This window comes from Triplophysa dalaica, chromosome 4, assembly GCF_015846415.1.
Source record: "Triplophysa dalaica isolate WHDGS20190420 chromosome 4, ASM1584641v1, whole genome shotgun sequence".
In the NCBI taxonomy this organism is placed as follows: Eukaryota; Metazoa; Chordata; class Actinopteri; order Cypriniformes; family Nemacheilidae; genus Triplophysa; species Triplophysa dalaica.
The window spans coordinates 28,231,434-28,302,489 of record NC_079545.1 but is presented as its reverse complement, the minus strand read 5'-3'; the positions used below and the strand labels follow the sequence as shown (position 1 = coordinate 28,302,489).

Genomic DNA, 71,056 nt, shown 5'->3' with positions numbered 1-71,056 from the left:
TCACAGGTAAGACACACATGACAGAAAAGAGCCCACTTGCCTTGTTCAGGATAGTATCGATGCATTTTCTCAGAGGATGATTGTACTTGATCGTTTCACTGACTGTTCTGACATCCTGTGAACGAGATGTTATATTCACGTCACGTTCAGAAACGATGCAACCAACAACATCTTCGACGGAGAACTTCTCACCTCCATCACATCTTCCAGGTTTTCCTCTGCATCCGCCTTCTCCGTCATCAGTTTCGCCGCTTTAAAATACGTCTTCGTCAGCAGATGCCCATGGCACGACGCCCTCCAATAGGAGCGCGGGATTTCCACCAAGCCGTATCCTAGCAACAGCACCAGCAGGAACAGACCCCAGGTATTGGCCGCCGTAATGCCGATGGTCCGCAAGTCATACCTGCAGATACACGAACAGTCTTAACGCATTCTGTCGAGCGTTTTGATTGGTCGAAAGGTAAAGGGGGGGGCGGGACACAAACCAGGAGAGGTGCCACTGCGGACTGACGGCGACGTATATGAGCAGCGAGCAGAAGATGAGCAGGTATGTGCCGTAATAGATGGCGTTTTCAATGAGTGCCGTTTTGATCTTCCCCGAGATGGAGAATCCTCCTGAACGTGCGTACGACTGCATGAAGGGAATCAACAGCCTGTGTGCGTACAAACAACGACACATTTATGCCAAAGTTCATATTGCAGAATGAAAAATGTGTTAAACATCACAGAAATATGCTTCTCTGATTTTAGTGTTATATGTTCTTCTCTAGAAGAACGTCAGAGCTCATGGTCCGTCTCAAGTTGAATTGGTCTCATACCAGGTGAGGAACTGTGATGTCCAGTACACGACCCTCCAGAACACCGGCAGAATTCCATCTGGGATGTAGCTCCATGGTTTAAAACAAGTCTTCCGTCCTCTACAATCAGTTAAGAAGTTAACGTGTGACTAGATGAACAGTGTCCACATGAAACTCCCAACAGCACACTAACACGCCAAACGTCTTTTCTTACCTTTGCGTTGGAAGCACTGAAGAGTTGGAGGAGTTATCGGGACTGAAAGTGTCGCTGGCCTTCGGATGCACCCGGTTGTCAATCTCACACTGGTTATAGATGGTCTGTGGATTACAGCGACACGTCTCAGGGAGGTGAGGAGAACATGGAGCTTCTTTTCTTTGTAGACAACATTCTGCACATTTAAGATCCGGCGGGTCTTACCGTGGTGACGTCCAGCGGGAGGATGAAGACGATGAGGAAGCACAGGAACCAGGCGAGGAGGGTGGCGAACAGAACCATCCTGTGCTGCCTGCGGAAATCTCCATAGCGATGGAGAAGGAAGAGAGCGAGGAAGAAGACCACCACCACCTCCAGCGCGAGAGCCGCTCCGCTCATCCTGACCCGGCCGCTGTTTCTCTCTCACGCCGGCAAAACACACAGCATCAACACAGGTTCTGTGTCAACACAACATCACACAGTTATGTGACCGAGATATGAGCCACGTGACTCCATAAAGCCGCATAAATAATGAAAAGCTGCTTTGAAACTATATTTATAGAATAAAGGAATCGTGTGGACTAAGTTGATAAAAGACCAAATCACCCCGATCAGAATAGAAACGGTAGTCAAAAAAAGCACTTCATGTTGTTCGATGTATTTAAACGGAATATATGTTTTAATCGCTATAAAAAGCGATTAAACTGGACCTGAACTGTCTACACTTAATAACGTTACCATCCCGGAGCCGGATTTGAAAAAAGTTGAAACAGGATGGGTTTGTAATAACGTGACGTTGGAATTAAAAACGCTTTATACTGATGAATAATGATTAAATTCATGACACGTAGTTATTGCGTAAATAAAAGCAGCCTGTGGCCCCAAGCTGTTCGACTTCATACGCCACTGCGCAGACCGATCGTCGCATGACATCGAAATAGCGCGAGAACTTGTCAAAAGCGACCGAGGAAGCCTGTTCCCGCGATATTTTGATGGGCCTGCGCAGCGCCGCGTGACGAGTGCACATAAAAGCCTGTCTGTCACACTCACCGGAGAACGACTTTATCGCTACAGTTCATGTTCTGATCGCCTCTTACATGTTATAGAAAAGCTCGGACGATAACTCACGTGTAAATACAGACTCTGCGCTATCTGGAGAAAGTCTTCGGGTCCGGTTAATGAGAATAATTACATCTTGTGATGTAAATTAAGCCGCCCGCGATATTTGTGTACAGAACCTCTAGACGAGACACGTAACCGAGCGGAGCACTTCCTGTTCTCGCGGTTCATCACGGGATCTGTAGTTTTTTACTTAACGCGTAAGTATAATAAATCGCAATTTATTAAAGATCCCGTAATGTCTTTAAAACATGTTTTGGAAAATCACGACTACCCAGAAAAATGTGTTATTATGTATATAATTATAAATTAATAATTAACACCCGTTTGTGTTTTTATACCTTAATAGGCCTAATTCTTGTAAAACAACGTAGACATGTGGTTTCTTGCGCTGGAATCCTGCATAACATCGTTTTGTTGAATAAGATTTGCAGGTCCTGTCTAGAGGTTCAGAAAGGCCCAGGCTGAGAGATCTTCTGCCCACAATGATCCCATCAGGTCAACACACGCTGTCCAGTCCCCCAGCAAACTCTGAGCCATCACATCCAAACTCAGGTTCTCCAGTAACCTCACACATAACTCCCAGTCATCATACTCTGTGTTCCCAACACAGTCCAGGAGAACCGAGACCATCACATCCAGAGACTGGATCCACTCCTGAACGTTCACACCTGGTTCCTCCGTCTTCATTTATATGAACGCTATGTGCATCATGCAGACTGTAGGACGGTCAGTTGGGGATTCTGAATGTAACAGGTGTTTGTGCTTAGAAAAGCCATCTGTGTCCTCTGATCTTAAACCCTTTAATAGCAGACAACAAACGGCTCATTCCACTGCCGGTGGAGACACTCTTTATGATTGTAAGGGATGATCGTTGTTTAGTGTATTTTTCTCATTTACTTTACTATGGTAAAATCATGGTGTTAGATGACATGCATGTGTGTGTTTTGGATGCTCTGACGGACGGAAACCAGTAGAACACCCTGAACTCCTATTGACATAAGACCTCTGCTGAACAAAACAGTAGAAACCATTCAAACACTGTAATGGTTTTAACGGGACATGTATTGGTTTTAATGGAAACTGTAATGGTGTCTACTGGTCTGTGATGGATTATATTGGTGGGTATTTATATCCTAATGGAATATTGCCCAATACACTACAAAAATACATTTTCTTATGGTTTTAATGGAAAAAGCTAATTGTCATAAGGATATTATAACAATTTTGTGATGGTTTCTATTGGGTTTCCATGTTTTTAGGGACACTACATAAGGGAATTGTACTGGTTTTAATGGTTTAGCAGCTGATGGGTAAATGAAGGGATTTGTATTGAAAGCCGTTAGAATGTCTGTTGCCCACTGGGCGGCGCTGTTGGACATTTTGTCTTCATCCTTGATTTTGCACATTTAGGATCACAATTAACTTGCTATTCTAAACATTTTAAATTGTGTTTCATATTTCATCTCTGTAGTGCCCGTGTAAGCCATCTGTAGCTGTTCATTCATTCTCACGGCAGAAATCAGAAACCACACAAAGGTCGTAAAATACTATTGTTCCACCATCCGCCTTTATATTCACTCTATTGTCAAGCGCTATTGTGAATGTTGGATTATTATACGAAATACATAAAACCGGCTCATCTAAGAGTGGAGGAACTCTCTTGTCAGCGAGAGAAATCTAAATGACGCTGATCACAAAAGCCGGCGCATCTGATCCGGATTCAACGCTTGGCACCAGACAGTCTGATCATTAGAAATTGTTCTTTCCGACACAATAACCAGGTTCATAAAACTGAGCAAATCACCAACCCTGAATATCTCTTCAGATAATCTCCACAATAACATGCATTCATGTCTAGTGTAATTATCCGACAGGTTTGGTTGTGCATGTGCTGAACATCAGTGAAAATCAGACTACAATAACAACATTTTTTAATAATTTTGATTGAAAGTCTAATGCAAGAATCCCTGAAATTAGTTCTGTGGACAAATACAAAATGATGTTTCATGAATGGTCGAGTTTCGCTGCGAAGAGAAGGCAGAGACCTCCCACATGGATCCGGGTGGGTTTTCATTTAAAAAGGGAAAACCGCGGAAATGTTGATCTCCAAATGCCCCTCTCACAGTCAAGGGTGCAGAACTAACACGATCGACGTCTGGTGTTCTTGATCAAATGTATATTTCAGAAGATGTCTTTATTCTGTCTTACAGTATGACGGAATGCGGCGCAATTGTCGTGTCCGGTGTAGAGACGATGTTAAGTTCATTCCACATTGAGTCCGAAATTTGCGTGCGAAATTTCCGCACTTAAAAAGAAATAAAAGAAACACATTTAAACGCTGCCTCCTATATTTTCGTCCGTCATAAAAAGATTCGGACGACATTCTGCGTTTTTCGCATCCGCAGCAAGCATTTTGAGCGGCGTTTTCAGAGACACCGTTCAAACAAGCGCCAAATAGGCTACGAAATAAACGCATACCAAAATTTCGCAATGTACAGTATGTGCAAAGACCCTAAACACTGGGTTCACACCAGATGCGATTTAAGTGTTTTGCGCGATTAGACTTTGTACAGAGTCAATGCAAAGACGCGTATAGACCATCAACTATTTGTCATTTCGAATCACTCACTCTAAAAATAACAAACTTTTCCCGCGAGTAATAAAGAGCGTGAAATGCGATTGTTCGCGTTTGGTGTGAACCCAGCATAACACTATAAATCACTTAACCTCGTGAGATTATGTGTTCTGGGCCTTGTGCTGGGTTCACACCAAACGCGAATTAAGCATTTTGCGCGAGTATTAGATATTATTTTCCCCATAGATTAATAAGCCTACATAAATGAATGAATAAGTGTAGCCTATGTGTGCTTTTACTGCTCACAGAGTGGATAGAAGGTCACTGAGCGGACAGCTGGGGGATTTATTCTAAGATAAACATTCTTTGTCTGACATGCTATGTTTTCTAAACCTTATTTGGTATATCAGGTGTCTCATTGTGCACTATATAAAGATGTCTCTTCCATATAGTTTCTATACCTTATTTGGTGATAACAGGTGTCTTATTGTGCACTAGATAAGGATTTGTCTTCCCTGAAATAAATGAGTTCAAAACCTGGATGCCTCTGTGTCAACCTAAGTGCCAACCTATTTGTGATTTGATTTTAAGAGTAATCCAAAACACTGGTTTTATCCAAAGCGACTGACGAATGAGGCAATTGGCACCACATAACGACAACAAAAAGCATAAGCGAAGTAAAACTTGTCTCATGAAGCCTACCACAAAGTATACAAAGATTTTTTTAAATCTTAAAGTGTGTTTCACAGTCATCGTTAGAGAAAGAATAAGTAGGTGTTTCCACACACACGAGACTGCTCCTGTGTGATGAAATCTCTCAAACACACATCAACACAGAAAAACTCGTCTGACATCCAACTAATGATGTCAAGCGTGACAACTGGTCCAGAATCAGCGTGTTTGTGAGAGTTAATGTAGTGAGCTGTGCTTGTCCTGCAAGAGTGGAACGCTTCTGTTTGAAGTCCGATCCTGGGAACCCCACCTCACAATACCACACAAACACAAAGACGGCCCTGAACTCCCAGAGTTCCCACTGTATCTGTTCTCTGGAGGGGAGACAAGAGAACGGATCGCATCACCTGCCCCGAATACGGCCCGCTCCCCGGGGAACCCCCACCCTGTCTCACCGCTCTGAGACACATCACACAGACGCAGTCTTCACCAAACCCTCGCTCTGACTCAACGTGAGTTTAAGATCCAACAAAGAAAAGCCATGTTTTCCTGTGAAAACTGGGTGGTTGCCAGGGTGTTGCTATGCAGTTAGCTAATGTACCCTATAGGTTGGTTCCAGTGCATTGCAGTGTGGTTGCCAGTGTTGGGGGTGATTAGTTACTAAGTAATTAGTTATAGTTAATGAATGACTTTTCCCTAGAATAAGTGAAGTAAGGAATTACTCATTTATTTCTGTAATTTAATGACAGTTACTTCTGATATATTCTGAATATTGTGTAAAAACATACGCTGTTCACTAGAAAAGTTGCCTACCTTGTGTGTGTGTGTGTGCGCGCGCTTGTGTGTGTGTTCCATGTTGTCACAGTCTACACATTCTCTCACAATAACTGAGGTTTTCCAGCTCTGCCTGCGGTTCACCTTCCTCCTCATCGCATCCATGGAAACTGCAAATCTACGGGTGGGTTGCTCTACTCGTAATTCAGACGTCCCCCTTTTGTCATTTCCCCAAACGCCCCTGACCCGCTCATGTCCTGGTGGGGGTTTCTGTATCACAATCATGAAGTCTATAAAAGCGACTTCTTAACCTCACATTCACCCCTGCGTCCCATTCATCTGTTCACGTCTGTTCAAGAGGTCATCACATATGTTTCTTCGTTCTGTTTTCCTGACAGCTTTTCCTGATCTTTGTTGCTGTTCTTCTGTTCTTATCTCTGTTTTAGATCTTGTCTGTCTCTTGTTTGTTGTTTAGTAATATTACTGCTCCTTTTTTTTATATTGTTCCAGTATGACTGGATGGGCAACAATATCTCCAGAGACACAGAGACCCATTGTGATATTAAAGGGGTCAAATGGCGCAAATAAGTGTCTGGTGTGTTATAAGTTGTCCATGAATGTCTTAGACACGTAAAATTGCAAAAATGTATGTATCAGAACAAAAGATGCATTCTATGTAAAAGCAAATGCTCTCCCGGACCTGCCTGAAACACTTTGTGTAAGTACTCCCACACAAATCTACATCAGTTGGTGGTCTGATTTGATTAAGACCATCCAAATGTAAACATAAGGAAGGTGGTGTACCTGTCAATTTAATTGAAGAGGAACCTGATGTTCCAAATATGGTCAGAGGCGTTACATTTCCCTCACACGCTTGCAGTATTCCACCAATCACTACACACTGATGAACTGGCCAATCACAGCACACCTCGCTTTTCAGAACATTCAGAGAGGCGGAGCAAAGAGGAGATACAAACAAGCACGGTATGTGGAAAATACAGCATTTATGAACCTTAACGTGTAAACAAATTGCATTACATCTGAACAAATCAAAATATTCATTTTAGCCGTGTTATATGACCCTAAAGTTTAACTTTTAAAAATCACCTGACGTAACCAATAAAATCACAACAGCTTTGAATGTAGTTGTTAAAGGAACAAATGTTACAGCTCAAGACACCTGGAGCATTCTGAGCCCGCTGATTTTTAAATCGGTTGTTATTTTGGACTTCATTTAGACTTCACAACATTCTCACCACCAGAGCGTATGAATGATGCAGACCATCAAAGAAACCGGTACGTTGTAGTATGGGACAACGTGAGCTTTCATCGTGCAGCCCTAGTCCAAAACTGGTTTGCTGACCACCCAACATTTCTCGTGCAATACCTCCCACCATACTCACCATTTCTGAACCCCATAGAAGAATTCTTTTCGGCATGGCGGTGGAAGGTATACGACCGGCAGCCCTTTGTGCACATGCCTCTTGTGCAGGCCATGGAAGAGGTATGTGATGAGATTGATGTAGGTGTAATTCAGGGATGGATAAGGCACTCAAGGCACTTCTTCTCAAGGGAAGATATTGCCTGTGATGTTGACGAGGTGTTTTTTTACTGCAATATATTTTTTTCAGAAATTTTCTTTTTCAGTTTAGTGTCTTTTGTAAGAATATTTTTGTTCAGTCCCATGTAAATATATCTGCTGTGGATATGTTGCACTAACTTGTTTACTGTAGTGAAGGAAAAAAAATAAAAATGTTGCAACAGCATGTGTGTGTATCTGCAAATATTTCTGTGCATGTGAACAATCTGATACATATTTTAGTATTATGGCAAAGCAGACTAAAGATGGGGGTGCTTTTCATTATGCCCAACAGTGTGTAGGTGGTTAGGCAAAAATCTGGTAATATGAATGAAGTGTATGCCATTTCATGCAAAAGTTTAATTTTGATAATGCTATGTGTAGTTTCGGTTGCAGTGCTTCATTTTGCAGGATATATGAGGTATTTTGCAGTTTGGGTGTGTGGTTTTTTTAATTGTGTTAAGTGTTTTGATAAAACCAGACTAGTTTGAAAAATTGTGTGTTAGCAATTGAAAAAAACTGTAAAGTTTTTCTCGATCGCTTAAACACATTTCTTGAAATGATGCCTCGTATTCTCAAAACAGTAAACACAAATCCATAACATCTCACCCAATTCCCAAACATCCTATTTTCTGGTCATAATTAAGCTCTCTTCACAAAACCATTAAAAGTTGCTGAAAAACCTTTTTCTGCAGATATGACACACAAGACCTCAGAATCACCCACACTACAGTATAGTCTGAGACACTGGTGACATCAATTCAAAACACTGTTACTAATACCTCTTATTGGGATTCAAGAATAAATTGACAACTTAGTGTTTAAAAGAATATACAACATAAAAGATAGAGCAAAAGGCAGCTGAAATGAGCTTTAGGAAGAAAAAAACATTACACTACTGTAATGTAGATGTTAGATGATCTTACAGGACAAGAACAGTTCACACCAAAGCACTATGAACTGGTCATGAAACACAATACAGTACACAACTGCACAAATAACATTTACATTCAGGCATTACAGTTTTTTCTTATGGCTTACACACGTTTTCAAAACTATGTCACCTTTTCTCAAAACTCTAAACACAATTCCCAAAAATGAACACACAAAATGCAAAATGCCTCACATCTCCTTCAAAATGTAACACTGCATTCAAAATACCATAAACACATGTCAGAATGAAGCATTTGCATCAAATGGCAAACACTTCTTTCATAATACTGAATAGTTTCGATATACCATGTAAACACTGTTGTTCTAAATTTAAAGGCTCTTTGCTCTTTCATGGGTTTATATCTATATTTCAGTACAATGTTCAACAGTGAAAGTAATCCGCTGAGAGTGGTAACAAGTACACTGTAAACACAATTGCAATGTACCAACAGAAAATATTTATTAGGCCAAAGATTACTGTTTTATACAGTAGAATTCAACAAAACCATAAACATCTGTAAACAAGCGTCTTCGTCCTCATGATATCTTTGCCTTTCCACTCTGTACAGAATTGAAACACAGTATGTGTTCAGCATAGGAACTTCAAACAACTTACAACACAAACTGTAGTACAGCATGATAACAAACCTCATTCATTCAATGCAGTGGAGTAAATGGATGGTTTAGAATTACAAATGTTTATGCAATACTATGTAGTCATAGGTATTTTTACTGTACATTACTTTATAGCTAAAATAGTCATTAGATAGTTCCACACCTGTTCTCATTTCTGAAAGTTCGAATGATTGACGCCACTGTAAATCGACTCAAGTTGGGCTGGACTATCATTCCAGCCTCTCTCATGGTCAAACCGTGGTTGATCACATGATCAACAAGTGTTGCCCTAATCTCATCAGAGATTGCTCTCCTTCGTTCTCTTCTTTGCCCTCGCCCTCTTCCTCCTCTTCTTCTTCCTTCTCTTCTCTTCTTTGCCCTTGCCCTCTTCCTCCTCTTCTTCTTCCTTCTCTTCCTCCTCTTCCTCCTCTTCTTCTTCCTTCTCTTCCTCCTCTTCCTCCTACTCCTCCTCCTCCTACTCCTCCTACTCCTCTTGCTCTCTGTCCATTGTTGGCATCCATTGTTCAAAACAGGTAATCTGACCTTCGATCTATTTATAGGCCAATACTACCATAAAGCAGTGATTGGATAGTGATCAGTTAAGCAATTAGTGTTTCCACATGTGAGGAGTGTGGTGTGTGACCTGGTGATTACGTGTAGCATTTTGATTGGTTGTGTTTGGAAAAGGAAAGCAAATCACTTCCTGTTAGATTTTTGTGTTTTAGGTAGAGAATTGTGTGTAGTGTTTTGAAAAAAGTGTATTATGCAATAAACACTGAGTCAAAGGCTGAGAAATAGCTTATGGTTTTGGAGATTTGGTGTGTAGTTTTGCACTTTGAGTGAGAGGTTTCAAAAAGCATGTGACATGAAAAGATTTTGTGTGTAAGCAGTTGGAAAAAACTGTAAGCAGATGCTTTCATCCAAAGCCACTTACAGAGAAGAAAAAGACCAATTCATATTGTTCTTTGGTTTTTAAACTGTTCTTGTCCTGTTAGATCATCTTCATCTACTTTAGAGTAGTGTAATGTTTTTTTTCTTCCCAAAAGCTTATTCTAGCACTTTGCTTTATGTGCAAACTGTCAATTTATTCTTGAATCCCAATAAGAGGTTTTAGTAACAGTGTTTTGAATTGACGTCACCAGTGTCTCAGACTGTACTGTAGTGTGGGTGATTCTGAGGGCTTGTGTGTCATTTCTGCAGGAAAATGTTGAATAGTTTTGTGAAGAGAGCTTTATTTTGACCTGAAAATAGGATGTTTGGGGAACTGAGTGAGATGTTATGGATTTGTGTTTACTGTTTTCGAATACGAGGCATCATTTCAAGAAATGTGTTTACGCAATCGAGAAAGACTGTAAAGTTTTGCTAAATATGCCTTTATCATATCGCCTGGAAAAACAATTCATAAGAGCGCAATAACTTTTTTTGTGACACATAGAAGATTTTGTGAATGAGTTATTTCAATTTCCGCTAGAGAGAGAGAGAGGGAGGGAGAGATAGAGAGCGAGAGAGGGAGGGAGGGAGAGAGAGAGAGATTCTTATCTGAGATTTCACTTGAGTCTCTACTTACCAAACACAGAAAGCACAGAATACTCTCATTCATCTCATTTGTTAAGCATTTCAAATAATAAATTGAATAAAAGTCACATTTCTTCTCAAAGTTTATAAACACAACCGACTCTTAATTTAATTACAGAGTAGAAAACTGCATTTGAAAACTAGTCAAACACTTAAAGTTTACTACTGTTAATCTTAAAGTTTTCCCAAAAGTACTTTTTTTAACTAAAAAGTGTGTCTCAACTAGAATCGAAGAAGTCCACTTAACAAGTATGCTAGTACTAGTACACAAAGAATTTTCACCAAGTGCACTTAATAAATGAACTTAGACGTGTTTATTTTGTGGAAAAGAAACACTGTTTCGCATCTTGTGTGATTGTGTTTCTTCAGCTGTGTTACTTTTGGCCCACGTGTGGTGTGTAGATTTGGAGGGAGCCGGAGGATAGGAGGTGTCTTGTTTCTTAAGCTCCTCCCACAGTTGAGCTGGCAGTTCCTCTTCTCCTTCTGTGTGTGAAAGAGCTCCTCTCACTTTCACCGAGCTCCGCCCCTTCTCTCCCTCCCCCTGCTCTCTTATTGGTTCTTCCTCATCTATCTTCAACACTCCCTCCACGCTTTTCCAAACTCTTCTCTTTCCCTTCAAAGTGCACACCTGAGTCCAGTCGTCATCTGCTCGAGGAGAGGATCTGCTTCACTGTGATGTGAGTATCTGCTTTGTTTTGAGCTCTTGTGAGACCATGTGAGTCTTTGTTGAGCGTGAGTGAGTGAGAGAGAGAGAGAGAGAGAGAGAGAGAGATGAGCAGTGTTTGGTTTGGCACTTATCATTGCACACGTGGAGCTGCAGCGTTTGCTTGTTTTTGAGCACAAATGCGTCTGGGCTCAGTTTCAAAGGCTTGTGCTGACCTGAAGTCACTCATTCTGTGGTTTTTATTCAAGTGATTACGAAATACTTTTTTGTTGTTGTGCAATGTTGATGGTGCTACACACATGTTCTGTCGTGTCATTGGTCTTTATCAGACTCAATATTTTTGCCTGGCAGAAAATACAAAAATGTACTGAAACATTTAAGCAGACATTAAAAACATTATAATAAAGCTCTGCCCAAAACATTGACAATTTTATGGTTATAATGGGAATTGATCTTGCTTTATAGGAACCTGCTGAAAAACATTATAGAACCCCAAACAGAAATTCTAACGGTTCCCATTAAAATACCACTATGAACCATTCGCTTTTTCCATTAAAACCATCACAAAATTCCTTTTGTAGTGTGTTTTGGGCATTATTCCAGTAGGGTTTAACATTCCACTAATAGAATCCAACACATACCAGTAGAACCATTACAGTTTCCATTGTTGAAAGGATTTGTATTGGTTTTAATGGAAACTATTCAATGGAAACTAAGGTTCTACTGGTGTGTGATGGAATCTATTGGTGGGATTTTTTATATTACTAGAATAATGCTCAAAACACAATAGTGTTTTATTTGAAAACACTTTTGATTCTAATGGCATTTTAATGGAAACCAATAGAATTTCTGTAATGGTTTCTATAGTTTTTTCAGCAGGTGTTATAAAATTCCTTTTTGTTGTGTGTTTTGGGCTTTATTCCAGTAGGATTTAACACCCCACCAATATAATCCATCACAGACCAGTAGAACCAATACAGTTTCCATTAAAACCAATACAATTGCCTTTTAAACCATTATAACCTCTTTAATGGTTTCAATTGTTTTTTCAGCAGGGATATGTGGGTTGCTCTTTTGGTTTGGGCTAGTGAACACCTAGAACACCATAGCAACACCATAGCAACCACCTACAATAGATTGATTTTCTCTTTAGAAAGTGTTCAAACCTGGTTAACAAAATGATGAACTATGATCCATTTAGGCAACCATTAAAACCAGTAAAAAGTGTGTCGCTCCATTAGTTTTCATTCAACTGGTTTCTCCGAAACAACTCCAGTAAACCCGTTCGGGTGTCTCTGATGGTTTTGATGTGCTGTTGATGGGTTTTTGTCTGCTGTTGTTCGCAGTTAAACGCAATAGAAAGCGTCTGGCGAGTCGGTCATGACTCAAAGCAACGGGGAGACGCGTCTCCAGCGCGGCCGCGCGCAGCAGCTACGGGACGGAATCACCGCGCGGTCGCGGCAGGCTCGCGCTGCGGTACGCAACGTCAAGGCCGATGACGTCAAAGGGTGCTTCCGGCGGAATGCCTTCGTCATTTTCACAGTCGCTGCCGTCATCGTTGGTGAGATGATGTGAAATTAAGATGAAAGCAAACGATTTAATCATACATTATAAACGATCTCTATTTAACTAAACATATTTAACACATACATGGAATATAAAAGTTTTAGATGTTTCATTTTCAGAATATAAATAATGTTGCACATAGGAATTCAAATGTCTGCTGTCCTCCTGGAAAAAAGTTTCAATACTCAATACTAATTCTTTAAAATTGTGCAATGAATGCTGAACCTCTAGCCCAGATACACAATGTATGTGTGTATTATTCATATATACACTGTATAAAGAGGCCTATAGGATCCAATAGGATTGCTTTTTAAGTTTAGCATTCCCGTAGAACTCCTTGAAGATTTTTCACAAGGCCTGTATTGTTCTGGGACACCAGCATTGGCAAACTAAACCGCAGTTATAGAATTTCACAGTCATACTTTCCTTTTCCCCCTATTCTGCTACATGAAAAAAAGATGTTATATAATAACCCATCATAAACTTAAAGAGACCCTATCGTGTAAATTCTGTTTCTCGTGTGGAAGACACAAGTGAGATTAGATCTCTTCACAATTAAAACAAGAGCATCCTTGAACATCTCTGATGACTGATGAAAGAAAATCTACTGGCTCCAGAAGGACAAGACATTATGTTTCCTCTGGACCTTTAAATGCGATTGGAGCTTGTTTCTTTTGCATTATTTATAGATGTTATATTTAAAGTGCGTGTGTGCTTTTGTCACAGGTATAATCTTGGGCTTTGGACTGCGGCCGTATAAAATGTCATATCGAGAGGTGAAATATTTCTCTTTCCCTGGAGAGCTGCTGATGAGAATGCTGCAGATGCTGGTGCTCCCTCTGCTGGTGTCCAGTCTGATCACAGGTACACACGGCTGACTGATCCCGGGTCAGCAGCGCTCACATCTCTCGCTCTTTCTTCTGTCGCTCAGCGTCAGTTGCTTTCTCTTTGATTCAGAAATTGTCTGGAGACAGGTTAACGTGTGTTCTCTGCTCAGGGTTGGAATGACCGAGGGAAGGGATTGTGTGTGAGGTCGAGGTTTTCATGGTCTTCTTACAAACAGACTAGAGGTCAAGGGTCACATGGTGAAATGAACAAAAGACTCTTTGAGCGTCTCTCTCTTTCTCTTTTGGGCTTTCTCTAGATCTTTCTGTGTGCACAGAAAGCAATGCCATAGAAATAAAGTTATAAACTTTGTTGGCGTGACAGTAGACGAACGGCTTCTTGATTTATTTATTGCTTATATTGAACATCATTCACGTCTTCTTGTTGAAGTAAGAGATGTGTGATCATGTCATGTTGACTAATGTTGTTTTGTCAGACAGAAGCTGACTTGTACTTGGTTTCGCAGTCACAAGATATCAATGACACAGTGAAGATGCACACACACACACACACACACACACACACCCAGCCGTGTGCACAGCTCGTCACCTGTAAAAGCCAAACATGAGACCAAACTTATGAAACGATTGTTGTCGCTGATCATGTTTGAACTGAGAGTCGGTCTGTGCAGTCTTGTGTGTTTATGACTTGTCTCTGACCGTGCCCTTCCTAAAGAGTTAGGATTCTTTGTTGTGTTTTTGATTTGAACTGATTGTGTGGATTCATGTGGTGCTGAAAGAGCCATCAAGCTGTGTGTGAGAGAAAGACAGAGATGTGTCTGTTATGACCTGAGGGAGTTCACACAGATCGCTGCTCAAGCAGTCAGCAACATGTTTCGCTCATATTTCTCTATTCAAGAGTTAAATGTTTTGTTCCATCGGACAGTTCATTCATGGGAAACAATCCCATAATCCAGTGCTCATTACAGTAGTGCAAAAGTGATTGACGATGATTGAGAAGCACTATTAATAATAGTGTGGATGATCACAGTCTTTGGACTTAATTGCTATGTTTTGTAATGTCAAAAAGCACACGCTTGTGTAATGTAACGGTGACACTGTACATTTGTTAAAGTGATAGTTCACCCAAAAATAGAAGTTCTGTCATCATTTACTCACCCTCTTGTCTTGTAAGATAGATACATTTATTTCTTCTACAGAACACAAGAGAAGATATTTGTGGTTTGAAATGATGACAGAACTTTTATTTTTGGGTGAACAATCACTTTAAAAAACACTTCCTTTAAAAAAAACGGTTCTTTTTACCCAAAGTTTGGATGAAAGTAGCCCAGCATTATTTTGAGTGTGTGGTTTTTATGGTGTCCTCTGTGGTGTGGGGTGAGTTATGGGCTGTAGGGATTTGTCTAGATCTTTAATCCCTTTAGCAAGTGTGTCACAACTGACAAAGACGTGATTGAACAGATAGATGTAGACTATCAGCAAAATCTGCCAAAGAGAGAGCGACCGCTAGAGAGAGAGAGAGAGAGAGAGAGAGAGACGGCTAGAGAGAGAGAGAGAGAGAGAGAGAGAGAGAGACATAGAGAGCTAGAGAGAGAGAGAGAGACCGCTAGAGAGAGAGAGAGAGAGCTAGAGAGAGAGAGAGAGAGAGAGAGAGAGAGAGCTTATTAAACCTCTCTGTGAAAGTCACACACACAGAATTTGTCTTTGAGATGTTTGTGTGTGTGTGTGTGTGTGTGTGTGTGTGAGAGGTGATTACTTTGCATTGTCGAGAACGAGACTTTATAAGACTTCTGCAGACAAGTCCTGGTTGCCATGGAAACAGAAGTTAATGAGAGAAGCAGAAAGAGAGAGAGAGCATGACCTGTATGTGAGGTTCCCAGACCTCTGTGTCCGAGGGGCATGAAGAGGACGAGGGGAGAAAACACCTTCCTTCCTTCCTTTCTTTCGTTCGTTCTTTCTTTCTTTCTTTCTTTCATTTTTAAATGATTTATTTATTCCTTCCTTTCTTTTGTCCTTCCTTCCTTCCTTTCTTTCTTTCTTTTAATGATTTATTTATTTATTCATTTCTTTCTTTCTATCTTTCTTTTAATGATTTATTTATTTATTCCTTTCTTTCTTTCTTTTTTCTTCCTAACTTTCTTTTAATGATTTATTTATTTATTCCTTTCTTTCTTTCTTTCTTTCATTTTTAAATGATTTATTTATTCCTTCCTTTCTTTTATCCTTCCTTCCTTCCTTTCTTTCTTTTGATTTGTTTATTCCTTCATTTCTTTCTTTCTTTCTTTTAATGATTTATTTATTTATTCCTTTCTTTCTTTCTTTCTTTTAATGATTTATTTATTTATTCCTTTCTTTCTTTCTTTCTTTCTTTTTTCTTCCTAACTTTCTTTTAATGATTTATTAATTTATTCCTTTCTTTCGTTCGTTCCTTCTTTCTTTCTTTCGTTCTTTCTTTTTGAATTACTCATCATATTGTCCAGTTAGCTCAGTAAGATGATCTGAAAAGATGAAAACATGATTCTTATGGACACGATAAGACGAGAAGCAAAGCAATCTGGAAGTGTCCAGCACACATTTAGAACAGATTCAAATCATTTCAGGCATCACAACTTATATTGCATTATCCTATACATTTGTTTCTGTGCATTCCCCTGTGATCGAACCCACGACCTTGACATTGTTAGCGCCATGCTCTTACCACTGAGCTACAGGAAAGCTGTAATGTAATTTACAAAAATATGTATTTAAGGCTGGAAACACTGAAGGTACTAAAATATAGGCAATATACAATTGTTTTGTTAAAAGTTTCAAGAGGTTCATAATTCTTATTCTTTTATTCTTTTTATGTCTTATGGTCCATGACAGGTATGGCAGCTCTGGACAGTCGTTCTTCAGGGAAGATGGGCATGAGAGCTGTAGTTTATTATACCACCACCACCATCATCGCCGTCTTCATCGGGATCGTCATGGTCCTCGTTATTCATCCTGGACGAGGAAGCAGAGACGAATTCACCAAACATGAAAAAATAGAACAAGTTAGTCCTGCAGATGCTTTCCTGGATCTCATCAGGTACCACAAACACCACATGAACTCTAAGGGTGTTAAAACATCTGTATGTTATCTGTGATTGAAACTGGTTCTGTGTTTTTACAGAAATATGTTTCCTCCTAATATAGTGCAGGCGTGTACACAGCAGGTAACCGCTCCATTTTGTTGACTCCATTGATTCGCCGTACAAAACCATCTTTTATTTTAATGTTGATTTCTCTTTCAGTTTCTTCCTAAATTTTGGAACAAAAGAATGAAACTTAAAAAAAAATCACATATATGAATCTTGAAGTGTCTCTTTGCATCTCAGTTTAAGACGCAGTACGCCAAGCGTGTGGTGACGGTCAAGTTTACGGTGAATGACAGCGTGTTCAGTATGACAAACGGTTCGGATGAACTCAAACGCGAGGAGATGATACCGGTTCTGGGAACGGTGAATGGAATCAATGCTCTGGGTCTGGTGGTGTTCTCCATGTGCTTCGGCCTCATCATTGGAAACATGAAAGAGCAGGGTCGACCGCTGCGAGACTTCTTCGACTGTCTGAATGAAGTCATTATGAGACTGGTGGCCATTATCATGTGGTGAGTGATTTACAGTGAGAAACATCTCAGGGTTGAACTAATGAAAAAACCCGTCCTCTTTACATCTGAATCACATGGCCTACATGACATTCGTTTGGCATGATAAGCAGCATTATCAAGCACACGCGTGAATGATCAAGAATGAACGTGAACATGTAATAAAATAGCTTAGAAATCTGGCTCCATGGTTGGTATAATGAATTCCCTGTGAATAAAGTCCACATTTGATCATTTATTCAATCAGATACAATGTGGATTTTAAATGCAACCATCAAGAAAAATATTTTTGACTTTGAATATGTTTCTAATAGATCGAAAATGATTCTCTGGTCACACATCCTTTGATCTAGAAAATCTCCTCTAGGATGAAAAATGCACTTAAAGGATTAGTTCACTTTCAAAATAATGTTGATGATCATTTACTCCCCTCATGTCATCTAAGATGTTTATGTGTTTGTGTCTTTAGTGGAAAAGAAATGAAGGTTTTTGATGAAAACATTCCAGGATTTTTCTCCATATAGTGACTTCAATGGACTCCAAACACTTGAAGGTGAAAATGAGTTTCAATGCAGCTTCAAAAGACTTTAAACCAAACCAAACCAGACCATGAATAAAGGTCTTATGTAGAGAAACCATCGCTCATTTAAAAAAAAAATATTTATATGCTTTATAAACACATAGATGTCATTTGTCCATTGAAGTCACTATATGGAGAAAAATCCTGGATTGTTTTCATCATAAACCTTCTTTTCCACTAAAGAAACAAACACATAAACATCTTGGAATGAGTAAATGATCATTAACATTTATTTTGAAAGTGAACTCCTTTAATGAGATGACATTTTTTGTCATGTTTGCCACCGATGCACAGACATCACATGCGTGTGTGTTTTAGGTACGCTCCGCTGGGTATAATGTTCCTGATCGCAGGAAAGATTGTGGAGATGGAGGATATATCAATAATGGGCGGTCAGTTAGGCATGTACACCATTACCGTCATCATCGGCCTGTCGATACACGCCATCATCGTTCTTCCGCTCTTGTACTTCCTCGTGACGCGGAAAAACCCCTTTGTGTTCATCTCTGGTATTCTGCAGGCCCTCGTCACGGCCCTCGGTACCTCATCCAGGTCAGCGTTCACACTTTTAAATCCAATAGAATTTATGATCGATACAGTGTGGGGATCAAAATTTTGTCAAGTTAAACTCCTCCCGTGTCTCTATGTAGCTCTGCCACGTTGCCCATCACGTTCAAGTGTCTGGAGGAGAATAACGGTGTGGACAAACGCGTGACGCGCTTCGTGCTGCCAGTAGGAGCCACTATAAACATGGACGGCACGGCGCTGTATGAGGCTCTGGCCGCCATCTTTATCGCGCAGGTCAATGACATGGAGATGAACTTTGGACAGATTTTGACCATCAGGTAAATCACCTTTCGATGGCTACGAATCACTTAAAATGATTCACTTTTTTAGTGTAAAAGTGATGTTAGTTGCAATGTACCGCAAGCGCTCAGTGAAAGATGTAGTAGACATGATTTGGTATCTTTACAGCATCACGGCAACAGCGGCCAGTATTGGTGCAGCTGGAATCCCTCAGGCTGGCCTGGTTACCATGGTGATAGTGCTGACCTCTGTGGGCCTCCCCACCGATGACATCACTCTAATCATCGCTGTTGATTGGTTCCTGTGAGTGCAGTGTTTCTTGTATTAGGACGAGTGATTGTGTGTTTTTGTGAATCAAACCCCTGTGAAAGTTCAAAAGCAAGATCCGATGCGAGTTTGACAGTCACAGACAGTTGAACAACAGTCACAATAATAACAGTTCTTCACTTCAGTTATACTCTTTACTAGTTGCTCTTTTGATAAGATATTCAATATTTAAAAAAAGAATCACAATTGATTGTAAACATCATAGAAAATCATTCATCAGAATTTTGAACTGTGTGTTTGGTGAAAGAGATTCTACACTCAAAAAAATAGTTTTTTGATTGTTCAATTTACTTTACGTACTTAAGTTAAATCAACACAACTAAAATTTGGCCACAACATGTTTAGTCATATAACTGAATCCATTCATGTTGGGGCAGCATAAAGGAGTTGTGTTGTGTCAACATAAAATAGTTATAATTGGGCAGAGGACTTACATTTCCCAGAATGCTTTGCATATAACTTCATTTTGACAGTTATTTGCTTAAATACGTTTTATTTTATACATTTTTCAGTAAAAAGCAACACTTGTTAGGTCTTGGGCTTACAATCCTGCATCTGAATTTCTGTTGAGTTCTATTAACTCAATATCTGCTTATTGAAGTTAAATTAAATAATGTCTTATTAATGTTAAAAATGTATAAAATAAAAAAATGTTGAACTTATCTTTTTATTTAAGTGTAGGTAAGACACATATTAATTTAATCAAAACTACTAAAAAAATTAAGTTCATGCAACAAGATTATCATGAGTTGTTTCAAACAAATTAGATTCTGTTGGAAAAATTTAATTCAATTTCCTGGATTTTGTTTTCTTAATTTAATTAAGTTTGTTCAACAACTTTTTATTTGAGTGTAGGTTTCTTTGAAGATTTGATGCATGGATTTATTTCCATATTCAGATTGCATATCCCATAATCCAGTTGTACACGAGCGTGCAAACATATGTTCACAATAAATGTTCCAGAACCTGACACTGATATTTGTACAGTACACTCCTGCTGTATACTGACTTCACATTGGATCTTGTATTTGTTGCGCAGAACAATGTCCAGAACAGAAGATCTATTGTGAGGTTTATGAGAGACCCTCAGCCCCGAGGAACAGAGGGGGTCCATAGGGTGAAGGTTCACAGTAGAAAAAGATGCATCAGAAAAAACAAGAGAGCTGCACGTGGTCTTTACGGCACTTTTGAAACAAGATCCCTCCCTCATGTGTTCGTAAATCTGTATGTGAGTCTTTCTTCAGTGGAACACGATAGAAGATATTTTGAAAAATGTCTCAGTTGTTTTGTGTTCACACGATGGAAGTCAATGGAGTTCCGTGTTGTTTGATGATCGACATGCTTCAAAATATCTTATTTTGAGTTTTGAAGAAGACAGAAACACACACAGGTATATGAGGACATAATTTTTGGGTGGACTGTCACTTTAAGGGTCAAATAAAATGAATGGTGATGGTAAGTTAACAAACACAGAACCAATCAACTCTCTCTGTCTCTTCCTCTGATGTTTAGAGATCGGTTGCGCACGACCACAAATGTTTTGGGAGACTCTATTGGCGCTGGAATTGTGGAGCATCTGTCACGTCATGAGCTAGATTCTATAGACGCTGAGATTGGAAACTCTGTGGTGGAGGAGAACGAGACCAAGAAATCTTACCAGCTCATCTCTCAGGAGAACGATTGCGTGAGCGCCAAGATCCCCGACGGCGAGACCAAAATGTAACAGAGTTTATTCCTGGAGTTTTGATGTGTGAAATTCATCTCAAATCTTTTTATAACGCTGTCAAAGACGCGTACAGATGCGTTGTGAAGTCCAGCAGATATGAACGTGTGAAGAGTTTAAAACACTTGTTTTGTAGATGTAGTGAAATCCTTTTGTGTTAGATATCCAAATTCATCTAGATGCAGGTTTGGTTGTGTTTTGTTCCAAAGAAATGGAATACTGTCAAGAAAAACATTCGTGATGAGGTTTTCAAAAATCATATGTTTTGTTGTGCATTCCAGTTAATATCAATCAAACTGCAGTTGGTTTGTTTTGAATTAAGCCATAAGAACTCAAAAAATACAGCTGACTAATACAAGAAAACAATGATAAAATAATAAAAAACATGATTTTTTAAAATTGAACCAAACTCTTTTTATGTGGTTAATGGTCCAGGTTCGAACCACTCATAGCATTTATACATTGATATCAGCTGATGTCAGGATTTCAAGACTTTATAGATGTTTGAATACAGAATAAAAGAATGTTTAAATATAAAAGGATCTTTTGATTTTGTTCCCTACACACCGGAATCACAGAACAAATGTTGCTTATGACAAGAAAGGATCTAAATGTTCAGTCATCCGGAAGAGCAGCACCACCCAGATCTATAAAAACAACCTTACAGTGACTTCTGATCCCCTCACATTCATCATCTGCTGAGAAACACTCACTATTATACTGTACTTATCAAGGACATTGTGTTATTTTCTCAGAAAGAATGTGAGAGGAGATCTCTGGGCATGTCAAGACCTTGTTGACACATGTGGTGAGACAGTCATTCTACTCAATGTGAACTTGAATATAGATTGATGTGTTTCAATGTGTACATAAAAGTTCAATGGGATCATTTACGGTATACACTGTGTTAATTATATACATTTGTGATGATCATTCAGTGTTCTCAAAAGGTGCATAACACCTAACTAACTGGACAAGACAATCCATTTCTACACTTAATGAGTGTTCACCTCAACAGTACTTTATTGAGCATTTTTAGTTTTAGCATACACTGTAAAAAACCTGTAATTTTCCACGTCAAATGTAAAAAAGCAGGATTTGACAGTTTTTTAATACGATCAAAGACTGTAAATTGACAGAAAAATGGACAAGAAAATCAGCGGGAAAGTGTAATTTTACAGGGAAACCCGTTATTTTACAGAAAATGCCATTTAATTACGGTCAAAAACTATAAAATGACAGAACAATACAACACATTTACAAGAAAAATGGGTAAAACGGTTTAATATATATCCTTGTATCCTATCATTTTCCAGATTTTTTTTACGGTATATTTCTGTTTTTCCAGAAGTTTTTTACAGTGATAGCCAGCGCTAGTGTATAAAAACAATACATGAGTAAAAGTACAAATACCTTGACAGAAAATGACTTTGGTATAAGTGAAAGTAACCTTTGAGAATATGACTTGAGTCAAAGTAACAGATAAATATTGTACTCAAAAGTACTTTTTTTATTAAATCTACTTATTTAAAGTAAAGTTGAAGCAAACGTGTTTATATTTTTAGCATAAAGATAAAAAATAGTGTTTGCATAGAAATGTACAACTTTGATAAAGCTCTGTCTCAAGTTCAGTGTTTTATCTGGAACAACGTGTTGCCAAATTGCTAAACTATCAAAATACAAGTTCAGAAACCACATCTTTACAATTTATAACTTTATTAAAGGATAGTTCCCTCCCACCCCAATATTATTATATGAGAACAACTCTGAACAAAATCTGAACAAATCTGTCTGGCCTTTACTTTCTTTCCTTTTGCATTTCCTTCACAGTAACAACGCAGTCATTTGATCATTCATTGAAACTGAAAAAATATAGTTTATCTTTAAAAGCAGCAGCACATAAAAACCTTGTGTGGAAATTTTACACTTGCACATTGTGATTAGTTCAGCATTGTCATGATGTCTATTTCAGTTCAGTTTCTATGCTTTTATTTTGTAGTGGCGAACACGCTTAATGTAGTGGAGTAAAAGTCTGCAGAAATATAAAGACTCAAGTTAAGATACCAAAATATATTTAAGTACTGTGCTTACTTATTTTTACTTCATTACATTACAACACTGGTGATAGTACCAGTATTGTTAAGAGCACTAACACATTTTTAATGCACACATGATGTAAATAGCCACAGTAATACAGTAGTTAGAACACAGATACGCCAGTAGTATCAATAAAACGATCAATAAAACATTTTAAGTAAACTGTGATACCGAGTCGCCATCCAGTGGTGAGAACAGTAAGAACAAACCTTTAGAGGTCATCACCTGGGCCATTCGTAAGTTCTTTCTTATATGTAGTCCACACTAGAGGCTTAGTAACTACTAGATAGTTAGTAACTATGTACGTTATTCGGTTGCACCATTTCGTCATAAAGCAGAACGTAGCTAGTCGTTCGTAGCTCTCCGTAAAGTAATGCGTAGTCGCACAATATGACGTTTACCTGTAACGGTCCAATAGCAACCTGTCAAGTCGTGAGATAAAGTTGTGTTAAAATGTTGTGAATTTCTTGATTTAAACTTATTTCGCCTCACATAATGACGGTAAAAATACGTTTTCTCTTAAAAAGAATAGAATACTACCTAATCATGGATAACACAGGTATTTTATTAAATATTTCTATTTATAAACAAATGCTTAATACAGTCCATTAAAATCATAATAAAAGACATGTAATATGGGTGGTTTCATTTTACCCCAATGAAATAAAAAGATTATTTTATTTTGACGTGCACAACACAGGAGGAGGAGCGCTATAGAAGGCTAATATTGTGATGTCATAACATAATAATCTCTATTTTAAAAGGAAAGTGCCTGTACATGTCAGCATTATCATGTGTGTAAATCATTGGAGAATTCTGAGTGAAACGAGAGCTTACACTAATGTTGTCTTTTAATAATTTAGTTTTATACAAAACAGTTGTAACTGTGACGGTAGGTTCTATTAAAATAGATTCGAAGAAGCTTAATTGGCATGATGAAACACAGGTTTACATTATATATCAATATATATAGAAAAAGAGCAACGCGTTGGTGAAAGTTCTCAGTGAGGGTGACAGGATCCTGTTCTATAATTACTGAAAAGCAGTTAAATACAGTATATCACTTTTGACAAAACATTTACTTTGACTTGTTTTGTTTTCATACATAGTTTGTCTGGTTAAAAAACGGATTTCCTTGGTTAAATAATAAATATATGAAATTAAAATTATTTAATTTAAAAAGTATTTGGACATAAAACACGATCTAATATTTTCATATATATATATAATACACTTCTTTTTTCTTTCGTTATATCCGTAACAAACAAATAAAGTTGTTTACCGAGACCTAATTAAATGACGCAGTATAACATCCTGTTACATAAAAAAGGTATTTAAAATAAAATCATTTGTGGTCTAAGTTTTAGCTACATTACAGTGGAAACTGATCAGATGTACTTTTTTGCCTAGAAAAACTATGAATTAATGCAGAATGTACCTACATCAAAAAGTATAATCAGAAGTTCAAAGACAGATACACAAATAGGCCTAAATATAGAAACACACTTAGTACAATATAAAAAATGTAGTATTTCGATATATCTGCTTCCACAAAAAACATCACAACTGTGACTGAAGGAAAAACAGTATAATAATCACGTTATAAGTCTTACACCATATAACTTACTATAGCTTGTGATGTTGTGCATTTTATTTTATTATTTTAAAAGGACTGATGTCGTTCTGTATTTGTTCTTACAATCTCTTGCAAGTTGCTTCTGGCGCAAATAAATAATAACAAGTAGTATTTGTGTTTCCGGTCAGCCTCGCGACATCTGTTGTGTGACGGTTTGTTAGAAAACAAAGGCGTAATATATAAAACATATGGGTTGAACGTGCAGTTTTATTGACAACGTTGCTGAATAACAAGATGCGTTGTGCATTTTAAAATATACATAATGTGTGAGGAGAAAAAATGTCAACCTCCCCTCCTCACACTCAGCGCTAGCGTTGTGTTGTTGTTAGCCGCTCGGCTAATGATCTTTGAATAGCAGAGAGGGGGAGCCAGAGACTCACAGCAGAGCGACAAACCGACCTCTCATCCCAACAAACAGACCCTCAATTCTGCTTCTTTCAACTTAGCCCAACATAAAGTAAGTAAAAAAACCCGACAAGTTTCCACCTAAAGCTTTTATTAGCGACCATCTGCGTTATTTCGCAGCATCTCCTTTCGGTTTTTCTCGACGAAACGCGTCTGAGGAAGACGGACGTCCTCCGGCGCGCGCCCGTGGCGGGAAGCGCGTGACCCGGCGTCGCTCTCGCGCTCGGAGTCCGAGGCTTCAGGGGAGCTCGCGGAGGCCTCACGACACAAACACAGACGGGCGTTTTTGCGCCTCGTACCCGAATGGATTACTAATAATTAAACCGCGCGCGTTAAAATGACCGGTAACGCTTCTATGCGTTACGTGCGGGCGGGCGGCAGAACGGAAGAAAACGTAAAGTGTTTTTATTGTTAGCGAGGGGGAGACGGAAGGATGTGCGTAGCCGAGTTAGCTTTAGCATTTAGCTCGTCTGTTGCTCTGACAAAATAATCGAACGATTGGCAAACGGTTCACCACAGAGCCGATTGGTTTGTTTTATGAACGAGTGAAATATACAGTTGCGTAGTATTTTGATAGCAGTTCGCCTCAGAGAACAGCGTTGCTAACTAGCGAGCCGCTGTACGGAATCGATCGAGTCGCTAGCTAACGCTTTGCAAGAAGACGAAACGGATCGAGTGTAACGTGTGTCATCTCTCGTTAACCCACAGAAGACTCGAGTGATGGTAAATGTTTACAAACTTGTGTTCACAACTTTATCTCAGAGAATACGTGTGAGCCGTGTTTTGAGTCCGATAAACAACGGCCACATACGCGTCATTGTATCGCTTTGAGGATGAATGGTGTCACTCTCCACTGATTCACTTCTGTTTTGTCAACACTGCGTTTTGGTCGTTTTGTGTCGCCGTGTGTGCACAGATGTGTCCCGTCACTCCACTTGTGTCAATTCTTCAATAGCTCGATTATTTGTGTGAATGAGTAATTAATACAACACACACAAAGTGTTTGCATTCGCATTCAGATCTCAATCCAACTGCAAGCCGTTTTCTGCAGAAACTGTAATCGCTTTAGAGGATGTAGTGGGTGACTTTTTTTTGCAGTTTTGTTTTCTTGGAACTTTTTGCACAGATTTAATTTGATATTTGGTTATTTTTTGCGATTTGCATGCAAGCGAAACAAAATAAACAAATTATGTGAAATCTGAAGGGCCATCCTCTTTCTTACATCGCTTATCTGTCACGGGAGCCAATCAGTCATCAGCTCTGGACTGTTTACCTTCCGAACACAGTATCTCATGCAAATGATTCATGAATATTCATTTAGTAGCCCGGATGCGGAAGTTTAATTGCTGGTGCCTATTATATTATTTGCACTGCAGTATTGAATATAGTCAGCGAACTACACCCGAATACACATCTTTGTTTTTCTGTAACGTGCGTTGCGAATTATTGGTGCTGCAAATAATACAGTCTCATGCTTGTGTTTTGCGAGGCATGCACATTGCACGTGCAACTGAAAAGTACAGAAGATTTGTTTTGCATCTGCTCTTTTGTGCCTGCCACGAGCTGTCCATCTCGCAGCTGTCATTGGTCCCATGAGGAAGACGGGGCTGTGTCTGCATATCTAATGAAGGGGTGTGTCCACAGTCCATCCTCTGCCAGACTAGAGTGGGTGTGTCTGTCGGGCTGTCTGCACTGTCGTGGATGTTTTCCGTCTCTCCGAGTGCTTCCCTACGTGGCACAGAAATCAATACACCTGTTAGAGACCATGCGTCTAAGTGGACCGATACTCCCCAGTGGTTTTTATGCTAGGAGGGAGAGTGTATGTTTTGAAGCCGGGTTAAAATTCACATTATCAACAAACCAAACGAACAGAATATTTGTAAAAGAATGTCTCGTGTCACAAAACCTCATGCAAGTGTTTTTTTCTCTCCAGGATTGAGTGAGATGTGAGGGATGGTCAGCATATAAATATATTTGAGAACCTCCGTGTTTGTTGATCTTCTCTGGCCAGCCGTCAGTATGAATGGGGACATGCCACATGTGCCCATCACAACCCTGGCTGGGATTGCTGGTCTTACTGACTGTAAGTACACACGGCACACACTGTGTACAACACTAAGCACTCGCTTTCAATCAGGGTGACTTTGTAGCTTAACATGAACGTAATGAGATGCTGTTTTTGCATGGAAATATTTATGAATTTATTTATAATTTTTTTTTGTTTACGGGAACAATACGGGATGAATAAAATACTTAAAAACGTAGGTTGTTCACTTTGTTAAACCGTTAAAAGACATTGAATTTCTAGCAAAAGTTGCCTGTCTATGTTATTACATACATTACGGTTTACACTATGTTTTATGAAAGTTTCTGGACATACCGCTCACATTCTCAAATTCTACTTGTATCTTATATATATATATTTTAATTTGCTCTTATTTTTTAAATGAAATATAGCTTTAAATCATTATTTGCATAGAATTTATAAGTATAAAAACAATGCAGATGAAAGAAAGTTTAATTATAATTAGGGAAAGCTCCTCAGTGCACTTTATGTGGATGTTTGTTGTTGTCCTGGTGACGTCTCAGAAAAGAACGCTCTCACATTGTTTTTGTGTGCAGTGCTGAACCAGCTGCCCCTGCCCTCTCCTCTGCCGGGCACCAGCACTAAGAGTCTGCTGTACAGTGGGCGTGTAGCTGATGAAGTCAATCGTCTGATGGACTGCAGGGATGAGACTCTGGTCTCTCAGATCGCTAGCGGCCTCAGCCAGGTCTCCACAGAGCACATGTGAGTTTCTGCTTACGTTTGCACCCTCTCTTCTGCCCTTGAGATGTGACGCACCTCAGCATGCCCTGTGACACCTGTCCCCGTCCGTCTCGCTCTCCGCATGTGCACGATCATCTGTATTCTAACTCATCTGCTCATGGACAGTTCTCTGCTCACAATATACTTTGTTTTTAATTAAGGATTTGAAATGCAAGAGTATTTTTAATGGCATGTCAAAGGAATGGGTCATCTAACTATACTAATAAACTTTTGTCATTATTGATCCTCATGAATATCCTCCCGTTCTTTCTGTGGTGGAACACACTAATAACACATTTTAAAGAATCTTCATAGCTTTTTATTTTATGTAATGACCATCCGTAGTGCCCATGGGCTGTCAGTTTTCAAATAAGACTTTGAATAAATTGTACGGGTCATGGACTACAGTTTGTGTTTTTTCTTGGTCCGTAAACCTTCATGAGATTTGAAAATGTATTTATTCAAGATGAGGTAACACATGCAGTTTCTGCCAATCTCATATTAATCTTGAGTACCTAAACAGCATATCTTCGAATAGTATTTACTAGTTAAATCAAATTTTTTAAAGAGAGATACAGCTGTACGATTATTTCAGGAAAAAGTCGAGCGCTTGGAGGCGTGCAGGGGGGTGGAACTACAGCAAATATTGAAATGTACAGTTTCAATATGTAAATTTTGGTCGATAACCGATAATGCTTTAACATTGGAAACCAATATATTGGCCGATATACAGTATCTAAATATTAATATAAAATTCCCTTAGACTGAAACAAAAGGCAATAAGGTAGACAACTGCTTTTATTGGAAGAATTGTCCAGTAAGGGACGAAGAACCCTTGTTACAAAACGGGAATCCACTTTTAATTTATTTTTCAGAAACCTGTTCGAACCGGGGCGGAGTGAATCGAGCTCAAAAATACTACGTCATGCGTTCAACTCGGGGTTTGACAAGTGGACCATGTTAAGCTTGAGAAGCCAGCATGTTAAACAGTGTAAAGAAGTCAGAATACGTGAAAGAGCATGTTACCTAACGTAATAAAAGCAACAAATGTAAACTGAGGAGAAATAAAAAAACAAAGTTGGGGCTATAAATTGTCTTTAAATTAACCTTATAAACTTTGCAATAATAGAAAGGTTATTCTGAATATAATCGTTTTGAGTTTTTGGTGAACTTTAATGACAGTTACAGTGCATTCACACAGGTGTCAGCGTTAACACTTATCATATACTTTGGATGGTTGATGTCATGTCTTGCCGAACTGAATTGTGGATCCGTCTGCGTTGCGTCACTGGAGTTGTTTTTTGGCAGAAGTTGAAAATGTCTCTACTTTTCAAGTGCTGATGCAGTCGTCAGCCAATCAGATCGCCTTCTTCAATAACCCTGTGCAGGCGCTAGCCAATTGCGTTCATGCAACACACTTCAGAGACACACCCTAGGTCAAATGCAGAGTTAAAGGTTTACTTTGGCTGTCAGACAGGTCAGGTCTCTCTGTCTTTGTTTTTGTTGAAGTTGTCGTTATGTAAAGCATCCTTGTGATGTTTTCTCTAGAGAGCTGAAGGACGGTCTGGGCAGTGATGAGTTGGAGGGCGATGTACCGGTGCTGTTGCAGCTCATGCTGTCCAGGAACCCAAACATCTTCAGAAATAAAAGCACACCCAACACTCCCCAGTATCCTGCACAGACGGGTAAGACTCATCCCAAGCACCACACTGCTGTTTATTTTTGGTTTCGTCATTTGAAGTCCCCGTCAACTGGAAGTTGCGATCGTTTTCTGAGTGAAATGGAATTTTGAATGAGAAAGTAGTGGGCGTCGCTTTCGCCTTTCTCTCGTTTTGATTGGTTCTATAATAACAGCCATTGCATTTTGAAATGTAACTGGCAGCAGACTGACAGTTGAAGGGGAGGAGTTAAAGGTTGCTCCGCCCAAGCCGTCTAACATACGTCATTTAAGATTGGTCGTCACTACAGGGAGGAAGGCCATTTTCAGATTTTATCTGACGATTATGAGGACACACAAATTTTAAAAAGAGCCACATTTACGGACTAATTACAATAAATTCTATAGTATTTCATGAAAAAATAGACATCGTAAGTTTTAATTTCACTGGGACTTTAAAGACTTTTATATTCCATCCTTTAAAAATGTGTAATAATGCTTGTTGTTGGGACTAAAATAGTTCCTGCTGGTGATCCTTCAATAGCAACCTTTTAAATGACCTAGGTGACTTCATAACAGGTTCTTGTATCTAGGGAACAAGAGATCTTCCCCCTTTTAATAGATATCTTTAGTGTCATTCAATTAAGCTAGAGGTGCAAAAATTCATGCCTCACCTTTAATATTCATGAATGCCAAAAATGTTTTTTTATTTTAGTTCATGTAATTCGAAAGTCAGACGTGATTGAAGATGTAGCCTACAGGTGTTTATATAGTTGTTGTTGTTTACTGCTTGTGTACTTGAGAATCTCTTTCACGTTACAGGTCTAGGCCAGCAGTCAATGGCACCCCCTTATAAAATCTCACACGGCCCCATGCAGGGAAGCCCGGCCTCTGGCAACTACCAGCAGGCCTCCATGTCCCACAGTCCCTCTGGGTGAGTCTGCTTTCATATTTAAATCAAAAGAATGATAACAAGATTTATTGTGTGGCACATCCAGTTGTTTTTCATGTTTAAAACCATCAGCTGCTGTTATTTCTGGATATAGTCATAATGCCCTGTGTTTCAAAAGCCAGCGGAGTCTACCTGTGTATTCCATTTAGGGTTTACCCATCAGTGCTAGAGATTTTACCAGTCATTCATTCAAACCAGTTGTCAACTTCAGGGTTTTTCCTGGCTCAAGGTGTGGCAGAGATGGTGACATCATTGATGTACACACACACACACGCGCACGTGTAGGCCTACTGTACCTTAAAGTGGGTTAATCCAATACTTTACATATTAAAACATAAGAATGCGATGAAAATGATAATTTTTTTTATGTTATGTAAAGAATTACTTTGATTCAATATTAACAGAAATATTTTTAAATCAAATAAAGCTTTTTATCCATTTCAACTAACTTTTCAGGCAATAGCCAACTAAATTAACCTGTCAAAGTATCTTCGCATCCTGCGTCTCTCATGGTTCACTGAGCTTTGAACGATTCACTGGTCTTTAATATTCACTAGTGACTGAAAAGTTGAAACAGTCTAAACGAATAGGTGTCATTTGTTTGCTAGTCGTTCTGATCGCAATGTGCGTATATTTACATTCACATTTATGCATTTGGCAGATGCTTTTATCCAAAGCGACTTGCATTGTATTATCCTATACATTTTACATAGGTATTTGCATTCCCCTGGGATCAAACCCACAACCTTGTGTTGTTAACGCAATGCTCTTACCACTCAGCTACAGGAAAGCTGCTAATATACTGGTGAATGCTGCTCTTTTACTGCAACTCTTCAGCGCATTGGACTGATCATGCAAGTGCAGTCACAAATGACAGTCTGTTGAATTCACACAGAGATTTGTTTGACGACATCCAACATAATTTTGCAACGAGGCGGAACCTTTTTCTTCTAATCTTGCTTTTTTTTGGTAAAAAATAAACGGTAATAAGTTGAGTATAAATGTCAGTTTGATGTCTTTTGACTTCAACACAAGTAAAGGTAAGGATGTAAAGTAATCTGCACTTTTGTTTCAAGAAGAGATGCCGATAGAGAACTAGGCGCTCAAAGTTTGCGCATAAGTCATTACTTCCTTATTTCTAACTTGCCAACCAGGTAAAATGTTCTTTATTAAAACATAGAAATGTAACGATTCACGCAACTCAAGATGCGATGCACGATACTGATCTCACGAAACGATTCATTCACAATTTATTTTTACTAAATGGGGTGAGACACATTAGAAATTAACAACCACCCTTTTATTATTTTGTCAAGTGCTGCACATTTCTTTGTAAATAAAAAATATTTTATGTCAAATAACAAAACTAAACTGCAATTTTAAATTAAATTCATAAATCAAATAACAAAACGAATAAAACAAAAGTTTTTGCAAAATAAACAAAGTAATACTTTGTCTCTGCTTTTCTTGGAGAAATATCAGTGGTTTCCAAGTTTGCAGTATACACACGGCCCCTGCTGTTCAAAACATGCACTGCGAATCAAACAACATCTCAACCGGCTTGAATCCTCACACATTATAATCGATTTTGAACTGGCTCACGGTGAATCCTTACACCCCTATTTAAACACTCAAGTTATTTGCAATTTTAAAAAGTGCAGTTTTACGTATATTTTACATTCATGTGGTAAGTTGCTATAGATGTGTTCTAGTTAATTTGTACTAATCAATTCTGTGTTTTCAAACAGCATCGAGCTGTGGTTCATTCTGTCAGTTGATTCAGCAGTGTTTTAATCTCTTGGGTGATCTAGACCTCTCCTGCTCTTTGTTTCAGGCGTTTCGTGGCAGGCCAGTCTGGTTCTGGCGGACGGTTTTTGCCTCAGCAGAGCAGTCCAGTGCCCAGCCCATATGCCCCTCAGAGCCCCGCTACTGGCTACAGACAGTATCCTCACCCACCGGCCTACAGCCAACACCAGCACATACAGCAAGGTCTGCACACACCGCACAGCTCTCATGTTTTGATCTGTTCTGTAGCTCATTCACACTTTTCTCTGTTCGTACAGGTTCAGTAGCAAGTCCAATGATCCCAGGTGGCATGAGAAATGTTCATGAGAACAAGGTTAGTGCACTTGTTTCTGTATGAGTGCTAAGGTATAATATTCATTTAACGGTTTCAAAGAAGTTTCATTTTAACTTCTCAAAATTTTTTTTGTGACCCATTAGGATCAGATGAGAACGTTTACGGGCGCGTCTCATATCCTGCAGTCCTCTCCACCCTACACCCCTCCTCGTGACGGGGCTTCAGATCTGCTCCTCAGCTCCCCGGAGAAGCAGCGCGGTCTGAAACCCGGCGAGGTGGAACGCGAGCAGGACGATAAGGCTGCGGTGTATGATATCGTGGGTTCACCTTCAAAAGACCACACTAAGCTTATCCTGCGTGGGTCGCGGGCGCGGCCGGCCGAGATGGAGCTGGGTGGAATGTACCCGGGCTCTGACCCTGAGGGAGAACTCGTCGAGGCTTTGGCTGCAATAGAAAGGATGGAAAGTGAAGCAGCCATGGAGACGGAGCGTAGCGCTAAAGAGGTTCAGGACAAAGGTACGTCACAAGATGCTGTTGCGGTTGGGTTGTCTCCGAAGTGCCCTTTATGTATCCAAAACTATGACTTTCTCTCCGTCTTTGTGTAGATAAACCTCTGAAGAAGCGCAAACAGGACTCTCATCCGCAGGAGCCCGGCGCAGCCGGAACAGCAGGTTCGGGCGCCGGGGCCCCTGGTGGGGGTGGCGGAGCTAACGCCGGGCACAGGCTTGCCCCTCAAGAGGCTAGTGCCGCCGGTACCAGCGCCAGCTGTCCGGGCCTCCAGGTGGGCTTGGAACAGGTGGGCAGGGTGGAGGATGCCTGCATGGGCGTGCCCATCCCTGCCAGCGAGGCCCAACGCTGGCCTCAGGAACCTCAGGAGGGTGTCACTCCGAAAGCACTCAAACACAAGCATGACCATGCACCAGAACAACGGCATCACCCTGACGACAAGCAGCCCGACACTCCGCGGCCGAAACACAGGCCCGAGGGTCGCCACGCCGATGCCCAGTCTGGGAGCAAACCCGTCGAGCTTCTTCCGTACCTCCTGGGTGAAAACACAGGCACAGGAGCGCTCAAGAACTTCACCATCCCTAAAATCAGGAAGGACGGAGGGGGAGATGTTCCGGAAGGCTGGAAGCAGCCGTGCGTGCGCCTGGAGAGACTGGAGGCTGAAGCTGATGTGAAGAAAAGTGTCAAGCCTGTGGTGGTCCTGCAGAAGCTCTCTATAGATGAGGTGCAGAGACTCATGAGAGAGCGAGACTCACGGGGCTCAAAGTCCAGCAAGAACAGACATTCCTCCGGGAGATCAGGGAAAGGTATGGTATCTCACCATGACGTTTTTGTGAATCAGGCAGGCTGTTGTGTTTCTTGGCTGTGTTGAACTTTAAACAGTTGTGTCTATGTGGTTGTGTGCGGAGTTGGCTGTTACTAGTGAAGTAATTAGTTACTGTAATTGAATTACTTTCCCTTAAAAAAGTAAAGTAAGGGATTACTCAGATTTTTTTCTGTAATTTAATTACAGTTACTTAGGGTGTAATTTAACTAAATACTGGGTTATGCATACAACAGTGGCATTTACATTAAAATTCAAAGTCTAACTAAAACGGTTAGTTCTTGTCCTTGATTCTGATCGGTTTAGCCAAGTTCTAAGCCATTATAAAATCCCTGAATTATAACAGCTGACCGCATTACATAGCCTTAATATCACTTTATTTACTTTATTTTATGAAACCTATCTACGCATAGTGAGTTACCGTTTTATAAAAGCAATAATCCCCACAAAGCAGTACGTTACAGTGCATTTTATAACAGCTAAAGGGGTTTAAATGACTCCGCTTCGTGTCGTGCCACAGCACTCTCAAACTTGTTCTTTTGCATTTCTTCTATTTATTTAATCATTTTATCCATTATTGTATAAACTGAATGGGCAAATGTGCTTTTTATAACTTGTAGTAATAATTTTAAAATTAAAATATAGACAGATTGATTTAAACTAGATTGATAAAACTTTTGAAGGGGCGTCTATACTGATGTGATCTCATTGGCTGCAAGGCAACGTTCAAACTCTCTCTCTCTCTCTCACTCTGTGTTATCACGCAGCGCCTGAAATTAGTCCCAAGCTAGGAAACTTGAATATGTTGACTGAAGTTAGCCTGTGTTGCTGTGTGATAACACTGCGCCTTTAAACTTCCTTGATTATTACGCCGGAATGGCAGTATAGTTCCGCATCAAATCGACCTAGAAAATCGCAACTTTTATTTTTCCGCCTTTCTTAGTACACGATATATCTACAGAAGAGTCAAGTTTTAAATAGGAAAAACATTGAAACTCAATTTTGAACGCGATGGTACTGGTCTAATTGGATTCAATGATCTACGAGATCGGCAGAATACATTCCAAAACGGTAAAACTCAATTTATTAACTCTTGGGGAGCTGGAAAATTAGCATATTTCCGTTTCATGTCTATCCTGAATCACTGAACATTTCAAGGTTTCTATATGATATTGAAAGTAATTAGTAATAAGTGATTAAATACTTTTTGGAGAGAGTTATTTGTACAGTAATCTTATTACACTATTGAATATGTCATTAGTAGCTAGTAATTCATTACTTTTTCAGACTAACTCACCCAAGACTGGTTCTGTGATGGTTAAGAAATGTGGGAAATAGTCTTTATTTAGCAGCTTCTTCCATTTTTATTTATCTCTGTAGAAGGTTAAAAAAAACCTATATTACAGCTTTCCTGTAGCTCAGTGGTAAGAGCATTGCCTTAACAACACAAGGTTGTGGGTTCGATCACAGGGGATTGCAAATACCTATGTAAAATGTATAGGATAAAAGTAATGCAAGTCGCTTTGGATAAAAGCGTCTGCCAAATGCCTAAAATTTAAAATATAAATGTATATTTAGCTTCTAGAGAGACTCCGAAGTGGGCCTGCATATCGGACTGCTCGGTTTTTAATGCAAATAGAGAAAAAGATTTAATCTTGTATAAATATAATGTTTCATGTAGTTTATATAGAGTGTTTGATTTTAGTTTTTTTCACGATAAAAATAGCCTTGTTGCTGATATGACACCAAAAATTGAATCGATAACCAAAGACTCGGCTACTGAATTGAAGCGCTTTTAAAGGTATTTGCTGTGTTATATTGAAATTTGATATATAAATATCGTATATAAATGTTATATATTTATATATATAATGTTTGTGTCAATTGCACAGAAACGAATGCTATGACTGTCAACAAATTAAATTAAGACAAAGGCATGCAGCCATTGAAAACAAAGTTAGATTTTTTGATAAAATAAAGAAAATAGAAAAAACACCAAGCAACGTACTAATGAAGCATAAATCGATTATTCAGGTAAACATTAGTAATTGTTCAAGAAAGAAAATAAGAAATACTTCCGTATTTTGACCTATTTCTGAGTGAACTGGAGTTTTGATGAGAAAATAGTGGGCGTGGCTTTAGTCTTTTTCTGCGATTCGATTGGATGTATAAAACAAACAGATGCTTGGCCAAAGCCGTCTAACATCCATCATCTAATCACGCTTTTCGACTGCATAGTTCTGCACGGTACAGTGCGGTACAGCACACTTTTGGGACGTTTTCCACTGGGTGCAGTACCTAGTACCTGATAATTTTTCTAGTAACACCTCGGTTGAGGTTCCAAGCGTACTCTACCGATACTAAAATGTGATGTATTTACAAACAGACCACTGATCACTAATGATAGAATCATTACCAGCGTTGTTAGAGTTGTAACACATGAATACGCATTTTAATATGTAATATTGCCATTTCATTTAATGCTTTGTGACAGTAGAATAACGCAATGCTAAATTCTACTTTAGCTTACCCTCGCACGCCGTCAAGTTAACCAAATGATCATTGTCTGCTCTTTTCTTTAATATTTCCCACATAACTCTCTGGTATTTTAGCTGTATTTTGTTTTGCTGACCGTCATCGATATGCTCCATTACTCTTGTGTTGTGCGTGTTTGTCGTGTTCACTACGGCAGTAGTGTTTATAATCCACACCCACTTTGAAGCGCTACTTACCTGCTGTGAGCCGAAGTGAAGTGAACTGAGCGGAGTCGTACTAAACCTGACAGTACCATACAGTGGAAAAGCACCATTAGAGAGAAAGTCATTACAAGACGGAAGTGAATTTTCATATTTTAATTTAAGATTATGAGGGCATATGATGTTTAAAAAGAGAATGACCCACATTAATAAACTATTTACAATAAATGCTGCAATATTTCATGAACAAATAATCATTGTCATTTTTTATTTCGAGGGGACTTTAACATCACTGGTTGCATTTGTTAGTTTGTGATGGTCTGATTGAAAGGCTCTGTGCGGATGATGATGATGACAGAAGTCTCTCTTCACAGGTGGTATAGACCCGTCGGTGTTGAAGGATCTTCCTCCTGAGCTTCTGGCAGAGATCGAGTCCACAATGCCTCTGTGTGAGAGAGTCAAGATGAACAAACGCAAACGCAGTACTGTTAATGAGAAACCCAAGTATGCAGAGGACAGTTCTGATGATGAGAAATACCGTGAGTACCTTACCCCAGTTGCCAGTCTCCTCCTACTGCGTTTTGATTATTCGACATTGGATCCAGTCTCCTCCTACTGCGTTTTGATTTGTCGACATTGGATCCAGTCTCCTCCTACTGCGTTTTGTTTAGTCGATATTGGATCCAGTCTCCTCCTACTGCGTTTTGTTTAGTCGACATTGGATCCAGTCTCCTCCGACTGCGTTTTGTTTAGTCGACATTGGATCCAGTCTTCTCCGACTGCGTTTTGTTTAGTCGACATTGGATCCAGTCTTCTCCGACTGCGTTTTGTTTAGTCGACATTGGATCCAGTCTCCTCCTACAGCGTTTTGTTTTTTCGACATTGGATCCAGTCTTCTCCGACTGCGTTTTGTTTAGTCGACATTGGATCCAGTCTTCTCCGACTGCGTTTTGTTTAGTCGACATTGGATCCAGTCTCCTCCGACTGCGTTTTGTTTAGTCGACATTGGATCCAGTCTCCTCCTACAGCGTTTTGTTTAGTCGACATTGGATCCAGTCTTCTCCTACTGCGTTTTGTTTAGTCGACATTGGATCCAGTCTCCTCCTACTGCGTTTTGTTTTGTCGACATTGGATCCAGTCTCCTCCTACTGCGTTTTGATTTGTCGACATTGGATCCAGTCTTCTCCGACTGCGTTTTGTTTAGTCGACATTGGATCCAGTCTCCTCCTACTGCGTTTTGTTTAGTCGACATTGGATCCGGTCTCCTCCTACTGTGTTTTGATTTGTCGACATTGGATCCAGTCTTCTCCTACTGCGTTTTGTTTAGTCGACAGTGGATCCAGTATAATTCTGACGTGATCTCATCGACTGCAAGGCAACATTCAAACTCAGATCTCTTTTTATCTAAATTGTAAAACGTCTTAAAGTGTTTAGTTTTTGCATCACTTTTAAACCCAAATGAAATTGCAGTTTGTTGAGTTTGAGACAGGACAGAGTTTTCAGTTATTATTTGTCGGATGCCAATTTGTTTTCTCGCTCAGCATCTCGCAAACGTCAGAAGAAAGAGCGTGACAGAACGTGGGATGTCGAGGAGCGAGACCGGAGGAGTTCTGGGGAACATCGGCGTGGAAACTTTGACGCGCGCAGAGGTTCAGGAAGCCGATATGATGACTCTGATGTGGACTCTCCTCCTCCCAGCCTCAGTGATGGTGAGATGAGAACAACATTCATTTAGCATGCAACTGCATTTTGGGTGTGTTGAAGCGTGCCGTTTGCTTTTCATTGCATGTTTTATCAACTTACATTTTTTTCCACTCTTTCAGTTGCAAGACGTTTAAAGTCAAAAGAGAAGCAAAAGAAACGTAAAGCATATGAACCCAAGTTGACACCTGAAGGTAAACGCACACTTTACACTGAACGTATCCTCCGTCATGTTAGAACCATATGAACGATGTCGCTGGGTTTTGTTTCCTGTGCAGAAATGATGGACTCATCCACATTTAAGAGGTTCTCGCTGAGCATTGACAACATCTTGGAGAACTTGGAGGATGTGGATTTCACAGCTCAAGGTATAGTCAACATGTGTGTTTGAAATAAACCTCCACCCTGGTTTTTCGGCCTCTGTGTTCACGTGTTTGTTCTTGCAGATGACGATGAGATTCCTCAGGAGTTGTTGTTGGGCAAACAGCAGTTGAGTGAGCTGGGTAGTGAATCTGCAAAGATAAAAGCCATGGGCATCACCTGCAGGGTAAGATTCTGTAGGATTCAGCCATGAATAAGCTTTAACGTTTGAATAAGTATTGAGATGTTATTGGCTGTGTCTGAAAGCGCTCCCTATATAGTGCACAGTATTGGTTGTCTGTCATTTTGTAGTAGTGTCCGAAACCTAAGACTCATTCCCTGCATTCGTTCACTACCTTTTACCAACAGAGCATTCTGATTTTGAGTGTACATACTCGTTCACTCACTATTTCCCATGATGCAGCGCGAATCAACCGTCTGATTAAAATCAGCTGGTGGAGAGTGACCGTTAATGCCACAAATGCACGTTTATACTTTATAATACGTTTATACTTTGTTCTCGTTGACAGTTATTTTCTAGTTTTTGAGAACAAACAGATTAAATTAATGTTAGAGACAGTTCTGCTTTATTTTAAATATATCAAATTGTTTATTTCTCTTTATTAAAAACTAATACAAAAACGTGACAAATAAAAAATGGTAAACTTAAAAAAAAAATGTAACGAGCCATAAAGCCACACAGGTGTAATATAAGCGTAATGAGGAATGTCTGCGACAGTTCTGTCAGATGCAGGATATATTTCATCAATGTCTGAATTCATTCACTTATTCTTCCCGATATAGTGGACTGATAGCATTCACTGTATATGGAATGGTGAAGGAGTGAGCGAGCTGTTTCAGAAACAGATGTTATTAATGTGATGTCAGTGTCAGAACGCTTTCTGATAGGCATGTGTGTTTTTGACTTGGAATGCATTTTTGTAAATGTAAAGGCTAGTTAACATAGTTAGTTTATTTGACTTTTTCTGTTTTCTCTTTGTTGTGATGGTCAGATTCCCTCTGATAAACTGGTGAAGCTGTTGAACATCTTGGAGAAGAACATTCTGGATGGAGCCAATCTTAGCACGCACATGAACCTCGTGAGCAGCATTCTAAAATCATTCATTCATTGTTTTTGTGACCCAAAAAATTGGACCAGACTTTGTGCCGCAAAACTAGCTTGCTAATGCAACGCTAACATGATGTTGTCTAGAAAAAAAACACACATTTGGATTTGAAGACTGTCATTCCTACGTGTCATTTTCCTCTCTTCTCTTCGTCAGGATAATGATGGCGAGGATGAGGAGCGTCTCTGGAGGGATCTCATCATGGAGCGTGTGACCAAATCAGCAGAGGCATGTCTGACGGCCCTGAACATCATGACATCATTACACATGCCTAAAGCCGTATACATCGAGGATGTGATCGAGAGGATTCTACAGTACACTAAATTTCACCTGCAGAACACTCTCTATCCGCAGTATGATCCCGTCTACAGGGTCAACCCTAAAGGAGGTGAGACGCTGACCTCTCTAAACGCCAAACATAACACACTCACCAGTGATCCAACACTGTTCACATCTGAATGCTTGTGTTTTCACAAGACTGGAACAAGTTGCTTCCATAAATAGGCCTGTCGCGATTGTCAATTTATTGTCGCATTGCACGATATATAAACTTTTATAAGTTTATATATCGTGCAATACGACAATAAATTGACAATCGCGACAGGCCTATTATTTATATATATATATATATATATATATCGGCATTGAGTTTACATATGCTAGGGTTCCCACGGGTCATGGAATTTCTGGATTTTTAAAAGGTCTGTTCCAGACATTGAATGTCAAGAATTTTTTATATATATTTTGTCGACTTCATGGAACATCAGGGATTTTTTTGTCACTTTAAATATTAGTTTCCATTTATCGCAATGTAATTTTTCTATATTGTATTTTTATTGTGTTTTTTACACATTTATGTATTGATCAACACCTATGTATTGTTACGATTCCCTTCCCACTTGTCAACTGGCAACAACTTATGTCAAATGTGGTCCCCAGTAGCTCTAAAGCAAACTAAAGCAAAATGCCAGGAACTTGTACATTGCAAGAGCTCTGGCTAAAAACGACCACTTCAAAGACTGTTTCGTTCATTATAGGTCATGGAAATTCTCCTTTTTTGTCGGTGAAAGTAAGGGAAAAGTCAGAGAATTTGACATTTGGCTTAGAGTGGGAACCCTGAATGCGTTTGTTTACATAATAATTAATGACATTACCATTTTATCCGATCGCGCTGTCTCTGCTAGCGCTGCACACACACTCATACACACTTGCATGAACGCGCACACATACACTCAGCCGCACACACATGCGCTTGCACAATCACACACACTCATACACACTCGCGAGCACACATACGCTCGCACGCTTGCACACACACACTCATACACACTCGTGTGAACACGCACACACAATCACACACACTCGCGAGCACACATACACTCGCGCGCCCACACACACACGCACACGTGCACACACACACTCAGCCACACACATAAACACTTGCACGCTTGCACATACACAATCACACACACTCTCGCTGCACACTACACACGGAATTTGACAGCGGCAGGTGAAAAGACTAGAGAAGTTATATTGTGTTTTCCTGAGGAATAAAGCAAGTTCAGAATACTGCCTCATTGGCTTTGTGTCAAAGCCGCAAACCCCCCACTCAGAGAGGAAAACAAAGGAGCACGTGAACAAGACGCTCTACTCTTAAAAGACAACGGAAAACGAAAACAACAACACCGCTAATTAAAACAAAAGCCGTATTTGGAGCGCGAGAGAGGTCTTATAGACAGTTAAGTTATCTATGACATGTATGAATAAATATACAGAAGATGAATTTCCAACTGCGTTTTTGCCCCTTTGAAGGGCACTTCAGGAATGGGACACCACTCAAAAAGTCGTTCCAGAGTTTTTCATTGCTCCATCGGGCAAGTGCTTTTAAAGGACCACGTTATGACAGAGTTCATATATCAAGGGCTCTGCTTGTCCTAACCTTCGGCTTGTAACGTAAATCAACAAATTATTATTAAGGACTTTATTATTGTTTTATTTATTTTAAATATTTACACTCCAGTTATTATTTACATTCCTATTTCAAAGTCCAAATGTTCTTTTATAGGTTTTTGTCCTTTAAACGGGTGAACTTGCTTTATTATATCATCATTACTTAATCAGTGGCATAAAATAATTATAATATGACAATAATATCAACTCTCACATTTATTTCTGATGCAATTCTCGACAGGCCTATGTATGAGCCAATAAGTGTGGCCGTGTCTGTGACGGATGTTTTTGACTCTCACCGTTATACACTATAGTGTTTATATACGTGTTGTGAACTGTGTGCGTGTTTCAGGTTCCCTGCTCAGTTCTAAAGCGAAGCGAGCAAAGTGTTCCACCTCAAAGCAGCGCGTCATCATCATGCTGTATAACAAAGTGTGTGATGTCGTCAGTAACATCTCTGAGCTGCTGGAGATTCAACTCCTCACTGACACCACCATACTACAGGTATGAGTTCATCTGAAGTCCTCCCCGTCTCTCGCTCTCGTCCTCGCTTTCTCATGGCATGTGTTATTTCTTCAGGTCTCGTCGATGGGCATCACACCGTTCTTTGTGGAGAACGTCAGCGAGTTGCAGCTGTGTGCCATTAAGCTGGTGACGGCGGTAGGTTTTCTTACCAGTGAAAAGAGTGCGTTCAGACAGATCTTTAGAATATAGGAAATGAAGAATTTGCATCGCCTTTAAAAATGTTTGTTAAGACCCTTGAGTGTCAATCATCGCATCATATAGTAGCACATATATACAGCTTAAAGCCAGTCGTAATTTACCAGAACACGTGTGTTCTTACAGTGTTGCGTTGAGAAGCTGCTGTTCATGTTGTTATTTGTAGAGTTATAAAAGTGTCTTTCTTTCTGTGTCTCAGGTCTTCTCTCGCTATGAGAAACACAGGCAGTTGATTCTAGAGGAGATTTTTACTTCATTGGCCAGACTGCCTACGAGCAAACGCAGCCTCAGAAACTTCAGGTACCAATGAGAGTTCTGTTTGCAGCACGTGGATGTGAGATCCGTCTGTGTGTTGACCTGTTGTGTGTGTGCGCAGGTTGAACAGTTGTGATGCGGAGGGAGAGCCGGTGTTTATTCAGATGGTCAGTGCTCTGGTCCTGCAGTTGATTCAGTGTGTGGTCCACCTGCCGTCAGAGATGTACTCTGAAGAGGATCACAAGAAGGTATCTCACTTCTGTTTAACCACAGACACACGACAGACACCATTGGGGCTTGTTCATGATACATTTGTAAATATATGAGTAAATTCACTATTAGCATAATCCCGTCTATGTATCACAGCCACGCAAATTATGTATCTCGTAATTGATGATTTGGTTCCGTGATTTAGAATATCCGCAACATTTAGCGTACTTGTAACTAGTATCTAATTTTAAAGAATATTACTTTATATGTAAATACAGTAACCAGTAATATTAACTTCTCCATTGTTGTGTATGATGGTTGGTCAATGAAGTGTTTATCCCGCCTCTTCTCCACTTTGATTGGACGCTTGTATAAAAAAGGACAGTGATGAGCTCTGCGTTTTACCCAAAGTTCAAAAGTAAAAAATGATTAAAGACAGGTCAAAAAACTTCTCCATCAGAATGTAGTGTCATCAGTTTGTCTAAAAGAATACAGAACGTTACATGCAGTTTTATTCAGTCTTTATACATGTTACGGCGCAGCGTACATTTTTCATACCAACTTACATTTTGAAAATTTCATGAATCCAAAAGTTTGCCTCAAAACCACTTTACGAACGATTTACACAAAAAATCGTTCCGCTTGTGTTTCATGAATGAGGCCCACTGTGTGTTGATTTTGTTCCCATATTTTCTGCTCAAAACTGATTAGCATATCTCACCAGCATTAATGTTAACAAAGCGTCTTTAGCAGTATTTTGTGAACGTATTTTCTTTATTTATGTGTGACATTCAATGAGTCGTTTGTCATAGCTGGCTGAAACTTTGTGGACTTTTGACTCGCAGCCAATCAGATAAGAACTTTCAGTTTGGACAAGGTGTTGTCATTTTTACGTTCATGTATTTGACAGACGTGTTAGTGATTTTTCCCCCAGATACAATGACCCATGACCTCTGAGATCAGATCTAATCTAACAACGAGATGATTCTTGAATATAACGTATGAATGAATTCTGCCTCTCAGGTCGATGACGACGTGTTGATCACCAACTCGTACGAGACGGCCAGAAGGACGGCGCAGAACTTCCTCTCCGTCTTCCTCAAAAAGTCAGATTATGTTTTTCTGAAACTCTTTTTGTCTCGTTACATGTCTGTGTGTGATGCTTGGGGCACTCAAGGCGTGTTTTTTTGTGTGTTGACCCATCTCAGGTGTGGCAGTAAACAGGCGGAGGAAGATTACAGGCCGCTGTTTGAAAACTTTGTGCAGGATCTGTTATCTACGGTCAACAAACCCGAATGGCCCGCTTCTGAGCTGCTGCTGAGCCTGCTGGGAAGATTACTGGTAATGACAGAAACAAAGTCTTTTCTTCAGATGAAACTCTCACCGAGCCACACGCAACCCTATATGCTGCACTTTTGACCCTTCGTGCCCTTCCTACAGGTGCATCAGTTCAGTAACAAGCAGACAGAAATGGCCCTGCGAGTGGCATCGCTGGACTATCTGGGCACCGTCGCCGCCCGGCTGAGGAAAGATTCTGTTACTAGCAGAATGGATCAGAAAGCCATCGATCGCATCGTCAGAGAGGTGAGCGAAGCTACGACGAACACACACTCGCACTGACGACTGCCAACGCCGTGTAATGATCGCTCTGTGTTTGCTGTTGTGTGTTTAGAGCTCGGAGGGAGACGAGACCCAACGGTTGCAGAAAGCACTGTTAGATTACATGGACGAGAGCGCAGAGACCGACCCCGCCCTCGCTGTGAGTGTGACCGTTTCTGATCCGTGTGTTTATGTCTCCAAAGTCTGAACACTTCATGGAAAGTCTTCTGCTCTGTTTCTTGTAGTTTTCACGCAAGTTTTACATCGCTCAGTGGTTCAGAGACTGCACTACGGAGGCTGAGAAGGCCATGCGCAACACAAACCCGAAGGATGACGATTCAGACGGGGCGCAGCACGCTAAAGAGCTGCAGGCCACCGGAGACATCATGCAGCGCGCCGAGACGCGAAAGAAATATCTGCACAGGGTCATTAAATCCACTCCCAATCAGTTTACTACTCTCAGGTATCCCTCTCTTTAATCATGTCCACCTAAAGACAGAATTCTGATTGGTCGTGCTGAGGTATTCATGCAAAACTACTTTGAACAGGATGAATTCAGACACGGTGGACTACGAGGACGCCGGCCTTATCGTTCGCTATCTGGCCTCCACCAGACCCTTCTCTCAGAGCTTTGACATCTACCTGACACAGGTGAGAAAATAATGACATCATCGCTGTGTGTTCATCCATGAGTTTTCTTCATTCGTGATCACAGACAGTTGAAGAGTTGAAAACTCACGTTTCTATGATGTTAGGATGTTTAAATGCTGTTTTATTGTGTTAGTTAGTTGTATCTTTTGAGGTCTTGTGGCTTAAACCAAAACAAACCAACTGGAGTTTGATTGATATTAATTGGAATGCACAATAAAAAAAATATGATTTTTGAATAAAGTTTCTCATTTTAGAACCAAACTCTTCAATTGATTCTCTTCCATGAGGCCTTGTCGTGACTCACGAAGTATTGGTTCATTGCCAGAATATGACGGATGTCTTTTATGTCCAAATGTGTTGTAAACGTAAAAGGCTCAACAAAATACACAAACCCTACAATCTCATTGAATGCTAAAACAAGAATCGCACATGGATAGTTCTGTATGAATGTGTGTTCACGTCGCTACGAGGTGGTTAGGAGGCGTTTCTAGCTTTGGTTGCTCTAGAAACAATTGTAACAAACCCTGCAGAGACTTTCGAGAGACAGATTATGAGCTCGGCTTCTTTACTCCTGCATTTACATTTATGCATTTGGCAGACGCTTTTATCCAAAGCGACTTTCGTTGTATTATCCTATACATTTATACTTGGGCACATGCAATCCCCTGGGATCGAACCCACAACCTTGCGTTGTTAATGCAATGCTTTTACCACTGAGCTACAGGAAAGCTCCTATTGGTGGTTGCTTCCGAAAGTCGCTCAACTCTCAGGATTTTGTCTACTGGCCCAGTCGGTCAAGTGGTTCCTATTTTTACTGGCCCTGCCAAAATTTTCACTGGCCCCACAACAAACAAGTGTTAAATAATAATTACTTATGTCATCTTATTAAATATTTACATTTACATTTAGTCATTTGGCAGACGCAACTTACAGTGCACTTATTACAGGGACAATCCCCCTGGAGCAACATGGAGTAAAGTGTCTTGCTCAAGGACACACTGGTGGTAGATGCTGGGATCGAACCAACAACCTTTTGATTTACCAGTTCAGTGGTTTAACCCACTAGACCACCATCTGAAAGCAGGGCTCGTCCGGGATATGCGTATGATACCATAAAAACAATGAGCCTATAACTAAAAAATGTCACCTATTGCTGAAAACAACTAGTCAGCAAGTAATCAAATAAGATCAAGTAATGTGCAATAGCACAGAAAAATTTAATAAAGCAAACATACAAATAATCAGTGCATTTCTGCTGTTTTAGAGTGGTGTGATAATAAGATTTATCAGGTACAGAAATTAAATCATGTAAATACTTTATAGTCTTCACTGTTATAAATATAATATGGATTTAATCTTTGTTAAGTTATTATTGAATCGGTGTAGAGCAGTGCTGCCCCTTTAAGAGATGCACTGATCTAATATAATGTAACACACGTTTTGTTCCCGTTAGACATAATTGATAATTTTTTCCAAGTATTCTTGGTAATATTGGCATTTTGGCATCATTTTTCGTGGATATGTCAGATTAAGAGTAAGAAGACGTGAAAAAGAACTCAATTCAGCATTTTGCGCGTTATCTGATGCAGCATTCCGGCTGCATGCGTATCTAAAACCGCACGTGAGAACCGAATCCGACGATCTCTCATGCTGGCCCCGGGGATCAGGCAGTCCTTCATGTCGAGCCCTGATAAAGTTGAGCAGATCTCGACTTTGACGCGTCGATAGTCACGCCCACTTCCTGTCACCAATGGTCAGTCGCGCTCGTGCCGCCAGCTCTCCATTGAAATGAATGACACCGCCTACCTTAGTCGCTTGGTGCCGCTGGGGGTCTGAACAGGAGGTCAGGAGTGTATTTGACATGTTCTTCTGTTTGTTTGTTCAGATTCTGCGTGTTTTAGGGGAGAGCGCTATAGCGGTCCGGACTAAAGCCATGAAGTGTCTGTCTGAGGTGGTGGCTGTGGACCCCAGTATTCTGGCCAGGGTAAAGCTGTCGTCTTCATTGACACCAAACGTCCATTCTGCCGCTGGTGATTTATGTGTGTGTGTGTTGTGTAGTCTGATATGCAGCGAGGTGTTCACGGGCGTCTGATGGATAACTCCACCAGCGTGAGAGAGGCAGCTGTGGAGCTGTTGGGCCGTTTTGTGTTGAGTCGACCTCAGCTGACAGAGCAGTACTATGACATGCTCATCGAGAGGATACTGGTACGTCTCAGCACGCTGCACTGTCTTCTGTTCTGTTCTTCATTGTTAAAACAATCCTCTCTCTCTCTTCAGGACACGGGTATCAGCGTGAGGAAGAGAGTGATCAAGATCCTGCGAGACATTTGTTTGGAGCAGCCCAACTTCAGTAAGATCACGGAGATGTGCGTGAAGATGATCCGCAGGGTGAACGACGAGGAAGGCATCAAGGTCTGTGATGTATTACACTGATGATGTCACAGCTGCTGTGTGCTGTTAGTGCTCAGAGCTAACGCTGCGTTCATCCCTGCAGAAACTGGTGAACGAAACATTCCAGAAGCTCTGGTTCACACCCACGGCCAACCACGACAAGGAAACCATGAACAGAAAGATTCTCAACATCACAGATGTGGTCAGTACAGACAGATGTTCATCTCATGCTCTGCGTTCACAGCTCTTCTATGTCTGTAAGGTTTTGTTGGGTAGACCTGCACACACTGGAATCTTCTCGGTGTGAATCCTGCTTATAGATGTCAAACATGATTTTCTTAAAAACACTTTTATCTCTTTTACATTCATTAAAAACAAGGAATGACATGTTTAAAGGTGTTCATTTCAAAACTTACTGACATTTTAGTCAAATTTAGAACATTTAATTACAAGCAAGACTTTGAAATTCTCTTTACCCATAGAATGTTTTCTAAAAACAAGCAAAGCCATGATGCCTAAGCACGATATTATTTAACATGCAAGACAAGAGAATATTAAAAGTCATTACAAACTTGTATGACGTTCTTTCTTCCGCAGACACAAACGAAGATATTTTGAAAAATGTTGGTAACAGAACAGCACTGGACCCCCATTCACTTCTATTGTAACCAATGCAAGTGAATGGGGGGGTGTTAACAGCATTCTTCAAACTATCTTCTTTCGTGTTCTGCGGTAGAAAGTTTTGAAGTAGAATGAAGTAATCTGTTAACTTGTTAGGCATTTGAAAGGTGCCAGTAGATGTGTTTCTTCACATAAAATCAAACTTAATGTAAATATATATTTGCGTGTGTTTTAAATGTTAAGGAGGGTGAAAATATCAGTCATAAATCAGTCTGAAATAAATCTGAATTGTGATCATGTTGTGTTGCAGAAGTTTATGTTATATTATTCACACCTTTACGGTCATGATGTTTCAGTGGTTTCGTGAGAATCGCAGCTGTTGAATAATTTTTCCAGCTAGATTGTGTCTCATGTAGAGTTGGTTTTACTTCCTAAATGTTACGCTTGCAAAGTGAATGCAAAGCGGATCACAGAAGGTTGTTTCAGTGGAGACGTCATGTTGCTCGACTTCAAGTGCACCCTTATTGTCAAGTGCACTTGTATTTTAAATAGAGTGTTAACATCAGATGGAATCAGACATACGTTTGCGTCGTGTAAACCGTCTAACTGTGTAACGTGTTGTCATGTTGATGTCGTTGTAGGTGGCTGCCTGTCGAGACACGGGTTACGACTGGTTTGAGCAGCTTCTGCAGAACGTAAGTGTGTGTTCATACAATCCGCTTCTGTTCACGTGTGTACGGAGGATGTTTCAATGACTTGTGTTGTTTGTGAAGCTGTTGAAGTCTGAGGAGGACTCGTCTTATAAGCCTGCGAGGAAAGCCTGCGTGCAGCTAGTTGACAATCTGGTGGAGCACATCCTGAAATACGAGGAGGCGCTAGCAGGTACGAACACAAAAACCGATGCTTCTTCTTTCGAAAAAATGGGTTTGAGAAATACAGATTCTCAGTAATTTCAAGCAAACGCATTCACATAAAGAGGAGGTTTCTCCAGGAGATGTTGACCTGTAGTTGTGATGTCATCTGTGTACAGAGCACAAGAGCGTGAACTCAACACGGTTGGTGGCGTGCATCACTACGCTGTATCTGTTCAGTAAGATCCGCGCGCAGCTGATGGTCAAGCATGCCATGACGATGCAGCCCTACCTCACCACCAAGTGCAGTGTAAGTGCTGAACCACAGCCGTTTCTCATCTGCATCCTGCTGCCCTCTAGTGGCCATGTGTTCTCACTGCATTTGTGTTCTCTCTCGTCCTTCAGTCTCAGAGCGACTTCATGGTGATCTGTAACGTCGCTAAGATCCTGGAGCTGGTGGTTCCTCTGATGGATCATCCCAGCGAGAGCTTCCTCACCACCATTGAAGAAGACCTAATGAAACTTATTTTAAAATACGGCATGACTGTAAGTGCCTAAAGCATGTCACAAGAATGCTAAAGAAGAACCGAATGCTAATGTTGTGCTATTTTCTTGGCAGGTTGTCCAGCACTGCGTCAGCTGTTTGGGAGCGGTAGTGAATAAAGTGACCCGTAATTATAAGTTTGTGTGGGCGTGTTTTAACCGTTATTACGGAGCTCTGACCAAGCTGAAGGTTCAGCATCAGGAGGGTACAAACAGCATGGCCATGACCGCCACTAAAGCAGCGCTCCTCAGATCACTCTTCACTGTCGGAGCTCTCTCTAGACACTTTGACTTCGACCGAGAGGATTTCAAGGGCACCACGAAGGTAATCCAGCCTTTTCACGTACACAAGCTAACAGGAGGATGAGAACATCTGGGAATAGAAAATATTGATAAATGATATCTGTGAATAATCATACCTGCAAACTAGTCGCTTTTCGGCGAAACACAGTTTTGAATACAAATAGGGCATTTATGTTAATCGTGTTAATCCGAAGAGTTTTTTTTCTCTTAATAACTCTCTTGACATCAGTATGACTTGGAGCATTGGGATCGTGAGACGAGGGCAACGTATTTATTTTTTACGAAAATCTCAAATTCAAACAAAATCCATATTTTTCCTGTAACTCAAAACTGTTGTCATGTGATTAGCTGCTGTTCCATTGGTGTCATGTTTTGCACTTAAAAAACGTTTGCAAAATCACAATACATCCCCCTACCAACCCAACCCACCCCCCAGCGCGTAATGGCACGGAGTGCACCATAGCAGCATAAGACATCGATTTTTCGTTCTCAAATTCTCAAATTCAAATCACTTTTTTCATATCTTCCGAGTTTGCAGGTATGAATAATGATATCAAGTGTTTCTCATATGGCAAAGCAGTAAACGTTTGTCACGTATTTATAACAGTTTCTTCTCTTTTGTGATGAGAACAAACAGTAACACGCCCAAAAAAACATGTGAAGACATCTTAATGTAAATGTGCTTGATTTGAATATGTTTGTTATTTTTACAGCACTGTTCTTCAACTCTCCTCTAGTGAATCGTAACGGGCAGCCTCGAGTTATTAAGCTTTTAAAAATCACATTTATTTAAAGAAACTTCTAGGTGTTTTTGTTCTGATGTATGATCTTAGATTGATTTATTCTGTACGTGTGTCGTGCTGTGAACAGGTCGTGATAAAGGAGAAGGTTCTGGAATTACTGCTGTACTTCACCAATCATGAGGATGAGGAGGTCCGATGTAAAGCCATCATTGGTTTGGGTAAGAAAGACACGTCACATATAACACAAGCTTGTCAGTATAAAGCGTTAGCACAACATTAGAATTTACATTTATGGATTTGGCAGATGCTTTTATCCAAAGCGACTTACATCGCACGATACTTTACATTTGATTATATGCAATCCCTGGGATCGAACCTGTGACCTATATGATGCTAACGCCACAAACTAACAAATGAGATAAAGGAAAGCTGTAAAGAATGTCACATGTCATGCCCAACAGCACCTTCAGCTGTGATTTATTCACAATCAAGCACAGCCTCTCGTACCTTATCGCTTACAAATTTCTTTCTGGTTATTGATGTCATTATCTGACTTTTTCTGAAAAGAAAGTTTGAAGAATGTGTCTTAAATGAAAAGTACTAATTATGAGGTGAGTTCTTCAGGTATATGACACATGAACGTACATGTGAGGGATAATGCACAGGCAGCTGGTTGTTATCACAGAAATAAGCCTCAAGCGTGTAATAAGGCTTGTATCACAGCTGCTTCCCAAATGAGAAAATAACTGGACATAATATTTTATAATGAAATATTTTATTAGCTCATTTTCACTGGATGCAGACCTTCCGCGAGGAAAAGCTGTTTAGTTTTGGTTTTAAAGTAAGAAACGACGTTCAAACGACACGAAGGGCAAATTGATTTAATCATGTGTAAATATAATGTCTTATTTGTTATTAAAAGACATATTTATATTTCATCTGTCACAAAAAAAACTGTCCAAATGAATTGCTGCGTCCGGGTTACAGGGTGTTATTAGTTTTGAGAGGTTGTTATCTGGAAATAATGAACCTGCAAATGTCATGACTGGCCAATCAGAATCAAGCATTCAAATAAGCCGTCTAATAAATGTTATTGAAAAACATATTTGTATTTAATTTGGCAAAAAAACCTGTCCAAATGATTTGCTTCATCCGTGTTATTAGTTTTGAGAGGTTGTTATCTGGAAATAACGAACCTGCTGGCCAATCAGAATCAAGCATCCAACCAGCCATGTAATAACTGTAGAGTAATCATGTTTTATATGTGACCTGAAACACAAAATGACCCGTGACGTGTTGTGTGTGATGTGCGGCAGGGTTTCTGTTAATCATGCACCCGAGTCAGATGTTTGTACCGGAGGTGAAGTCTCTGTATAACGGATTGCTGTCTGACAAGAGAAGCAGCATCACGCTGAAGATTCAGGTGCTGAAGAATCTCCAGATGTACCTGCAGGAGGAGGACTCGCGCATGCAGGAAGCTGACAGAGAATGTGAGGGGAAAAACAGAAATATTAAATACACGTATAGTTCTGTGAGCAGTCGGACATTATTTTCTTGTGTGTGTGCGTGCGTGCGCAGGGCAGAAGATGTCGAAGCAGGAGGATCTGAAGGAGATGGGCGATATCTCGTCCGGGATGAGCAGCTCTATCATGCAGCTGTATCTCAAACAAGTCCTGGAGTCTTTCTTCCACACGCAGTCCAGCGTGCGACACTTCGCCCTTAACGTCATTGCCTTGACCCTCAGCCAGGGCCTCATACACCCCGTACAGGTACACACACACACACACACATGATCAGCATCCAGGTACCAAACCTTTTAAATATGTATAACTGATAAATGACACGCACTCCTTATTTATTTCCATTTTTCTGTGACCACAGTGTGTGCCATATCTGGTCGCCATGGGAACGGACCCAGAGCCCACCATGAGGAACAAAGCCGACCAGCAGCTGGTGGAGATTGATAAGAAGTACACTGGATTCATCCATGTGAGCATCAATACACAACACCTGTCACACGTGTCATAGTCATTACTGGACAATCATTCTGGTGTAGCGCTCCTATTGGTCAGATATAGTTCAGCATGAAGTGTAAGAAACTCCGTTTGAGCTGTTTGAGCTCCTCGGGTGACACCAGCTGTAGGGTTGATGTTGTTGATGTAGCAGACAGTATTTAACCGGCTTGGATTGTCGCAAACAGATGAAAGCCGTAGCAGGGATGAAGATGTCTTATCAAGTACAGCAGGCGATCCTGGGGTCGTCGGCATCCATCATCCGTGGCTTCCGTCAAGACGAGTCCAGTTCTGCGCTGTGTTCTCACCTGTACAGCATGATCCGGACAAACAGACAACACAGACGAGCGTTCCTCATCTCGCTCCTCAATCTGTTCGATGACAGCTCGGTAAGCACCACTCGCCCGCTCGTCTCTCTCTTTCGTTTCATGTCATTGCGATGTTAAATTCTGTCTTTCTCTCTCTCTCTCTCTGAGCAGAAGATGGAGGTGAACATGCTGTTGTTCGTCGCTGATAATTTGGCCTACTACCCATATCAGTCACAGGAGGAGCCTCTGTTCATCATGCATCACATAGACATCACACTGTCCGTGTCGGGCAGCAACCTGCTCCAGTCATTCAAAGAGGTACACAAACCCTCGCAAACGTAAAAAAAATGATTATTTTATGTATTTTTTTATTTATAATACAACAAAAATGTCTGTTTTATGTGCTGGTGTGTTGTGATGTCATCATGGTCTGATGTTTGTTTTCTTTTCAGTCTCTCATCCGAGTTCCGGGTCGTAAGAGTCGGAAGAAGAGACGACGGAGACAACAGAACGGTTCCGAAGAGCCGGAGGAAGAGCGAGACCTCGGCAACGAGGAGGGCGAGGATGATGATTTTGAGGAGGACGAAGAGGGCCAGCGGGTGAGAAAGCCCAGGCCGACGGAGAACGCCAAGGAGGTGCAGTCTGAATCCGATTCGGATTTGGAGGATATGGATGCCGTCATGGAGCGTCTGCCCGACGACACCTCGCCTCTCTTGGACTTCGCCAGAGCATCACAAGGCATTTTATTACTGCTGGTGCTGAAACAACATCTCAAGAACCTCTACGGCTTCTCAGACAGGTAACACACATCCACAAACCAGGACGAGACTAAATTACGCTTGGTTTGCTTTATTCTAGTTGTAATCGTATTTATGAAACCACATTTATTAACCTTAAAATATATACAGTATATATATGAAGAATTTAGTAAAAAAAATCTAAAATCATGTTTTTGATTGTGCATTCTTATTAATCTCAATCAAACATTAGTGGGTTTGTTTCACAATGAAGACATGATAACATCATAAAAACTGAGTTATGTCATTTTGGAACCTAACTCTTCATATACGGTATATATATGGTATATATATGTCATTTTAGTAATGATGTTAGAGCAGTAAAAAAAATCAAAAATGTGTCATGTTTTCAACGCAGTAAAATTCAGAAGTACTCTCCCACTGAGTCGGCCAAGGTGTACGACAAAGCCGTGAACAGAAAGACATCGGTGCACTTCAGTCCGCGGCAGACCATCGACTTCCTCAACCACGATGACGTTCACGATAACCTGACGCACCAGATGAAGAAGAAAATCGTCAAACAATACCTTGATGTGAGAACACACCAGAAGTACTTTTACACATTTTGTGTATCTCACAGAAAGCCCTGAGCGTCACTACTATATTTATATTGTTGTTTTATGGGATGTGAGTATCTGTCAGTCAAAGCTGTGTGTTTTTGAATCTCAGTTCAAGTTGCTAATGGAGCACCTGGACCCCGATGAAGAGGACGAGGATGGAGACACGAGTGCAAACGTGAGGAACAAAGCCATCACAGCACTGCTGGGGGGAGGGTCTGCGAGCCCCCGAAACCACCACACGCTTGACTCCGAGGATGCAGATAGCGAAGGAGAGGAGAGAACGCCTGGGGTGAGAGAACAAAAGACATCCAATCTGGTCCACTTAAGGCGTGTTCACACCAAGGTTGAAATATTTGTCAGATCGCGTCACTCAAGCAAAAATAACAAACTTTTTCCGCGAGTAATAAAGAGAGTGGAATGCGATTGTTCCCTTTTGGTGTAGAGGTCGACCGATGTTGGTTTTTGCCGATAACTATAACTAAGGTGGTCAGTACCTAGCGATAACGATTAATTACCGATAGTTTTTAATGGTTTATATCAAATAAAAAAGTAAAAGTAAATTAGCAATGAAGTGTATTGCATCAATAAACACGTTGCTTGAACCACTAAACTGTATTGTACTTTTAAATAAAACATATAAATATTAAACTCCAGTGTATGATTTAAACAAAATTATAAGTAGGTAATTTCAAAAATGATTACTTGATAATTAAAAACATTCTTGACACCAAACTAGCAGAATGACGGATCCATTGTAATATTTTACAATATATACTGTTGTTTTTACATTCGTTTTTTATTACATAAAGACGAATGTCATTATTATTAGCTGTTCGTGCTGTCTCTGTCATCTGTTTTCTATTTCGGAGGCGAATCTCACACGCGCGCACACACAGTACTCACAAATGCCTTTCTGTAGTTACAATAATAAAATTTAAACATTTCTGCATGTATTATTGTCACCATGTTATAACTTCTTAACCTAACATTAATAGGCTCCTATTGTTAGCGCACTCTCATTTCTTTTGGCAAAAAAAACGTTGTTCCCCATTAAATGCATCATATAGTTAATAAATGAATTACTTTTTAAAATCATGTTTACTTCAACTGGCTTGTCATTGTGAAACTTTTAATCCCCCATCTGATGTATTCCGGTCCTTGCAGACTGTAGTTTCCCGTCTCCAAACCAAACAGGCTGTCAGTTTTATTTCCGCCTCTAGAGGTCGCTGTTTTACACTATACTCTGAACTCTCCACCTGCGTATCACAGTAGAGCTTTCTCTGCTGCGTCTGGATCGAACGCAACCAGGAAAAACTATCGGTTGGGGTTATTGCCGATAGTTCAATTATCGTTATCGGTGCCGATTACAAAAACAATGAATCTGTCGACCTCTAGTTTGGTGTGATTCCAGCATAAAAGTCGACTGTAGATCTCATGCTTTTGTTGCACTTTCAGGCGTCTAAGCGAGGGAAACGTGACCTGCTGTTGGCCAACATGAGCGAGACCGTCAGCGCACTTGACATCATAGCCATCCACTGCCCCAAATACAGAGACCGGCCGCAGATAGCACGTGTCGTCCAGAGGAACAGTGACGGTTACAGCATCCACTGGATGGCCGGATCGTACTCCAGCACCTGGTCCGAGGCCAAGCGCCGCGACGGACGCAAGCTCGTGCCTTGGGTGGACACCATCCGAGAGACGGACATCATCTACAAAAAAATCACACTCACGAGCGGCAACAAGCTCACCCACAAGATGGCACAGACTCTACGTGCGCTGTATGCTGCCAAGGACAGAAACTCCAGCTAATGATACGTCAACACACGATTCCCATCATGCCTACCAGCCAAACATCTCCCGGGTCATCTTATGTCAGCCAAACACACACGCGAGCGGCTCATGTACACTACAGACTTCTCTCTGATGGACGCCGGGTGTGACGCCGGAGTGCATCGTCGTATGGCAGGAATAAAATGTTTGGAGAAACATTGTATGGGTGCTCCTTCGCTGTTGTGCAGCAGATTTCTGGTTGTTTGATTTCTACTCCCAGTGTATCATAGTTTAACATAAAAAATATTGTTTATATCTATAAAAGAAATTTAAATATATACTGAATGTTGAAAGAATTAGTTTGTCGATGTTTTTACCCTTTTTTCCCTTTCTCTTGTTTTTGGATTTCTTAGCGTCAGACGGCTTTCTATAGCTTAGCTCCTCCTCTACCGGCTGACGACTCTTTCTGTTGAGCTGTTTGTCCATTTTTGTACGATAGCACCGTGTGGCTGTAATTTATTGTGTATAGCATGCAGTGTCTGTGAGGAGGGCTGTGTCCAAGGACATTTGCGATGAAACCTGTCGCCCTGCTCAGCGTAAAGGGACCCACACGCCTCTGATGGAACAAATACTGCAATAAATTTTCTACTTCTCTTACTTGCAAGACTCTTTCTGTCACTTCGGCTGCTTTTCTTGCACTCACAGGTGAGATGTGGCTCACGTCCACAGGTCCGTTTGTAATTTTTCAGGAGCGCGGTGTGTTTTTAAAGGGGAGAATCAGGCTGGCTTTTGCTTGTGCTCATCTGAAGTGTTTGGGAAGAGATATGGCACGCTTTATAAACACACGCATTTTCTGCTCATGTACACCCCGGGAGCAATATGAGCCCTGTTTAATATTTGTGATTGATATGATATGTGTGAGATTTGCTGGTCGCTCTGACATCATTCCAAGTTCTTTACATTCAGTGTTCTCAGGGCTGATTTGAGTTTTTTCTCTGAGGAAAGTAAATGATACAGTATGTAAAGATCAGTCGGTGCCTTTTAATTTCTCACCCTCAAAATAGTTTTTCAGCCTGTTCTACCACAGCAGGTTTCTTGTTTTTCACGAGACCCTTGGACAGGTTTAATCGCAAGACCAAAATACTGTTAAAAGAAAATGTGAGGAAAAATATTTAGTAGTTTTTCCTCCAGGAATGAAAGAGAAAGAATAGTAGTTGCAGTTAGCAGAATGTTGTTAAGATATCAAGAATATTGCCATTTTAGTCATTGAATTGTGCGTGCGTGGACATGCTTGTATATCCCTGTGGGGACCTAAACCTGAGGATACATCAGCTCATGGGGACTCGTGTCACTGTGGGGAAATGCTTATAAATTGTATAGAACAATTTTTTTTCAAAATCTAGAATTGCAAAAAGTTCTGTGAATTTTGGCTTTAGGGGTTGGGTTAGTGGATACAATATACATTTACATTTATGTATTTGGCAGACGCTTTTATCCAAAGCAACTTACATTGCAATGTCCTATACATTTATAATTAGGTATGTGCAATCCCCTGGGATCGAACCCACAACCTTGGGTGTTTGACGCACTGCTCTTACCACTGAGCTACAGGAAAGCTTACATATACAGCTTGTGCTGTACAAAAATGATTTAAGGACTGTCCCCACGGAGATGGTAAACCAGACGTGTGTGTGTGTGTAATTACTTCAACAGCCGAGTGATTTTCCCACATGCACTTTCCAACAACTCATTTATTGTGTGTATGGAGTATATCATTTAACACGTTCAATTTGATGTACACACTACACAGACGTCATATTTATGTTAAAAGGATACTTCACCCAATAATGAAAATTATGTCATCATTTGCTCACCCTCACCCTGTATAAATGTCTTTGTTCTGCTGAACACAAAGAGAGATATTTGTAAGAATGTTAGCAATCTCATACATCATTGACAACCATAGTCGAACACAAAATGATATATTTTCTTGGGTATTCAGTTCTGGGGCACCTTGACTGCCATTTGAGTTTTTCAGCTATGGTAGTTAATGTTGATCAAGAACAGAAAATGGCGGATATTCTTCCAAAAACCTTGTGTGTTCAGCAGAACAAAGACATTTATACTTGAGGGTGAGCAAATGATGACAGAAGCTCCATTTTTGGGTGTAGTGTCCGTTATGAGTGATCGTACCGACAGCTTTTATTTTTAGTTTGAAAAAACTCAATTCAACATTAAAACATTTTCTGCAGACTTTAGTGTGTACAGTATTCAGAGAGTGCAAGATGACCGAACACTTGTTAGTATGCCACAGATCATATTGTCCTGTGTGTCTATCCCATAATCATGCAATGCACTGAAAGTCATGTTGTTTATATTTTGTTTACATTTTCCCAGCCAATTATATTGGTCATTTGTTGAGGTGATATGAGCGTGGACCTCACACACATCATGCGAGTGTTGTGTTTCTGATAGTGTACATCAGTTTTACCTGCCAACAGGTGCTGGACACAGAACGTCAGGTGTGCGCTTGTATGGAAACATTTCTTCTGTCCGTCATTCAGAGGGAAAGAATGAATGTTGTGATTGAACACAAAACCCTCCATCTGATGAATTATTCTGATGACAGAAACACAGGTGAGCGGCGATGTGTGATTTCTTTGTGATGCTTCTCCAGTGTTAATTGATGTGAAACATGAACTAAACGTGTCACTGCAATTTTAAATGTCTATAAGCAGTTTTTATTCCTAATATTTTATTTCAGAAATGTTGTAAATTGAATGCGAAACATATTTCTATATATCCAATAATACCATGTTCCTTTTATAGACAACGAGTCTTGTTTCTTTGTGTTGTGCGGTCTGTGTTAAGAGGCAAGTGTGCTTTATTGGCATGACAAAATATGTACAAATAGTGCAAGTATGTATACAAATGAGAAGGGCAATAATTATAGTAAAAAAATAGAGTGTGAAGCATGTAGTGCAATTTAAAGTGGTGTTTATTATATGTAAATGTACAAAAACAGAAATAGAGTATAGTTTAAACAAGGATTTATAAAAGCATATACATATAAATATTTATCTGAACATATATTGTAAACATCAGGGGCCCGTTCTTCGTACGTCGCTTATTACATCCGAGATCAAATGACACATCCAAGATAATATCATCGTGCTAATCATGATCCGGCTAATTGGGTTCTTCGAACACACCTGCTGTTTATGATTAGTATCGCTGGATTGAGTTATCTGAGATAAATGCGCGTTCATGCGCTTGTTTAAAAGGGGATATGTATCGATAGTAGAAACAATGATCAGCAACGCTGCTATTGGCTGCTCACATGGCAAAAGAGCGCGCTCAGTTTTTCAACGCAACAGAGCAAGAATTATTACTGGAAGGGTTTGCTTACAGTAATAATTTGAAAAAATAATTAAAACGCCAGGAGAGAGGGCTGGCAAAAAGTAGCAGACAAATTAAATGCGTAAGTGTTCCATGTTATGGTTATATCACTTACAATTACAGTATATAGTCTTATTTTAATAATTTCATATATATTTCAATTTTCGTAAATAATTTGTTGCTGCGTTAAATTATGTCTATAATCCAAATTGCTTGTACAGTCATTTCGACAAATAAATATTGAGTTAATTTCTTTGACTTGTGAAGGTGAAAGCTGTATAACTAATGTCATTTTTTTTGCAATTTGATATTGATCATATTTTCTCCTTGTGTATTGTAATGCCATTGAGTTCTCCTCTTTTGTGTAGTTTTACATAATAAACCAACACTTTTATCTGTTCCCAAGAAAGTGGTGTCTGAAATATGTACAGTGAGTGGACATTTCTAACTTTACATCAAAAGGAAAGAAAGTGCAACACTTTGTAAAACCCATTTTTCTTTTGCACAGGACAGTGAAGAAACCCTCTCAGATGACTGTCCTTTGGAGGAATTACTTGTAAGTGCACAAATAACTTTATTTAATTTATAGGTGTGGACACATTATTTCTGACTGCAATATAGGAGGAGGAAACGCCTACAGACAGGCCTACAGCACAAAAATATACAGAGGTCGGCAGTCTACTTTTCCTTTTTCTGTTGCATGAGGCTTGTTGAGTTTTTTTTTTTTTTTTTTTAATGGCACAGGGGGATATCCGTACCCTATATAAACAGAATCTTCAACATAAAATTGAGTATTTTGCTCTTAAAAAAACAAAAATTAAGGGGAGAAATTGAACTTGACACCTTAAAGAAGAAAAAACTGGCACTAGAGATTGAGTTGCTTCAAAAGAAACTTCAGAGTAATTGCTTAAACCCTATTTTTCACAAAGAGCACTATTGCTGCCCTTGGATAACTATATATCTTATTGCAGGCAAAAGATGACCATCACTGGCTTTTCTTGAGAAACAATCATTGAAATAAAACTCCATGAACTAAGCATGTTGTCTTCTATTATTCATTTAATGAAAGTTTATGTGTAAAAAAAAGAATTCATAAAATCGTGTTCCACAATACTGTCCTGTGCAGCTCTGCCACTATTGGTCCAAGTGCACTGGCTGGAGGTCATCATCAGGCTGCACCTCCACCACAGGGGTCCTCTCCAGGTGCAACCCTCAGACCCTTAAGACACTGAAATCTTCCTTTAGTTGGCCAAAGGTCATTTCAATGCGTGGCCTTGTCCTGGCTAGAGCTGCATTGTAACGGGTTTGTGGTCCAGGGAATGGTGTCATGAAGTACTGCCTGCCTGAAGGCATAGCCCCTGTCGCCAAACAGGATCCCATCGTCAGCACCTGGGAAAATGCAGTTTTGTTAGGCTCAGAATAAAATTATGTAATACAGTGAGTTTTAAATAATTTTTCCTTACCACGTTCAAATAATGTGCATAAATGTGACTCTCTGAAAATCCTGGAGTCATGCACAGAACCAGGCCATGTGGCTTCCACATTTGTGATGTGGAACATGGAGTCGCACACCATCTAAAATATTTGAAATCAGTCTGCATACTTTTTGATTACGTTACTTTTATTTATTTATTGCTTATCTGGAATATGAATAATTGTTATAGTAATTTACTTGCACATTTACACTGTGAAATCCCTTTCTGTTCAAAAAATCCCCTTCATTTGGGCCAGGTGGGGCCTTGATGGGGACCTGTGTGCAGTCTATGGCACAAATAACATTAGGGAAGCCTGAGGAACAAATACTGTAAGTCCTAGGCTACTTTTTGGCATGATCATGATTCCATGATCTTCATTAACAATTATAATGTACCTGCAATGGCAAAAAAAAATCTGCTTCACAGCCTGTGGTCTTAAGTGGCATGGAAATACCACAAAGCCCCCTAAAAACTGTTTGAGTGACAGATAAACTTTGCGAGTGGCACGACATACAGCATTTTTACCCAGGTATTCTGCATCTCCAATAGTGTAAAGGAAAGTGCCACTCGCAAAGAATCGCAAAGCTATTCAAACTGTGCAGTTGTTAAAGCCCGACTGCGACGAGTCGAACATTTAACGTGTGGCTCCAACAAGTTGATAATGTAGATTAAACCCTCCAGAGAAAAACGATATCTCTCAATCAGTAGATTATCGCGCTGCGCTAAAGGATCCTGTCGATCTCGCAAAAAGCGATTAATTCGAAAAGCTCTTTGAATTATTCTGGTACCTTCAGCAACGGATTCCTGACGTAAAAACGGACAAGACATGTCAGCGAAAGACTTCCCATATCACCTCCGCTTATAAAGCCGTGATCTAATCCTGTTTACATGAAGTAAGCCTGCTCGCGAGCAGGTTCAAGCTTACGGACCTGTTGCTATGACAGCAAGTCCAGGATGAGCTTCGAAGAACCAAACAATCCAAGATCATGCCAAATCGTCAACAATCAAATCCAGCTAACCGAGTTAGCGACGTACGAAGAACGGGCCCCAGGTCAGGGCAGATTAATTGTTTTCTCTTGTTTTGTGACATGCAGAAACATTTTGTGCAGCTAACACACATCAGTCCTTGTGTTCTCCTCACAGACACGCCAGTTTCTCATCATATGACAGACTTTCAGACGTCTAGTGTATGGACTTGATCTTTCCATAGAACAATGTATATATCTGTGTATTTTGTGTGTTCTGTTAGGAAGTGGAGTTGTGTTGAGATGACAGTGTGGACACAGTCTCTGGTCCTGTGTCTGCCCATCTCTATAGTGAGTGTGTGTCCATTGAAGCTGGATCTTGTCAACGTGGCACTTAGTTTTTGATCACTCACTCAATCTCTTTTACATTTAGGCATTTGGCAGATGCTTTTATCCAAAGCGACATGCATTGCTTTATCCTATACATTTTACATAGGTATTTGCAATCTCCTGGGATCGAACCCACAACCTTGCGTTGTTAACGCAATGCTCTTACCACTGAGCTACAGGAAAGCACTCACACACTCTCTCTCTCACTCTCTCACTCACTCACTCACTCACCACCATAGTGAAGTTCAAAGTCCAGATCTGCAGGAGGTGTAATAAACCTTTTTTCCTTTAGATCCCTCTGAACTGGAAGTTGCGATCAATGTTACTTCCGTTTCTGACACATTGATAGACTATGTACAATAAACAATGAATTATTTCGTGAAAATATAAGAATTGTCCTTTTTTATTTCACTGGGTCTTTAATGTCCCCTCTTGTTCACGACACAAACCCTCACAATTTATACACAGTATTCGAGAGCCTGGAATAGCAAAACATTGTGTAAGCAAGAACTTAAAGAAATATGTTGCTTTTCCATTGTTGCTTATTTTAATGCTGGTTTTGTATTTGCTGTCCCTTTACTTTACACAAAATAACATGTGTTAAATAGCATAACGCAAAGAGTGTGTTAATATGAACACGTCCTTTTTAAGAGCGTATAGGTCATCTGGAGGCTTCATGTTTGAGAAACACTACACGCAGCCACATGTCCGTGCCGAGTGTTTCTCCATTGTGTGATATATCAGATTGTCATCCAGAAACGACAGGTCATCGTCGTATTCGATAGGTCGACAGCAGGCGGTTGGAGGGGACTTGATCAGAAGGGGTTTGAGGCTGGTGAGGATCTTGTCGTAGTTTGTGAGAGAGTTTACACACACGCCGCTGCAGTAAGTGTACACAAACTCTTCTGGACTCTTAAAACCCAAACCCAGATCAGACACTCTCAACTGAACCCGCCTGAGCGCACATCCAGACGCTCCTCCACGATTCCTCCTGTCCGTCTTACGCACAACACCTCTCCCTCGCACAGATCTCTTCTGTCTGAAAACAATGTCTGGAACAAAAATAATCCATGTTTCTGCACTCTCATATCATGTCAAAAATAAAAAAGTCCTACGTCAAGTTTGGTTTTTAAAATGAGAAATCTAAAACATGCTTTTTTTATGTTATCTTGTTTTTTAGGTGTTATTGGCCAAAACAAACAAACTGCAATTTAATTGATATTAATTGGAATGCACAATAAAAAACATGACTTTTTATTATTTTTTTTAAAACTGAGTTAACCCGTTTTGAAACTAAACTCTTCATTTATTCGTCTGTCAGACGCTTTATTCCCCAAAGCCACTTACAAGAAGAGCATATAAGAGTTTGTTAAACCTTTTTTGTTCACTACAAAGAACCTTCAGTACATCAGAAAGGTATTTTAAAGAGGTCTCAAGTTTGGACTAACATTATACTACTGTACCTGGACCTCTGGGAAAATGTTCAATGAAAACATGACACGATCTCTTTAATGTACGTCGTGTTTGGACAGCAGAAGAGTTTTGATGGGTGTGTTAAGAGCGGCTGATCAGAGACACTTGATAACTTGATACAGTTGACATGATTCAGCTACACTACAGTCTCTTGTTCAGGTGATCAGATATAAAAGAGTTTCACGTGACAGCTGCATCCCACCCACACACAATGAGACACCTGAAACTTTACAACCCGATCAGGTGTGGCCCCCCAGAAAAGCTTCAGCACACCTGTATGAGTGTGTGTCGGGGGGCTTTTATTTTGTATAAATTGTGTACATCCACGTGAAATAAAAAAATGAAAAAGTCATCAGCTGAAAAAATAAGACAGCGGCATATACGTCAAAACGACCATTTTCACCTACAATTTGAAACTGTCTGACACAGAGTTCACAACAAACGCGAATTCAGCGTTTTGTGCGAGTAAATAACATACAACTATTTGTTCAGATCGCGTGAGGGAAACGAACTTTTCACGCGAGTATTAACGAGCTCGGAACGCGATTGTTCGCGTTTGGTGTGAACCCAGCACGACGCGCGTCACTCACGCAAAAAGCAACAAACTTTTCCTGCGAATAACAAGAGCGTTAAACGCGATATCATTTATAATTCTTGAGCTAAAGACTTGCAAACTTTGGAAAGGGAGGACAAAAAGTGCTTTGGCCGTTTTTTAAACCTTCAACATTGAAAGTTGATGAATATCAGACTAAATATTCATGCTTTTGACATTATAAAAATGATGATTTGTAGCTGTGTGAGCTGCTTGACTCTTACTATTAAAACTCTTTTTTGGACTGACCAGAGTGTTGTGTTCCGTCCAGATGTTTGTTTGCGTGAGACTGGAGCAGATGATGTTGAGATGATCTCTGTGAGATGTGAGAGGTGAGATCTGATGTTTGTGAACACTGATTGTGTGCTTCTGAAGGACAAGAGTGTGTTTTGTTCAGCGGCGCAGAAAACACACAACTGAACATCAGCAGCATCACGACTCCGATCTTCATTATCACATCAAGATCTTCATCCTCACATCACAGATCTTCATCATATAATCACACATCTTCATCTTCCTCTCTGCTCATCAGCCAAACCTGTGTCATTGAACATAAAAACACTTTAGAGAACGTGAATGACTTCTCTTCTAAGTTATTTTAATGCAATGTGCACTACAACCTTTTAAAGACTATCCAGATTTTTCCATTAAATGTAAGATTTCAGACAGGTTTTTGTCTTTGCTTGTTTTTAACGGTATATATGTAATATATTTTGATATGTATATCTAATTCATTTATTTATTTATTGCCAGAACTTTAACTTTTTATCTGTAAAGCACACCATGAATTTAAAAATATTGATCTATTTCCTACATTAATATAGACTTTGTTAAAGATGTTTTGATGACACTGACCTGAGTTCATCTCTGATTGTCTCCATCATCTTCACACATTATGACAGAGTTGATCCTCAGAGAGACTTTTGTTCAGTCGATCACTTCTCTTAAGATTCGATCGCTCCAGACACAGAGACTTGATTTCATAAGAAAGTCTCACTGATGCTTTTAAAGGCGACAATACGACGCAGAATGTTTGAGTTGATGAACAGTCCGCTTCAGTTTTCAGATTATAATTTATAAACGAGTTGTTTCATCGTGTAAATTCCGGCATCGTGCAGATCATCTCAGTATGTGACGTGATGTGACGTGATGGACAGCGCGTGAACTCTTCTGTGTGTAACGCTGCGTGACATCATGTTACAAACTAAACAGACGCGCGTTTATTTTCATAACAATCGACAAGACATGTAGAATCTTTATGAAGTATCATATCAGCATTTCTCATAAATTAATTTAATTTATACGATCAAGTTTTCCAAATAAATCGAATGTTATATTTTCTGTTTTGATATATATATATATATATATAAATGCACTTTTCATTAAAATAATTTGGACAAAATTTAAGAACCACATAAACTAATAGTATTCAATAAAAGTGTATGAATAGATGCTGTGCGGTATTCAGGATATGCGCCGCACAAGGGGGGCGCCACTGTGCCAAAATATTATCAAAAAATATTTTTGAATTATGTACAACAACTATATAAAACGTTTACAATGTTTACAATTTTTGTCTAGCATTTTAAACGAACTCAACAAATATATTTTACCAAGTTATTATGTCAATCGCTCTCTGTCATGGTTTCACCTCTCCTTGTTAGGTATTTCTTGGTTTAGAGGTGGAATCATACAGAATCCTTTGTTCCCTTGAGAACCAATCAACTCTGACTACTATAGAAAAGGCCAATGAAATTTGGCGAATGAAATTTGCATGCCGGGCTCCGCCCCCGGATATCCGGTATAAAGCGAAGCCGGCGTGCAGCATTCATTTACCTTTTGTTCTTCAGAGCCTTCGCTCATGACTACGAACAGAACGAATTCTATGAATTCTTCTTCTTCTTTTAAATTGCCGGATCTACGACGTGTAGCAGCGGATCGTCCCTACCTGCAGCGACCTTCCCCTGGGCGTCTCGGCAGTTCCGAGGTGTGTGAGATTTTATCTAAAAGTCCTTTTCAGGACTAACTGAGCATTCTCCAGCAAGGCAGTTCTCTTTGGTGCGGCAGGGAATGGACACGATCGTTGCATTAGGTGTGTGGGCGTCCAGCACACTGAAGCAGCGTTCGTTGTCATTCAGAAGTTGCGGTCACAGGTGGCTGTCTTCCTACGGGAACCAGCCACCATTTCGTCTGCTACCTGGGCTGTGACATCGGGGCCGTAGCCACAGATGACCACCCACGTTAGCAGCGTTAGTGATATGGGGAACTCTGCGAACGTAAACCCGCCAGCTGACTGCTCACGGGCCGATCGCACCACGATTCGCTTTTCTGAACGTTCCCCAACCGGCGGTGGCATACAGTCCGGATTCTCACGCACACACATCAAGAACGACATGTCTCGCTGTTCTCTTGGGTGCGGCAGGGGATTGACACGATCGCTGCATTAGGTGTGTAGGCGTCCAGCATACTGAAGGAGTGTTCATTGACACATCTGCGCGCACTGCGGGCAGATTGTCATTCAAAAGTTGCGGTCACCGGTGGCTGTCTTCCTACGGGAACCAGCCACCATTTCGTCTGCTACCCGGGCTGTGACATCTGTGGCTACGGCCCCGATGACCACCCACGTTAGCAGCGTTAGTGATATGGGGAACTCTGCGAACGTAAACCTGCCAGCCAAGTGCTCACGGGCCGATCGCACCCAGATTCGCTCTTCTGAACGTTCCCCAACCGGCGGTGGCATACCGTCCGGATTCTCACGCACACACATCCGGAACGATGTGTGAGTAGATGAGATGTCGCTCGCAGCATCGGAGGGAGACTGACATCCGACTCTGATGAATCCGAGCTCCACCCCCAGCGGTCGAGTTAGGAGGAAGCAGAAATGATGTCATTCATGCTAACCCCGGGTTCCGGAGGTGCATGAGGAGCTGTGTAAAACTTGGAGCGCTCCACTCACGGACCGCTCCAGTGAAAACCAGCTCCACCTCCCTTACTTCCCTCGATGGTGGGGCAGCCAAGGCTGCCTCCTCTCTCTTCGCCATGGCCAGCCTGCAGGTCCACCAGGCCAGGGCGTTGAGAGAGCCCCACGAGGGTAGGGCCGACCTGGGTATAATGCAGGATTTCCGTGCCGCCGCTGACAGCGCTCTACGGGCGACTAAGGCGGCTGCACAGGCCCTGGGTCGGACGATGTCCACGGTAGTGGTCCAGGAGAGACACCCCCGGCTATACCATGTGCAGAAGAGTGACACCAAGGTAGTCTGCTTTCTTGAAGCACTCATCTCGCAGGGTGGGTTGTTGGTAAACATCGGCGAGGACTGCGCTCAGCAGTTTTTTGACGGTTAAGCAGACAGTGGCAATTAACCACATTTTTCTCACCGCGACTCTGCCGCCAAAAGGCCTCCGAGATCCCGCGTGACGTCTGCTTCCCTGCAATCCAGGACCCCTTCGACATCGATTCCGGTTCCTGTGCCCCCACAGGCGGCACCCCGGAAGCAGAAGTCGAGGGGGAAACCTCCACCCTGTCAGCAAACTTCTCACGAGAAGGGACACTGACGGGAATACTCCTAGGAGAACAACATCGGGCCCGAACCTTCACAGCCACGGCTCTGATCAATCGGTACGGGACGATTCCTGCCTCGTCACCAAAGCCGGGCCCTCGGATCGCCTTAAATTCGGCCCTGGTAAATCTCACGTTTTCCTGAGACCCAGGCTCCTTGTCTGTATTGGAGGACAGCAGAAGGGGAAGGCTGTCTCCAAGCAGAGGCTGGCGCACTGGGTCGTGGATGCCGTTACGACGACATTCCGATCTCAGAATCTCCCATGCCCTTTGGCAGTGAGGGGTCTCTCCACACGGAGTCTAGCCACCTCCTAGGCATTGGGAGAAGCGCCTCTCTAGCAGACATCTGTAGAGCTGCGGGTTGGGCTACGCCCAAACACCTTCGCAAAGGTTAACAGCCTTCGCGTAAACCCGGTGTCAGCCCACGTCCTGCGTGGCGACATGTAGGACTGGCATCCGGGGGGGCGTAAGCCCGGAAAGCACCTTCCCACCCTCCCAAGAGGTTGGGTCAGTGTGCTATCTACCCTTTTCTTCTTACCCAAACACATGGCTAAGAAAATTGGTACCTCACCAACCTTCCTTCTTACCCAGACTCTGGTTAAGAACAGTCATTCCATCCATCACTAAGCAAGCACCTCCTGGGGGTTGGCTGGGCAGAGCAGCCTTCCCCCTTAGGCCGGGATACCTTATGACCTATCACACATAGTTCTACCGGACCTGTGCTATCAGACGCAGTAACACCCCCACCGAGGGCTGTCTGCCATACCCTCATGACAATGGTTCCCACACTTGGTAACCCATGAGCTTCCCCATGTGGACCTCCACCTCGCGGTTAACTATCCAGTCCGCACGTTCCATGCGTTCTCCTCCAAGGACGAGACCATACATATATCCCCACCATATTCCTCCCCACGGGTAGGAGGTGGCCTCTGCAGCGCTTCTCTGATTAAGAGTTGCGCTTTTCCCGGTGTAAACCGAGCCGGACGGCCTCTCGCCTGTAGAGAGCTAAGTCCCCGTCCGTGATAGGTACCGGTCAGGGCTGTACCCATCTTTCTCCGGAAAGCTCTGGAACCCCCCGACCACCACACTGGAAGGTTACAAATTTCACGAAAGCTTTGAGCTTACACGCCCAGGCTTGTTACCGTCGCTTTGCTGAGATTGTGACGCGATACAGCGTTTGTGGCGTTTTCCATAGATAACCCCATCTGTCGTTCTCGACACAACGTCGAGAGACCGACAGAAAGGGAACGTCTTGGTTACGTATGTAACCTCAGTTCCCTGATGGAGGGAACGAGACGTTGTGTCCCTTATGCCACAAACACGTATCGTATTCTGCTGCAATCGTGAGAGGTCTCAAACTCTTCAGAACAAAAGGTAAATGAATGCTGCACGCTGGCTTCCTTTTATACCGGATATCCGGGGGCGGAGCCCAGCATGCAAATTTCATTCGCCAAATTCATTCGCCTTTTCTATAGTAGTCAGAGTTGATTGGTTCTCAAGGGCGAACCCCATCTGTCGTTCTCGACACAACGTCTCGTTCCCTCCATCAGGGAACTGAGGTTACATACGTAACCAAGACGTTTCATGTGGGGAGAGATGTTTTTGACCTTGTGGCTTTCCATACTCTCCCCGAGTCGCGTCATCGTTCCTACCCTCCTGTTTCCTAGTTTGTGTTAATTAGCTTCCCCTTAGTGTTTGATCCGTGTCACCTGGTCCCTATTTAATTATCCTGTGTTCTTTTCCCTATAAAGAGTCCACATGTTTCATTGTCCTGTGCTCCTGCATTGTAGCTGTTATGCTTTGTTGTAGCTGTTCTTGTATATGTGTTCCTTGTTCCTTGTTCCTTGTTCCTTGTTCCTTGTTCCTTGTTCCTTGTTCCTTGTTCCTTGTTCCTTGTTCCTACCCTGTGTCTAGTAAGTCTTAGTTTAGCGTTTGTTCCCAGTGTTTGTTTTCTTAGTTTAGTTAGTCCGTGTTCTTGTTTCTGTTTTTAGTCTTTCCCCATTGTTTGTTTTGTTTTGCCTTTTTGTAGTGTTTAGTCTTTGTTATAATAAATCCTTGTAACCCCTACCATCTCGCCCTGCCTCTGTCTGCCTGCAATTGGGTTCTCCTGCCCTGTCTTGCCATTTGAACCGTGACAGCTCTATGTGACCGTCACATGACCAGTGTTGGGTGTCACTATAGTTACAAAGTAATTAGTTACTGTAATTTAATTACTTTTCCTTTGAAAAGATAAAGTAAGGGATTACTCCAATTTTTTCTGTAATTTAATTAGTAACTTCTGATGTAATTGAACTAAATACTGAGTAATATATTCAATAGTGGAAACGACATCAAAATTTTAAGGCTAACATTAAAATTTATGACTTAATGTATGCGTTGCACATTTGTATTGGTCAGTTAATAAGAATAATTTATGAAGTTACTGTATTTATTATTTATTTGAATGAATTAGAAGAGCCATTTCATGCCTATCCTTGAATCAATTCTAATCATGGTTGATTTAGGACATAGAAAGTAATTAAATAATTTTTGGAGAGAGTAGTTTGTACAGTAATCTAATTACACTATTGGATATGTAATTAGCATCTAGTAATTAATTACTTTTTCAGAGTAACTTACCCAACACTGCACGTGACCAAATAGATTGAGCGAAGAAACGTCCCGAGGCGCAGTACAGAAGAAAACATTGAAAAACAAGTTCATTTACAAGTAAAACGAGGGCAACAATGTCCAAGTGGATAAATATTGCTCTATCATTTCATCTCTGTTTAAGCTATTTAACCTTGCCTGAGAGGTAGTTCATGTCATTATATGATATATTAACGGTTTTATCGGTTTACCTCCACATATCTCTGTCGCTTATAGAATAAATCTATTTTTGTGAATGAACTCTATGATTACATCCAAACAGTGCGATGATTGACAGGATGACAGAGAGAGAGACAAGAGCGCAAAATAACTTTCTTAATAAAAATAATTTATTATTTCAGTGCAAGTGAGTTTGTCTTTGATTTAATTTAATGATGTTGTGTTTTCATAAAATACGAACCACAAACTAAAAATGTTTTAAAGTGAGAGGAAAATCTAAAGATCTTTAATG

The 71,056-nt window shown here is 40.6% G+C and overlaps 4 protein-coding genes and 1 long non-coding RNA gene across 6 annotated transcripts in view; 2 read left to right on the top strand and 3 right to left on the bottom strand.

Moving 5' to 3' along the window:
- The window catches only part of lmbrd2a (LMBR1 domain containing 2a), an 8,811-nt gene extending 6,539 nt beyond the window's left edge, over positions 1–2,272 (bottom strand). Inside the window, exons 1-7 of the mRNA XM_056746776.1 lie at positions 2,119–2,272; positions 1,216–1,448; positions 1,012–1,115; positions 819–917; positions 486–653; positions 193–403; positions 41–115 (exon numbers count right to left, since the gene is read on the bottom strand). Of these exons, the coding sequence (XP_056602754.1) occupies positions 41–115; positions 193–403; positions 486–653; positions 819–917; positions 1,012–1,115; positions 1,216–1,389 (831 nt within the window). The 5' untranslated portion in view covers positions 1,390–1,448; positions 2,119–2,272. The remainder of the gene's footprint in view (positions 1–40; positions 116–192; positions 404–485; positions 654–818; positions 918–1,011; positions 1,116–1,215; positions 1,449–2,118) is intronic.
- A 9,082-nt stretch (positions 2,273–11,354) lies between these two features.
- Positions 11,355–21,514, top strand: slc1a3a (solute carrier family 1 member 3a). The gene is made up of 10 exons (XM_056746807.1): positions 11,355–11,512; positions 12,846–13,060; positions 13,792–13,929; positions 16,776–16,980; positions 17,065–17,107; positions 17,270–17,541; positions 18,437–18,670; positions 18,769–18,963; positions 19,094–19,228; positions 20,765–21,514. The coding sequence occupies exons 2-10, from the start codon at positions 12,880–12,882 to the stop codon at positions 20,973–20,975; spliced, it is 1,614 nt and encodes a 537-aa protein (XP_056602785.1). The 5' UTR covers positions 11,355–11,512; positions 12,846–12,879; the 3' UTR covers positions 20,976–21,514.
- A 3,319-nt stretch (positions 21,515–24,833) lies between these two features.
- On the top strand, positions 24,834–56,763 carry nipbla (NIPBL cohesin loading factor a). 2 transcript variants are annotated; one of them, XM_056745402.1, is made up of 45 exons: positions 24,834–25,165; positions 27,047–27,196; positions 27,736–27,901; positions 29,468–29,604; positions 30,399–30,510; positions 32,363–32,517; positions 32,592–32,647; positions 32,752–33,124; positions 33,214–33,921; positions 37,009–37,173; positions 38,176–38,343; positions 38,458–38,529; positions 38,614–38,703; positions 38,782–38,882; positions 39,709–39,795; positions 39,979–40,210; positions 42,125–42,276; positions 42,352–42,432; positions 42,692–42,792; positions 42,869–42,995; positions 43,981–44,063; positions 44,166–44,298; positions 44,398–44,541; positions 44,630–44,716; positions 44,802–45,019; positions 45,105–45,207; positions 47,093–47,191; positions 47,266–47,412; positions 47,485–47,619; positions 47,702–47,800; positions 48,861–48,914; positions 48,993–49,101; positions 49,250–49,380; positions 49,476–49,616; positions 49,690–49,938; positions 50,787–50,877; positions 51,976–52,149; positions 52,238–52,428; positions 52,541–52,648; positions 52,860–53,060; positions 53,151–53,297; positions 53,432–53,778; positions 54,135–54,309; positions 54,446–54,625; positions 55,792–56,763. In XM_056745402.1, exons 2-45 carry the CDS (start codon positions 27,133–27,135, stop codon positions 56,143–56,145), a joined length of 7,047 nt encoding a protein of 2,348 aa, XP_056601380.1. In that variant the 5' UTR covers positions 24,834–25,165; positions 27,047–27,132; the 3' UTR covers positions 56,146–56,763. The 2 variants fall into 2 exon arrangements, with proteins under 2 accessions (XP_056601380.1, XP_056601382.1); XM_056745404.1 differs by lacking the exon at positions 24,834–25,165 and adding an exon at positions 25,320–25,836.
- A 3,781-nt stretch (positions 56,764–60,544) lies between these two features.
- On the bottom strand, positions 60,545–62,161 carry LOC130419764 (uncharacterized). The gene is made up of 2 exons (XR_008906541.1): positions 61,910–62,161; positions 60,545–60,894 (listed from the first exon to the last, which is right to left on the bottom strand). It is a non-coding gene; the product is annotated as an uncharacterized LOC130419764 (long non-coding RNA).
- Positions 62,162–62,882: 721 nt separating this feature from the next.
- Positions 62,883–65,510, bottom strand: gdnfb (glial cell derived neurotrophic factor b). Its single transcript, XM_056746936.1, has 3 exons — positions 65,256–65,510; positions 64,650–64,938; positions 62,883–63,387 (listed from the first exon to the last, which is right to left on the bottom strand). The coding sequence occupies exons 2-3, from the start codon at positions 64,849–64,851 to the stop codon at positions 63,026–63,028; spliced, it is 564 nt and encodes a 187-aa protein (XP_056602914.1). The 5' UTR covers positions 64,852–64,938; positions 65,256–65,510; the 3' UTR covers positions 62,883–63,025.
- Positions 65,511–71,056: the final 5,546 nt, after the last annotated feature.

Bases quoted from the DNA above. Each gene is read 5' to 3' on its own strand.
- slc1a3a (XM_056746807.1), top strand. From the start codon at position 12,880: ATGACTCAAAGCAACGGGGAGACGCGTCTCCAGCGCGGCCGCGCGCAG. The intron at 13,930-16,775 runs GTACACACGGCT...GGTCCATGACAG, and splicing joins GGTGTCCAGTCTGATCACAG to GTATGGCAGCTCTGGACAGT. The intron at 18,671-18,768 runs GTCAGCGTTCAC...GTCTCTATGTAG, and splicing joins GCCCTCGGTACCTCATCCAG to CTCTGCCACGTTGCCCATCA.
- nipbla (XM_056745402.1), top strand. From the start codon at position 27,133: ATGAATGGGGACATGCCACATGTGCCCATCACAACCCTGGCTGGGATT. The intron at 39,796-39,978 runs GTGAGCAGCATT...TCTCTTCGTCAG, and splicing joins TTAGCACGCACATGAACCTC to GATAATGATGGCGAGGATGA. The intron at 54,626-55,791 runs GTGAGAGAACAA...TTGCACTTTCAG, and splicing joins GAGAGGAGAGAACGCCTGGG to GCGTCTAAGCGAGGGAAACG.
- gdnfb (XM_056746936.1), bottom strand. From the start codon at position 64,851: ATGAAGATCGGAGTCGTGATGCTGCTGATGTTCAGTTGTGTGTTTTCT. The intron at 63,388-64,649 runs GTCAGTCCAAAA...TTTTTGTTCCAG, and splicing joins GGACGGAACACAACACTCTG to ACATTGTTTTCAGACAGAAG.